The sequence below is a fragment of the Schistocerca cancellata genome, chromosome 3 (genome assembly GCF_023864275.1).
Source record: "Schistocerca cancellata isolate TAMUIC-IGC-003103 chromosome 3, iqSchCanc2.1, whole genome shotgun sequence".
NCBI lineage: Eukaryota > Metazoa > Arthropoda > Insecta > Orthoptera > Acrididae > Schistocerca > Schistocerca cancellata.
Genome location: NC_064628.1, coordinates 602,645,473 through 602,717,561, shown reverse-complemented (window position 1 = coordinate 602,717,561; position 72,089 = coordinate 602,645,473). Strand labels below are relative to the sequence as shown.

Genomic DNA, 72,089 nt, shown 5'->3' with positions numbered 1-72,089 from the left:
ATGGCGAGGCACATAATGGAATTTGCAAGTTATTTTCCCTATCATGGCAGACATTCAAAAGTCAAAATGTCAGGTTTTATTCCTGGTGTGTTGGGAACAGTGCGTTTACTGACGAAGTTATCTTTTACAGCACACGATTTCAGAAAATCTTTCTTGTTTCTTAAAATATCATTGATCTTTGCTTTTCCAACGGAAAATCTCATCGCCATATCTTTAATACTGTTGTTGCTGTTGTGGTCTTCAGTCCAAACACTGGTTTGATGCAGCTCTCCATGCTACTCTATCCTGAACAAGCCTCTTAGTCTCCGAGGAACTACTACAACCTACATCCTTCTGAATCTGCTTACTGTATTCATCTCTTGGTGATCGCTTGATGCCTTAGAATGCGTCTTGCCAACCGACCACTTCTTTTGATCAGGTTGTACCACAAATTTCTCTTCTCACCAAATCTATTCAGTACCTCATTACTAGTTACGTGAACTACCCATCTAATCTTCAGCATTCTTCTGTAGCACCACATACGAAAAGCTTCAATTCTCTTCTTGTCAAAAACTGTTTATCGTCCATGTTTCACTTCCATTCATTGCTACTCTCCATACAAATACTTTCAGAAAGGACTTCCTGACACTTATATCTACACTCGATGTTAACAAATTTCTCTTCTTCAGAAACGCTTTTCTTGCCACAGCCGAACTGCATTTTATATACTCCTTACTTCGACCATCATCAGTTATTTTGCTCCCCAAATAGCAAAATTCATTTACTACTTTAAGTCTCTCATTCCCTAATCTAATTCCCTCAGCATCAGCTGATTTAATTCGACTACATTCCATTATCCTCATTTTGCTTGTGTTGATGTTCATCTTATATCCTCCTTTCAAAATACTGTCCATTCCGTTCAGCTGCTATTCCAAGTCCTTTGCTGTGTCTGCCAAAGTTGCAATGTCATCAGCAAACCTCAAAGCTTTTATTTCTTCCCTCTGGACTTAAATTCCTACTCCAAATTTTTCTTTTGTTTCCTTTACTACTTGCTCAACACGCAAATTGAACAACATCGGGTATAGGCGATAACCACTGCTTTCCTTTCGTACCCGTCGACTTCTATAACTGCCATCTGGTTTCTGTAAAAATTGTAAATAGCCTTTGGCTCCCTGTATTTTACCCCTGCCACCTTCAGAATTTGAAAGAGAGTACTCCAGTCAACATTGTCAAAAGCTTTCTTTAAGTCTACAAATGCTAGAAATTTAGGTTTGCCTCTCCTTAATCTATCCCCTAAGATAAGTCGTAACCTCAGTATTGCCTCATGTGTTCCAATATTTCTACGGAATCCAAAGTGGTCTTCCCCGACGACGGCTTCTACTAGTTTTTCCATTCGCCTGTAAAGAATTCACGTTAGTATTTTGCAGCCGTGACTTATTAAACTGATAGTTTGGTAATTTTCACATCTGTCAACACCTGCTTTCTTTGGGATTGGAATTATTATATTCTTCTGGGGTTATTTCGCCTGTCTCATACATCTTGCTCACCAGATGGTAGAGTTTTGTCATGGCTGGCTCTCCCAAGGCTACTAGTAGTTCTAATGCAATGTTGTCCCCTTCCGGGGCCTTCTTTCGACTTAGGTCTTTCAGAGCTCTGTCAAATTCTTCACGCAATATCATATCTTCTATTTCATCTTCATCTACGTCCTCTTCCATTTCCATAATATTGCCCTGAAGTATATCGCTCTCGTATGGTCTCTCTATATACTCCTTCCGCCTTTCTGCAAAATGGCACTGAGCACTATGCGACTTAACTTCTGATGTCATCAATCGCCTAGAACTTAGAACTAATTAAACCGAACTAACCTAAGGACATCACACACATCCATGCCCGAGGCGGGATTCGAACCTGCGACCATAGCGGTCGCTCGGCTCCAGACTGTAGCGCCTAGAACCGCACGGCCACTCCGGATGGCCCTCCTATCTGCTTTCCCTTCTTTGCTTACGACCATTTTTCCATCTGAGCTCTTGATATTCATACAGGTGGTTCTCTTTTCTCCAAAAGTGTTTTTAATTTTCCTGTAGGTAGTATCTATCTTACCCCTAGTGATATATGCCTCTACATCCTTACATTTGTCCTCTAGCCGTTCCTGCTTAGCCTGTCAATCTCATTTTTAGACGATTATCTTCCCTTTCGCCTGCTTCATTTATGGCATTTTTATATTTTCTCCTTTCATCGATTAAATTCACTGTCTGTTGTGTCACCCAAGGATTTCTGCTAGCCCTCGTCTCTTTACCTATATGATTCTCTGCGGCCTGCACTATTTCATCTCTCAATGCTACCCGTTCTTTTTCTATATTCCTTTTCCCTTTTCTCGTCAATCGTTCCCTAATGCTCCACCTGGAACCCTCTACAGCCTCTGGTCCTTTCAGTTTATCCAGGTCCCATTTCCTTAAATTCCTGCCTTTTTGCAGTTTCTTCAGTTTTAATCTACTGTTCACAACCAATAAATTGTGGTGCGAGTCCACATCTGCCCCTGGAATTGTCTTAAAATTTAAAATCTGGTTCCTAAAGCTCTGTCTAACGATTATATAATCAATCTGAAACCTTCCGGTGTCTCCAGATCTCTTCCATGTATACAACCTTCTTTCTGATTATTTAATCAAGTGTTAGCGACGATTAAATTATTCTCTGTGCAAAATTCTACCATGAGGCTTCCTCTTTCATTCCTTTCTTCTTCTTTCATTCCTTTCCCCGAACTCCATATTTACCTACTACCTTTAGTTCTCTCCCTTTTCCTACTATTGAATTCCAGCGTCCATAATTATCTGAATAATTTCTTTTATCTCATCATACAGTTCCTCAATCTCCTCCTCATCTGCGGAACTAGTTGGCATATAAACTTGTACTACTGTGGTGGATTGGGGCTTCATGTCTATCTTGGCTACAATAATGCGTTCACTACGCTGTTCATAGTAGCGTATCTGCGTTCCTATTTGTTTATTCATTATTAAACCTACTCCTGCATTATCTCCGTTTGACTTTGTATTTGTAATCCTGTGTTCATCTGACCAGAAATTCTGTTCCTCCTGCAAACCGAATTTCAATTATTCCCACTATATCTAACTGTAAACTATCCGTTTCCATTTTTTAAATTTCCTAGCCTACCTGCCCGATTAAGGGATCTGACATTCCTCTCTACGATCCGTAGAACGCCAGTTTTGTTTCTCCTGACGACGACGTCCTCCTGAGTAGTCCCCACCCGGAGATTCGAAGGGGGACTACTTTACCTTCAGTATTTTTTACCCAAGAGAATGCGTCATCATTTAATAATACAGTAGTGCTGCGTGCCCTCGCGCAAAATTACGGCTGTAGTTTCCCCTTGCTTTCAGCCGTTCTCAGAACCAACACAGCACGGCCGTTTTGGTTGACTTTACAAGGCCAGATCAGTCAATCATCCAGACTGTTGCCCCTGTAACTATTGAAAAGGTTGCTCTCCATCTTCAGGAACCACACGTTTGTCTGGTCTCTCAACAGACACCCCTCCGTTGTGGTTGCACCTGACGTACGGCTATCTGTATCGCTGAGGCATGCAAGCCTCCCCACCAACGGCAAGGTCCATGCGGGGTGGGGGAGTCTCTAACACCAAGATTTGGCTCTTCGTGGCCATTGTCGATCACCATCTTTTCATTCAACGTTAACAGTTTCCGTTTCTTCTTTCACGCTGTCCGTTGTTTGGATTTTTTTTTTCAGGGCGATACGTTTTAATATAGGCGTCTGCTTTTGAGAATGTTCGCTGTTCGGAAGAGTTTTCTGTGTTCTGCGTCTTCTGAACCACTGGACCTATTTCAACTAAACTTAGTCCATATATTACCCAATGTGGGAGAGAATAGTTGTGTTTGCAAGAGCTAGCTACCTGTCAAATGGGTGAGCGTGGAAGTGACTCACAACAAACTTTACATATATTTTCAAAACTTAACGAAAGTTTTCTTAGCTGACCGCCTTCATAACGTGATGAAACGAAGATGGTGTATCCCTTACCACATTTTTGCTGTTCACGCAGTAAAATTGTCGCATCAAGTACATGCACACTAATATCATTGTATGACACATAGTTAAGGAGATACGACGTTATAAACACTTTGACGTCTGAAGAAACTACCGCTTCAGTTCTTTCCAGACAGTAAGCAATACGAGCATCAAGTTTGACTGAAATCGGTCCATTGGTTTAGAAGGATATGTGGATGTGTGGAGCACACATACTTTTCCGTTACTAACACTATTTGCAAGACATTTCGCAGACAGTGTCCAAATGTGCCACTGAATGCGTCTACAATATTGTATCATAATGTGACACATACTTCCGGAGATGTGACGTCATAAATAGTGACCTGAGTGATTCGAAACTGTAGGGCAAAATTCGCTAGAGATTAGATGAACTATGTGTACAAATTGTGTGAAGTATGTTAAATACATCTGAGATGTGCTACACGGGCAAAGATATGGATAAAAGCCCCTCTTAATCCTCTGGATCGATCTCAACGAAACTTGGTACACATAAAGTTTACTGTCTGGAAAGGTACACTGTTGGGGTAAGAACCAGGAACCGCCTGCTGGGGTAGGGGTGAGAAAGTGGAGAAAGAGAGAGGTGTACAAGTAGATGGGCACTGATAGGGGAAGGAGAGGGGGACATAGAGAGGGAGGAGGAAGAGCCGGACAGAGTGGGGAGGGAGGAGAAGATGGGCAGAGAAGGATGGAGCAGGATCTGGAAAGAGAAAGTGGAGGAGATAGACAGAAAGATAGGAGGGGAGGAGACAGACAGAGATAGGGGGGGGGGGGGAGAGAAGATGGACTGAGGAAGGAAAGAGGAGAAAGAGAGAGGGGGATGAGGAGATGGACAAAGAGAGGGGAGGAGGAGATGGGGTTCGATGATGTAGAAGGAACAAGACCACTACCTATTAAATCTCAGGAAGTTTACATTGAGGTGTAAGAAGTCATGGGATAGCTATGTGGGAATATACAGATGGCAGTAGCATCACGTACACAAGGTATAAAAGGACAGTACATTGGTGGAGCTGTCATTCGTACTCAGGTGATTCATGTGAAAAGTGTTCCGATTTATGGCCGCACGACGGGAATTAACTGACTTTGAACGCGGAATGGTAATTGGAGTTAGACGCATGGGACATTTCATTACGGAAATCATGAAGGAATTCAATATTCCAAGATCCACAGTGTCAAGACTGTGGCGAGAACACCAAATTTCAGGTATTATCTCTCACCACGGGCAACGCAGTGGCCAACGCCCTTCACTTAATGACCGACAGCAGCGGCGTTTGCGGAGAGTTCTCAGTGCTAACTGGCAAGCAACACTGCGTGAAATAACCGTAGAAATCGACATGCTACGTATGACGAACGTATCCATTGGGACAGTGCGACGAAATGTGGCGTCAATGCCACGTGGAGTTGCTGCACTACGCCGATACGATGATAGTAGGTATCCCCTGACTTTTGTCGCCTTAGTGTATGTGTTCGGCAGTTTGAACAAAAGTTGGTCAAGAACCTTGATGATGAAGGGAAATGAGAAGACATACGTGACAGCTTCTAATATTTGAGGAAATTCAGAGTTCAAGATCAGTAGCGGAAGTGTTTCGAATGTTAACTCTTGGAACGGAGCAATAAACAAGCAAAATACTTTTCAGGGACCGAGATGAGTTGAACACACCAACGTCCACCAGTATTTACGCAGGTACAGTAGAAGTTCCTGCTGACTGTCGTGCCTTTTCTGGCTAGTTAGTCGCCAGAACACCTGGAAATATGTCAAAAGAGGCTGCCAGACATCGATAGCTTCTCAATTTTCTTCATGCTACTTCTGCTTTGTCATCTTGCAAGACTGTTACCTCCAGGTACTCATATGATATTACTGACCCATCGGAGGTTGTATTTTTGCGTTTCATTGATCTGCACACTTTCAGTCCATTAGCTACAAACTGCAGTGAGTATTATCATTTACACGATGCGACTGTTTGCAGTGAGAGTAATTAATGTGACACATTGACTGGGCAAGAAGTGGAATTGAACAGGCTTGTCAGTGAGTGCGTCAGTGCATCTATGTGTTGACATCATAGTCTCCAAGGTTACAGGTATAGCGCAACGACGTTGAGGACTCGAAAGATTAAAAAATGCCAGCGAGTGAGCAGGACAAAAGGTGTTGCAGAATCGGAACCGATTTTTCTCCGCTCCGTCGTTAAGTGGAGAAGGAAATTAATGTGGATGAAGTAGATAATGCTGTAATGTGAGAGTTTGACAGAAACGTGAGTGATGTGATCCAATAAGTCATCAGCAGTCGTAGATTCAGAAAAGTATTATCATCACATTCAGGACTGTAGTACTGTCACTGCCCACGCAATGGCACATGACCACGTGTCATACGGCGCACGGCCAGCCATTCCCGGCTGATGCGCAGTACCGCCCAGCTTATCAGTGCAGTTGCGACCCATGCACACTGCTGTCTCCGCGGTACATACAGGGTGTTTCAAAAATGACCGGTATATTTGAAACGGCTATAAAAACTAAACGAGCAGCGATAGAAATACACCGTTTGTTGCAATATTCTTGGGACAACAGTACATTTTCAGGCAGACAAACTTTCGAAATTACAGTAGTTAAAATTTTCAACAACAGATGTCGCTGCAGTCTGGGAAACTCTATAGTACGATATTTTCCACATATCCACCATGCGTAGCAATAATATGGCTCTGAATGAAATTACCCGAAACCTTTGACAACGTGTCACATGCAGATGAGATGTACTGCTTCAGCTGTTCAATTGTTTCTGGATTCTGGCGGTACACCTGGTCTTTCACGTGTCCCCACAGAAAGAAGTCACAGGGGTTCATGTCTGGCGAATAGGGAGGCCAATCCACGCCGCCTCCTGTATGTTTCGGATAGCCCAAAGCAATCACACGATCATCGAAATATTCATTCAGGAAATTAAAGACGTCGGCCGTGCGATGTGGCTGGGCACCATCTTGCATAAACCACGAGGTGTTCGCAGTGTCGTCTAAGGCAGTTTGTACCGCCACAAATTCACGAAGAATGTCCAGATAGCGTGATGCAGTAATCGTTTCGGATCTGAAAAATGGGCCAATGATTCCTTTGGAAGAAATGGCGGCCCAGACCAGTACTTTTTGAGGATGCAGGGACGATGGGACTGCAACATGGGGCTTTTCGGTTCCCCATATGCGCCAGTTCTGTTTATTGACGAAGCCGTCCAGGTAAAAATAAGCTTCGTCAGTAAACCAAATGCTGCCCACATGCATATCGCCGTCATCAATCCTGTGCACTATATCGTTAGCGAATGTCTCTCGTGCAGCAATGGTAGCGGCGCTGAGGGGTTGCCGCGTTTGAATTTTCTATGGATAGAGGTGTAAACTCTGGCGCATGAGACGATACGTGGACGTTGGCGTCATTTGGACCGCAGCTGCAACACGGCGAACGGAAACCCGAGGCCGCTGTTGGATCACCTGCTGCGCTAGCTGCGCGTTGTCCTCTGTGGTTGCCGTACACGGTCGCCCTACCTCTCCAGCACGTTCATCCGTCACGTTCCCAGTCCGTTGAAATTTTTCAAACAGATCCTTTATTGTATCGCCTTTCGGTCCTTTGGTTACATTAAACCTCCGTTGAAAACTTCGTCTTGTTGCAACAACACTGTGTTCTAGGCGGTGGAATTCCAACACCAGAAAAATCCTCTGTTCTAAGGAATAAACCATGTTGTCTACAGCACACTTGCACGTTATGAACAGCACACGCTTACAGCAGAAAGACGACGTACAGAATGGCGCACCCACAGACTGCGTTGTCTTCTATATCTTTCACATCACTTGCAGCGCCATCTGTTGTTGAAAATTGTAACTACTGTAATTTCGAAAGTTTGTCCGCCTGAAAATGTACTGTTGTCCCAAGCATATTGCAACAAACGGTGTATTTCTATCGCTGCTCGTTTAGTTTTTATTGCCGTTTCAAATATACCGGTCATTTTTGAAACACCCTGTAGCAGCACCTGGCCAGCGTACCGAAGTTGGTACTGCTCCAACCGCGCAGTGCTACGCCATTGCAGACTCATCGACGGCTGGTATATTCCTACGCCGCCAGTGCATTGTAATTGTACGCGATGGTCTTGTCTTGGACGTCACTACCTCTGGTAACTCGAAGCCACACCATTCGGTTCGCTCTCATCTGGGTGCCTATTCTGTATCTTTCCGCCATTGTGCCGATCGTTTCGGCACTCAATAGCACCGAACGATCTGGCACTGGAATTAGAGTCCCTGCGTTATTCAGTATGCATTTCGGAAGCGATACCGTTCGGGTCTACAGAACCGAAGCGCTGTTGTCGGTTCGTGTCCCGCAAGCCAATCAAAATCAAGCGGCTGCAGATCCGCGCATGTGCACTGCAGCGCGCACAGCGCCACGATCACAAAGCGGCTAGCAGACGACAAACGCGCGCTATTCTTCCAAGTACCGAAAATTGCGTTTACGTTGCCATAACGCATTACGCTGCATTCCATCGAGCTAACGTAACCGCCTTCATCGCCCTTGCCTCCTCCTTAACAGTATCAGGCGTAATATATCCATTTCCATTATTCTCAGCTGAAGTGAAGTGCACAAAAATTTTTACAGTTTCTCTGACCGCATATTTCCATGCATGCATAATAACGATAGCGCATTTGACTGTATTCTACAGATTGTCGGAATTGCCGCATTATGTCATCTTATTCTCATTCACACTGACATCGTGTTTTGCATTTTATGTTTCGGAAAATGAGTTAGGAATAGAGTGTAGTACCACATTGTACTAATACAGCTATAAAAACACCTGAAAATTGATTCTGCGAGTTTCAAAGAATTTGAAGATAAACAGAATGTGATTATAACACGCTCCTAGAGATCCAAATGATTAAGTAGCCCACTTACCTATATGCTGCGTCAACGATTTGGCTCGTAAAAACAAAACTGAAAAAAAACGCAGCTTCTGCAGTTCGTCGAAGTTTATAACATGCATCTCACGAATGAAAATGTTTCGTATATGGTGCTACAGTCTAAAAGATCTTTCATCTCTGTCTACTGTGGTTGAATGTTGCTGAGGATTCGATCGCAGATAAATACTTGTGACAAGCAAGATTACCAAGATGACTGGTGCTACTTACATTCCCAGTAATTAAAGTTATGCTCTTAGGTTTCTGTCCAACTGCATACTCGGAAATCGCTACATATTCGGAAAAAATGGTGAATTATTTCTGACAAGACAAAGTATAAAGGTCACTGTTGGTTATTTCACTCACAGCAATTGCATCTCCAACAATTTCATGTTTCGTATTTTAAACACACAAAATCATTACTGAGGAAGTGCGCTCTTATATGTAAGTAAGAACGAATACTGCATAAAAATCTTAACCTACACGAATAACAGTGTCTCAGAACGTGTTGCATATATGAAAAGGAAAAAAAATTTTTTTGCGTCCGTCCATGCGCGAACCCTTGCCCTTTCGTGTCGCATACCCGCGCGCTAACCACTTGGCCACGCCAAACAAGAAAAGCACGGTGCTCATTTGTTGTAGTAATGTGTAGAGGAACGTAGGCTGACTTTCTCACCACAGTTTGAAGCTGCAACAGAACCATGTGCCTGTCTTCAAATCACAAATATCGAAGTCAAGGCAGCCCACTCCAAGAAAAATGCTGTGCTTCTTATCGACATAAGATATGACGCCTCAGGGAGATTAGTCACCAGCTGAACTTCTGCATGGCAGGTCTCATTAGGCTATACCGCATGTTCTACATACTTCACGTTCCCATGTGCTCCTCCAGTCCCCTCAAAATTCCTAGCTAATGCCATGTTGTATTGCGTGTGGGTGTAGCAACCTATGTTGCGATGGGTCAGGACGCTTTCATCATGGACACGAAAATAAGCTGCGCTCTGGCGCTGTTGCCTACCCTGTTGCCTAACTCTCTGTTTCAGAGCATGCTCAGGTAATCGGTGTCTCCCCCCAGCAGCCATGGAGGATTTTGTACCAGCTGCCCGGCATTACCATCAGGATTGCCACATCACGACCGCCAGCACCGCAGCCGAAGTCCTTCTAGTGTGGGTCACCTCAGCCACAGCCACCACTCCCTCCACTGCTGAAATCCCAGCCGTCACAGCGTTAGCATCGTAGCCTCTGTCGTCGCAGCCCGCAGTGCCATTGGCCTATGGTAACCATAATGCGCGCTGCACCTCCTACCGACTAGAGTCCTGCATGACCGAGTAAGCGAGCACAAAATACGAGGTGGGGGGAGCACACCCTAACTGGATAGGCTACCCGCACTAGTTCTTGTGACCGAGCATAGAAGCCGTGACCGAATACGTAGCACATAACTTCAAACACATTACACGTGTTATTATCCGTGTGACACTGCAGCCAGTACGGGCTTCTTATTTGTGGTGCGTCTCTCTCTGTAATCATGCAGCGAGAGGAAGCCAGTGTAGTAATACGTAAGATTGAAACCAATGTTTACACGTTAAAGAAACGGGAAGGTCTAAAAAGCCAAGTATGGAGTACATTTCTGTTGGTTGTAGATGAAAACATTGCGTCTACTGGGTACGTGTCGTGCATAAACTGCTCCACTTTATTGTGTTTCCAGTCGGGAACCACTCATTTAAAGAAACACAGTTGCAAGAAACCTCACAAAAATTGTTTCTTTGGCCGTCCTTCCGTTATCTTAATATGCTTGAAATAAGTGAAAAGCAGGAAATTCTTAACAATGTGCGACGAATGTGTGCTACGTACGCAGGTACAACATTCAATCATTAACATAATCGTTTTTGCATAGTTAGTGGAAAGTGTATTATAGAGAAACGGGAATGTTGTGACTCGTATAATATTTCATTAACGTAAAACATCTCGTTTTTATGGGAACGGGGGTCGGGTTGTTTGGGGGGAGAGACCAAACAGCGAGGTCATCGGTCTCTTACGGGAATGTTTCGATGGTTTCCATATCAGTTCTGTATTACTTGTCTCTTTTGTTGATTATCATAGATCATTCAAGTACTGTGTCATCACCACCCAGAAAGAGAGCTCATTTCAAGGAATGGAGGAACAACAGATCATCCGCAGCAGATGAAGTAGATTTGTACATTTTAATGCACCCCGGTGATGATGATGACATCTTAAAGTGGTGGAGCAGACATGAAACAGATCTGCCAGGTTTGGCTGCAGTTGCAAGACGTATTTTATGTATCCCAGCAACAAGCGCACCTAGTGAAAGGTGATTTAGTAAAGCCGGCATGTTACTAACAGCAGCCAATTAAATCCGAAACGCATTAGTGATTTCCTGCTGATCAGCAATAACTATAATTTTGTTTATGTTGCAAACAATTGAAACGTATGACAAGTTACGTCTGTAAATGTTTAATGTTCTTTGTATGCTTTCTTTATGAAGATGGTTGTCTTCTAGATTACAGGGAAAGCACTTATTTAACGTTTCCTATAAATGAAAGGAAAAATATCTCTTTTGTTTGGAAATGAGACTCGTCTTCTATCCGCGATTGTATTGAAATATCATTTTACTTTCCAGGTGCTTTATGAATTTAGCTGTGTCACGTACCCGTTCTTGGAAATGTTACTTTTGTATTAAAAGAGAGAGAGAGAGAGAGAGGCGTTGGATTTGTACTGTAAAGTACAGTGCAGCGAGCCGGGGCGAGGCGAGGTGAGACGTCATCGGTGACCGGTCATGCTCGGTTATCCGCGTGTCCGGAATCCGGACAACAGACATGGGGCGAGTACGTGACCGAGCCGAGTCGTGTGGGGCCGGACACGAGCTGCTCGGTCCCCCCGTCAACAGGCGAGCAGTGACCGGTCAAACACTGAGCGTTGCAGCACTCTACTACCGACCCAGCCGCTGCCACTGTCTTCTTCGCTGTCGTTTATGGAGACGCTCATTTACCTGGACTCAACTATGCCATCTCGGGATTGCTCACACCAGGAAGCATACGAGGAGCATTCTGCCTCAAGTTTTCTTGCAGTTCTTCCTGGAGCCTACATAATGAATGCTGGAATACTAGTCGACCATAGCCTACTTTGCTTTGCTTTGCTTTGCCGCCACTAAGTGATCTTCCTCCGTCGCCATGACCTCTCACAGTACACCACCATGGTGAGACATTTTTTTATGGAGAGGGGGAGGGTGAGTGTGATATCATTAGTGCCTGCACCATGGTACTGTCGCCTCGTGGCCACAGGTAACATGTCACACCGGCCATGGCCGGCCATTCCTGGCTCTTGTACAGCGCCACACAGCTAGAAAGCACAGGCACGGCCCATGCATATAGTTTCCTCCTGGCCAGTGTACCCTCATCAAATAGCTGCAGATAGTACCTTATCAATCGGGCGACGCCATGCCATTGTAGACTCATCGGCAGTGGGCATATTCCTACGCCGCCAGGGCACCTCACGCAGCATATTGTACTTGTACTTCACTACTGCAGATACCTAGACGCCACACCATTCGGTTCGCCATCATCCATATTTCGACTATGGTTTGAACTGGACATTTCAGGGATTTCTACTAATTGGCAGACCAGACACCATATTCTTGTACTTCACTACTGCAGATACCTAGACGCCACACCATTCGGTTCGCCATCATCCATATTTCGACTATGGTTTGAACTGGACATTTCAGGGATTTCTACTAATTGGCAGACCAGACACCATATTCATCCACAGACTTTGCTGATTGCTGTCCCAGTAACAGCACTAGTTCCGTCATTGAACTTTTGTATTAGTCAGTTTCCTATCTTCACTTGTAGAGGAATAAACAGTAATGATTACTCACTCCTTCCATTCTTTGTTGTTCCGGCATTTACAGAAAGGATGAGGATATATACAGTTAACTCTCAGACGTTTAATTTGTCATTCTTGCAAACTGCTAGTCATAATTGAATATACAAGGATAAAAGAAAAAATTGGAGATCCACTTTACGAAGATCAATTTTGCTTCTTGAATAGAAATGATACCATGGTATCGTAGAAGTAATTTTGGCATTGTGATTAGTGATGCAAAGCAGACTGAAGACATATCAGGATATCTTCGTAACATTTATGGAACTAGTGAGAGCTTACCACAATGTGAGGTGAAATTCGAATTCCCTAATTGTTGGAAGATTGGGACTAATGTATAGAGAAAGACGAGTAATAGAGAACATTTAGAAAACACGTATGTGAGCTATGAAAGTCTTTCACAGCAAGGAAAACAAATTCATGTTAAGAAGGGGTAAGGAAGGTTTTAAGCTTATCACGACAGTTGTTCAACGTGTACGTCGAAGAATCAATTACGGAAGTTTGAAAGGAAAATTTTCCGTTGTTAAGGTCTGGAGAGCACACAGCCCTTCTTGTCGGATGAGAAGAAGACTACATAACAAAAGTGTTCAATATTTCTGGGGTTAATAATCCTAAAACTCAATAAAGCTACTTTGCCATTAAAGAAAGCTTCAAAGAATTCGCAAGTGTGTTCATGTGTGGGAACGTTAAATTATGATTTCCAGTTTTTTAAACAATTGTTGCAAAATAGTGAGCGAGCACGTGGTGGGTAGGCAGAGGTCATACACTCCTGGAAATGGAAAAAAGAACACATTGACACCGGTATGTCAGACCCACCATACTTGCTCCGGACACTGCGAGAGGGCTGTACAAGCAATGATCACACGCACGGCACAGGGGACACACCAGGAACCGCGGTGTTGGCCGTCGAATGGCGCTAGCTGCGCAGCATTTGTGCACCGCCGCCGTCAGTGTCAGCCAGTTTTCCGTGGCATACGGAGCTCCATCGCAGTCTTTAACACTGGTAGCATGCCGCGACAGCGTGGACGTGAACCGTATGTGCAGTTGACGGACTTTGAGCGAGGGCGTATAGTGGGCATGCGGGAGGCCGGGTGGACGTACCGCCGAATTGCTCAACACGTGGGGCGTGAGGTCTCCACAGTACATAGATGTTGTCGCCAGTGGTCGGCGGAAGGTGCACGTGCCCGTCGACCTGGGACCGGACCGCAGCGACGCACGGATGCAGGCCAAGACCGTAGGATCCTACGCAGTGCCGTAGGGGACCGCACCGCCACTTCCCAGCAAATTAGGGACACTGTTGCTCCTGGGGTATCGGCGAGGACCATTCGCAACCGTCTCCATGAAGCTGGGCTACGGTCCCGCACACCGTTAGGCCGTCTTCCGCTCATGCCCCAACATCGTGCAGCCCGCCTCCAGTGGTGTCGCGACAGGCGTGAATGGAGGGACGAATGGAGACGTGTCGTCTTCAGCGATGAGAGTCGCTTCTGCCTTGGTGCCAATGATGGTCGTATGCGTGTTTGGCGCCGTGCAGGTGAGCGCCACAATCAGGACTGCATACGACCGAGGCACACAGGGCCAACACCCGGCATCATGGTGTGGGGAGCGATCTCCTACACTGGCCGTACACCACTGGTGATCGTCGAGGGGACACTGAATAGTGCACGGTACATCCAAACCGTCATCGAACCCATCGTTCTACCATTCCTAGACCGGCAAGGGAACTTGCTGTTCCAACAGGACAATGCACGTCCGCATGTATCCCGTGCCACCCAACGTGCTCTAGAAGGTGTAAGTCAACTACCCTGGCCAGCAAGATCTCCGGATCTGTCCCCCATTGAGCATGTTTGGGACTGGATGAAGCGTCGTCTCACGCGGTCTGCACGTCCAGCACGAACGCTGGTCCAACTGAGGCGCCAGGTGGAAATGGCATGGCAAGCCGTTCCACAGGACTACATCCAGCATCTCTACGATCGTCTCCATGGGAGAATAGCAGCCTGCATTGCTGCGAAAGGTGGATATACACTGTACTAGTGCCGACATTGTGCATGCTCTGTTGCCTGTGTCTATTTGCCTGTGGTTCTGTCAGTGTGATCATGTGATGTATCTGACCCCAGGAATGTGTCAATAAAGTTTCCCCTTCCTGGGACAATGAATTCACGGTGTTCTTATTTCAATTTCCAGGAGTGTATATCAGATCGGGGAACCGTTAGCTTGATGCTTGTGTTTGTTCTCACAGAAATTTGAGGGAATTTTCAAGGAATTGCTAGGTGTATTAACTATCAACGGACTTCCAGTGCAGTGTTCGGCTCTGAGTGTCCTCCTGACTGGAAATTGGAATAGTGGTCACTTTAATCCCGTATTGTAGGTCAAACCAAAGCAAACGACACTTATTAAAAATACTTTCGAAGTCAAGAATGCCGGGAACTGATCTAGGACCGTCGATAAACGTTTTATTTTTAATAAGTTAATCAATAAGTAACGCAATTTGTCTCGCATATCGACGTACTATGCAGATTGCGATGATGTCGGTTGTGGCCTGCATGAGGACAGTCGAAGTAACAAGTCACAAGGACACTCACTAGGCATTGTGACTACGTCCACCAAGCTACCGCATGAGCTGGAGGAAACGATGATGATGATGTTTGGTTTGTGGGGTGCTCAACTGCGCGGTTATCAGCGCCCGTACAAATTCACAACATTTATTTATTTTATTTATTTACAAGTCAAGTTCCGTAGGACCAAATTGAGGAGCAAATCTCCAAGGTCATGGAAAATGTCAGTACATGAAATTACAGCATAAAAGTAATAACAGATAAAAATAAATGTTCATAAACCTGCAAAAAGTCAGACCATAAGTGTAAGTAAACGCTATCAGCAATACAATAAGAATCAGTTTAATTTTTCAAGGAACTATTCGACAGAATAGAAGGAGTGACCCATGAGGAAACTCTTCAGTTTCGATTTGAAAGCGCGTGGATTACTGCTAAGATTTTTGAATTCGAATGGCAGCTTATTGAAAATGGATGCAGCAGTATACTGCACACCTTTTTGCACTAGAGTTAAGGAAGTCCGATACATACGCAGGTTTGATTTCTGCTGAGTATTAACGGAGTGAAAGCTGCTTATTCTTGGGAATAAACTAATATTCGTAACAAGAAACGATATTAAGAAATATACATATGGAGAGGCCAATGTCAAAATAGCCAGACTCGTGAACAGAGGTCGACAAGAGGTTCGTGAACTCACACCACTTATTGCCCGAACCGCCCGTTTATGAGGCAAAAATATCATTTTAGAATGGGAAGAGTTACTCCAAAATATAATACCATACGACATAAGCAAATTAAAATAAGCAAAGTAGACTAATTTTCGTGTCGAAGTATCACTCACATCTGATACCGTTCGAATAGTGAAAATGGCAGTATTAAGTCTTTGAACAAGATCCTGAACGTGGGCTTTCCACGACAGCTTACTATTTACCTGAACACCTAGAAATTTGGACTGTTCAGCTTCACTTATCATATGCCCGTTCTGTGAAATTAAAACGTCAGGTTTTGTTGAACTGTGTGTTATAAACTGTAAGAACTGAGTCTTACTGTGATTTAACGTTAGTTTATTTTCTACAAGCCATGAACTGAGGTCATGTACTGCACTATTTGAAACCGAGCCAATGTTGCACACAACGGCCTTTACGACCAAGTTAGTGTCATCAGCAAACAGAAATATTTTAGAGTTACCCGTAACACTATAGGGCATATCATTTATATAAATAAGGAACAGAACTGATCCCTGGTACACCTCCAACTTGACAGTACACCACTTAGATTCCACATCACACACGTTACCAACATTGTGAATAATGACCTTTTCCTGCCTGTTGCTAAAGTAAGAGATGAACAAATTGTGAGCTACTCCCTGTATTCCGTAATGGTCCAACTTCTGGAGCAATATTTTGTGATCAACACAATCAAATGCGTTAGTTAAATTAAAAATACGTCAAGCGTTCGAAACTTTTTGTTTAGCCCATCCAGTACCTCACAGAGAAAAGAGAATTTAGCATTTTCAGTTGTTAAGCGATTTCTAAAGCCGAACTGTACATTTGATATCAAATCGTATGATATAAACCGATCAATTATCCTTCCATAAATAGCCTTTTCAATAACTTTTGCAAACACTAATGGCTTAGAAATAGGTCTAAAATTATTTACATTATCCCTTTCTCTCTTTTTGTAAAGCGGCTTTACTACTGAGTACTTTAATCGCTCAGGAAACTGACCATTCCTAAAGGAAAAATTAGAAATATGGCTAAATACAGGGCTAACATGTGCAGCACAGTACTTTAATATTGTGCTAGATACTCCATCATAACCATGAGAGTCCTTAGTCTCCAGTGATATGATTATTGACTCAATCTCCCTCTTGTCTGTATCACAGAGGAGTATTTCAGACATCAATCTCGGAAAGGCATTTGCTGTTCAATCTCACCACTTTCATGAATGATTATGAAATGATGAAAACAACACAAACACCCAGTCATCTCGAGGCAGGTGAAAAACGCGGACCCTGGCGAGAATCGAACGTGGGACCCCATGCCCCGTGACCGCGAGACCACGAGCTGCGGACTGGAGGATACGCATAACACGCGACTATATATAACAAGGTCGAGGCCAGTGAGATTTCACTGCATGTTTTGATCTCGCTGCGTTTACTTAATTAGAGCGCTGAGCACTGGTTACACTCGCTAGGAATCGATTGTCGAATATATACTAACTTCGCTATTCGTAGTTTATGGACCTGGCATTCAGCTAAGAATACCTTAGCTATTTCTGTTGGCTACCACACAGGTTCTGATAAGTGTGGTCACCTCTGTAGAGGCTGATTTTTTTCCATCATTTACAAACTCTAGAGATTGATCGATGAGAAGATACAGAACAAAAAAGGTCTAATGAACTTACGTCCTGAAATGCATGGTTTCATGCTAAGGACCATTTAATCAGTCGAACATTGTTACAGAAACTGCGGACTAATACGCGCTATACTCGGCAGCCACAGTCACAGTGTGTGTTGAAAATGGTTTCCATGTACCTCAACGTTGCGCGTACAAGGAGTAGAATGTTCGTCTCACTCGTTCACATCGGTCTGGTTGCATCCGAAAAGTGTCAAAGGCAGCATGAATACGGTGCTCCATTGTTTCCACATTTGGATGGGCTCTGCATACATAATACTTTTGAAATGGCCGCATAACCAGAAATAGAACGGGTTGAGATCCGGTGAACGAGCAGGCCATGCAACTGGACCGCCTCGTCCGATCCATCGACCAGGGAAGACACGATTGAGATGGGTCCGGACGATAATGGGAAGGTAGGCTTGAGTTCCATCATGTAGGATCCACATAATCCTTCGTACCATCAATGGCACTTCTTCCAACAGGGGAGGCAAAGTCACCTGCAAGGAACGCCAAAACGTCAGGCCTGTTAGGCGACGTGGAAGGAAGACTGGTCCCGAAATACCGTCGCCTATTATGCCGGCCCGCACATTCCAGCTGCACCGATGCTGATGATTCACTATCACCATACCATGGGGATTCTGCACACCAGCCCAGGATGACTGTAATGAAAGTTGAAGATACCATTCTACGTAAAGGTGACCTCATCTGTGAACAGGATGGATAACTCAAACCCCGGAATCGTGGTTGCCTGGTGAAGAAACCAGTGAAAAAACTGCTCTCAATGTGGAAAGTCTGTCGCTAGTAAGCCCTGGACACGCTGTAAGTGAAGGTAATAACAATTATCATGGAGTATGTCCCACACGGTCGTCTGGCTTGCCCTGTACTGGCGGGCCAACTGCCAGGTACTGACACGGCGGTGTTAACCATATTTTCCTCAAAGTCCGGTGTCCGGACATTTCGGGTAAGTCCTTCATGATTCCCTGGTTCCTGAAAAGACCCTGGCTCAGACTAACGGCGAAAATACTGTTGTAAACATTGAATGCTGTGGTTGCTGTTGGTGTAACCTTGCTGCCCGCCGCCCGTTCTCGTTTGCCTTTCGTTAAGTAAACACCATGTCGGCTAGCTCTCGATTCGAATACGGAACCACTGTGTACAACGCTTTATCAAAAAAAAATGGTTCTGAGCACTATGGGACTTAACATCGGAGGTCATCAGTCGCCTAGAATTTAGAACTACTTAAACCTAATTAGCCTAAGGACATCACACACATCCATGCCCGAGGCAGGATTCGAACCTGCGACCGTAGCGGTCGCGTGGTTCGAGACTGAAGCGCCTTTAACCGCTTGGCCACAACGGCCGGTCAACGCTTTATCACATCCACTATAAAGTGAGTCAGCAAGAGAAGTGAACCGAACATCACATTACCAATTACTATGGCAGGAGGGGGCGCTAGCGCATGACGTATGAGGAACAGTACCACCTTCTAGAAAGTAACCATGCATATTGTAATTCTGGCTGCAAGGTACAGCGCGTGTTAGACCACAGCGTGTGTAACAAAGTATGATTGAATACATGATCTGTACCATGGAAACCACGCATTTCCGGACGTAAGTTTATTAGACATTTTTTGTTCCGTATCCTATCGATCAATCCCTAGAGTTTGTACAAGGTGGAAAAAAACAGCTTGCACATCCCGATAAAAACTGTAGCGCAGCTAGAGAACACACTAAAGCTGCTCAGGGGCTAATGCTATCCAGTTTGTATTGTCAAGTATTTTGCTACACTGTGAGCCATCTATTTGCTGTTACAATATGCAGTTGTCAACAAAGACCCTTGCTATTAACAGTTTGTTGCCAGCAATAGCAAACTGAATTGCCCACTTCGCTAGTTTAATGCAGCAGACACGGAACGCCCAGTGCATCAACAATGTCAGACATAGAATGTCTACTTCTATACCTAATTACATAGTCTGCATACCACCGTGAAGTGCGTGGCAGAGGGTGCTCAACAATCATGGTAGCACTTGTCAGGGTTACTTCACATTCTATCCACGTATTGAGCGTGGGAAGAGTGACTGCTTATATTGCTCTGTTCGTGCTGTAATACTCTAATTTGGTCTTAAAGATCCGTATACTAGCGATATGTAGGAGGCTGAAAAATATCTCTAGATTCTTTGCTTAATATCGATAGTATCCTATGGCCAAGCTGTCAAACCTTGACCATCAGATATCTGCTGAAGGCCATGAAGAAGAACACTTGCACATCACGTGTCCCCTATCCATAACGTCACAAGCCACATCCTCTTCACGTGACAAGGCATACCTCTAACTAGCACCACAAACAAGTATGACACGAAGCCACGGCTCTCTCCTATAATTACAATTCAGTATTTTGGAGATCATTAAAATGAAGCAGCAAATCATACAGTAACCCCAGAATAGCCATCTTGGCTGTGCTCGAAAGTTTGCGAACGACAAGAATGTTGTGTGCCATGTTCAAAAGTAGTTCTCCGAAAAATAACGTAAATAGTGCAATGTGTAGTATTTCTATATCCAAAATACGTGAGGAAAACACGCACATACAAAATACATTCAAACTGACCAAACTCTATTTTAGTAAGGGCAGAAGAAGGTATTTTGATGATATCTTTATTATCGTGTATCACATAAACAAGGTATTTTTGTTTCACACAAGGCGAACTCTCTAATATGAAATGTTTATTTGTAACACAGCTCGACCAAAGATGGTGATGAAACAAGACAGATATGAAAAATCAGTATCTCAAAAGTACAATCCTTGCTACCAAAAGAAAACTATTTTTCATAATAAGCAATGATTTTAAGTACAGCATAGCATGCATACACATAGGTTGCTTATTGTGTAAATGAAATGATCGTATGACATTTTTGGTTGGGAGACCCAGTCTGCCGCTGACTGCAAGTCTTACATGTCGATAATGATGAGGACAACGCAACATCCAGTCCCCGAGTGGATATATCTCTGGCGTGGCCGCTATTCGAATCCAGGGCCCCTGTATGGCAGTGAGCTGCAATGACTACTCAGCTACAGAGATAGATTGCTTCCTGTATGCACAGGAATAATTACAGTTCTGTGATCATGAACAAAAATTCAAACTTTGCTCCAAAATGAAATTGTAGTATTTTTCAAAAGGTCTGAGATTTAGAGCACAACACTCAAGTGACGCTAAGGTTGTAACTTAATTGTCTATAAGACTGCGAAAAATACGCGATGTTTGTATATTGCCACTACTAATAAGACTTGCAGGTTAAGCAGCGTTTGTTGATGGCCGAGTTTGTTTGTTGTGCCACACTCTGCACGCACAATAAGTCCTCAAATTAAATATTTCAAAATATAAATTGACTGTATTATTTATTAAAATGCACATGGCTCGCTTATTTTAACTGTTGAAGTGTGTTAGAGGATGATAGTGATTTGATCTTTGTACCATGCATTAACATCACGTATTAAATGCATCAAACTACATAAAAGTTGACTTCTCATGGTCAGGTTTCACTGTATTTCTACAGGGAAAACTCTAATCCTTGCATGTTGGAGAATTTTAAAGTCTGACATGTGCTGAAGCAAATTCTTTTGCAGTACCACTTAAATATAGTCCAAAGACGGTAATTGCAATTGCGAAATAAATAATTTCTACAGTGAATGGCAAATATGATTTGTGTTATAAAAACAAAAAAAAATGGTTCTACAGCATTGAAAAACGCCGGTGATGGAACTCACAGCTGTAAGTGCACCTGCAGACTATAATTACCAGAGTAAGCAATGTTATTGCTACTTATTGGCACTGATAACATCTCAATGTCACAAGGAGGGTTTCATCTAGTTCACCATTCATCCATACGTCTTCCGACACTGAGTAGTTTTCAGTACTTCCTAGTTTCTACAATTCAGGTGGTCTTACAGCAAGTGACGTAACTTGAAAGTGTGAGTGCCAGAACTTAACGGTGGATGTCAGCTAGTGGAACTCAAAACTGTATTATAACACTAGTTGGTTTCAGTGCGTTTGTACCGCGTGTGTCAGATACTGAGGATGTCAGCTACCGGGGTGGCAGCTATTGGGAAGCTGTCAGCTACACACTTAAACTGTAAAAACTCACTCGAAGGTGTAACAGCTTGGTCCAAAACTGTAAGGAGATGCCCAGAAACTGTATCATATTGCCACCATTACTCACCTCCCCCAACTATTATTGGGTGGGGCAGCGACGGTCTGCTTTGTGTCGCGTTTTACTGTTTTGAAGCAAGCTGCTACATTTTCAGGGAAGGTTCGTACAGTTTCAGAGGAAATTGTTACAGTATCCGTTATCAGGTACCGAGCGAGGTGGCGCAGTGGTTAGACACTGGACTCGCATTCGGGAGGACGACGGTTCAATCCCCACGTCTTGTCATCCTGATTTAGGTTTTCCGTGATTTCCCTAAATCGCTCCAGGCAAATGCCGGGATGGTTCCTTTCAAAGGGCACGGCCGACTTCCTTCCCCATCCTTCCCTAATCTGATGAGACCGATGACCTCGCTGTCTGGTCTCCTTCCCCCAACAAACCAACCAACCGTTATCAGGTGGCTCTCAAGTAGCTGACAATCCCATAGCTGAAACCTCCAGTAGCTATGTCTTGTGTACAACATATTACATCGTTCAGATCGTTCCCCTTCCCCCCGATAGTGGGTAGGAAACTAAAACAGCTTTCTAATCGTTTTTTGTGGAAGTACCACAGTTTTCGATTGCGAAACGAGGTGGTTGCACGTGCGCACTCTCTCGTGCATTTGGGACTTTCCGATATTTGTTCGGTGTACGGTGTTGACTATCTCTCACACAATCCACCATTCACGTCTCGGTTATCTTACTGTCTGCGGACGGGCAGTCCTGATACGCCTGTAGATGTTGGTCGAGTGAGTTTCTAATTAAAACATGTCCGTGAACTGTTCGTTATTTCGAGGAAGATAATGCGAAATTGCTGCATGAAGAATGTGAAGAAATCGAAAAACAAATGATTCTCGGAAGGGCTGGCTCAGCATAGAAAAGACTAAACAACTTTCGGTGAAATTAAATACAAAGCCTGCAACGGTGATTCCATTGTTAAATGTAGAGGAGACGGTGGATGGGTAGAAATAGTACATTGAAGGTCTCTATGAGGAGGATGATTCGTCCGATGTGATAGAAGAAGAAACAGGAGTAGATTTAGAAGTGATAGGTTATCCAGTATTACAATCAGAATTTGAACGAGCTTTGTATAGCTTAAGATCAAATAAGGCAGAAGGGATAGCTGACGTTGCATCAGAAATTCTAAAATGGATGGGGAAAGTGGCAACAAAACGACTACTCACTTTGGCTTATAGAGTGTATGGATATGACGATATACCACCTGACTTTCGGAAAAACATCATCTACACAGTTCCGAAGATAGCAAGAGCTGTCAAGTGCGAGAATTATCGCACCATCATCTTAACAGCCCATGTATCCGAGGTGCTGACAATAATATACAAAAGAATGGAAAATAAAGATGAGAATGTGTTAGATGACGATCAGTTTGGCTTTAGGAAATGTAAAGGCGCCAGAGAGACAATTCTGGCGCTCCGACTGATAATGGAAACAACACTGTAGAAAAATCAAGGCACGTTCATTGGATTTGTTGATATGGAAGAAACGTTCGACAGTGTCAAATGGAGCAAGGTGTTCGAAATGGTGAGAAAAATAGGTGTATACTATAGAAAAAGACGTGTAATATACAACATATACCCAGAGCCAAGATGGAAAAATAAGTGTGACAGACGAAGAACGAAGTGCTCGGATTAAAAGGGTATACGACAGGTTTGTAGTCTTTCGCCTATACTGTTCAATCTATACGTCGAATAAGCAATGACCGAAATAAAAGAAAAGGCGCAAGAGAGTAATTAAAATACAAGGCGAGAGGATATCAATGACAAGATTCACTGATGTCATTGCTATCCTCCCGCTGATAGTGAAGATGAATTACAGGATAGGATCTGTTGAACGGAGTTACTATAGATGGAGAGCAAATCGAGGAAAGACGAAAGTAATGGGAAGTAGCAGAAATGAGAACAGCGATAAACTTAACATCGCAGTTGATGACCACAAAGTAGGTGAAGTTAAGGAATTCTGCTACCTGCAGCAAAACAACGCATTATAGATTGACAAAGGAGAACATCAAAAACATATTAGCACTGGAGACAATGGCATTCCTGGCCAAGAGAAGTCTACTAGTATCAATCATAGGGCTTCATTTGAGGAAGGTATTTCTGAGAATGTGCATTTGGAGCACAGTATTATTTGGTAGTGAAACATGGACTGCGGGAAAAACCGAACAGAAGAGAATGGAAGCATCTGAGATATGGTACTACAGATGGAAGTTGAAAATTACGTGGTCTGATAAGGTAAGGAATTAAGATGTTGCCTGCAGAATCGGCGAGGAACTGACTATATGGAAAACACAGACAAGAAGAAGGAACAGCATGATAGGAGATCTGCTGAGAATCAGTGAATGACTTCCATGGTACTACAGAGAGCTGTGGAGGGTAAGAATGTTGTGGAAGTCAGAGATTGGAATACGTCCAGCAAATAATTGAGGACGCAGATTGCAAGTGCAACTCTGAGATAGAGTGGTTGGCACAGAAGAGGAATTCGTGATGGACTGCAGAAGACTGTCGACTCAAAAAAGGTTATGGCACATACATGTCGCCACAGATTTGTGATTATGCTAGTCACAAACATTGTGACACTGGCAGTCACCATGTCAGGTTGCCACCATTGCCCCAGTAGCATCCAACAAGCAGCTGCAGCATGTGCTGCTGTTTTACTGTAACAAGGAGGGCAAATTTTTACAGTTTTGTTGTAACATGGAAGGCAACATGTTACAGTTTCGCTGTAACTTGCAGGGGAGCTTAATAGAGTTCAGCTTGTTTAGTCGACATCATGATTAACTTGCTGATGTTTACACATGTGCACTGATGCAGTCTCCGAGTATCTTATATTTCCGGAGTCGCAATAAATGCATGTGCAGGGTAACAACAGTAACCATGTCAGCTGACTATCAGTGCTCCAATGTTCTATCCGAAAGTATGTACGCAGTGACAATGGAAAATGGTTACACTGGAAATTGCTGAAAGACGGGTCAATTGATTACAATGTTGTGGTAACGATGAGGGCTACTTATTACAGTTTTGCTGTAACATAGGCAGTTTGCTGCAGCAGGAGGATTGCTTGTTACTTCTTTTGCTATATAACATGGGGCACCTTTTTACAATTTTAATGTAACATAGAGGGATATCTCAGTAGCTGATATCTCTATTAGTTGACACCCACTAGTAGGTCCCCGCCCCCCTCCTCATCCCGGAGTTGACGCCCTTGCGTAGGTACAAAATGAGGATTATTGTTTTACCAACTACCGAGTTTCACTTTCTTTCCATGATCACTGATCTACCCACTTCTGGCTGCTATGCAAGGTCATAAAAACTGCTGGTGGGAGTGTCACCTTGTACAATACAGTTTTAACAATTTTTCGACCAAGCTCGAGCACAGCTCGTACCACAATGCTCTGTTGAAAAGACCGTACTCGAATACAGCTCAGACTGCGATTTTCTCAGTGGGCGATCCATCTCTCGCTCAAAAACTGGGCTCAGTTCGTATGAGAACAATGTATAGACGTCTCGCTACCTGTCCCTTCTGTAATCAATTTTTAGAATTCTAATTTGATCCATTATAAATGGTTCTGAAAGTCTGCGACTGTGAAAACAATAGGTTTGTTTATAAATAACTCATCTGCTACCAGTCACGATTTTCTTTATTCTATTTTTCGCACGAGGCGTTTCGAGAAATGATTCCCATTTTCAAGTGCGTTTTTTGTTTTTGTTATGTCATTCCTATGTGACGTCGATGTGTGAGATTATGCTTCATTTCGTTGACTTTTCTGCAATATATAAGAAAACACGCGATTTTTAGTTGGTTGTCGATCGTTTTGTGAAGTTAGTGACGAAATTTAACAGAATTTGTACTTACAGTTTCCTTATCGTCCATTTGTGCAGAGTCTCACACACACTAAACATCACAAGCAACTTGTTGTACACTTTTAAACATCGAAAACATTTTACATAAACAAAACAGTTACACAGATGCAAGTAGTCAACAGAGTCTCCCACAGAGTATGATATGCTTTTGTACAGAGGTTATTTATCTTAACAAATTGGATCATAATTTACTTATGTCCAACTTACAATTGTGCTTATTTCTGTGTGTTACTATTTTCATTTAAGTATACTATCGAAACATCTGAAGAAATTCACTGTTTCACTTTCAAGTTTTTCGTTTAATATTTTATCATCATATTTTCTGTAATGTGAATATATCTCCAGTTCTTCTACCAACTCCATTTTATGTCCTTTATTTAGTCGGTGGAGTACTTTGACATTTTGCTCTATTTTTAAAAATGGGTGTCCTGTATTATGTACATGTGTTGTATGGCTTATGTAGTGTGCCTGTTGTGTGTGCAGGCTTTTATGTGTTCTGTGTACCTGGTGTTAAAATTTCGACCTGTTTGTCCTAGGTAGGACATGGAGAGTTCCTGGAATGTAACCTTGAATATTCCAGAGTCTGAGTATGGATCATGGTTACACATTATATTGTGTACTAGTGTTTGTTGTAGTTTATTAGATGTAGAAAACCCAGTTTTTACTTTCTGATGTTTGAAAATATTTACAACCTTCTGTGATACATTGCCAATGTATGGGATACTAGAAATACATTTGTTTTTCTCTTTTTCTTCTGTAGTGTAATTTGTACCTAGGTCTTTCTTCACTTTGGCTAGGATCGTGTCAACCATGGAAGCATTTTACCCATTGGCAACTGCAATCTTCTTCACTGTGTTTATTTCTTCTTGCATGTTTTCTTGGTTTAGTGGTATTTTAGTTGCCCTATGTAGCATTGTCCTGTATGCTGCCTGTTTATGGATAGTTGGGTGACATGAGGTTGCAGGGATTGTGTTGTCAGTCATTGTGTTTTTCCTATGAATTTTGAACGTGCATTTTTTGTTGTGTCTTGTAATATTTAGGTCCAGAAAGTTGAGGTTTTCATTTTTCTCATGTTCCTCTGTAAATTTGATTTTCTCATGTAGATTATTGAAGTAATTTAGAATCTCTGTGATGTCTTTGGCATCCCCTTTCACTAACAGTCGTGTGTCATCTACATATCTCCTATGAAATTCAATTTTCTTTAGGTAAGGTTCTTGGCTGTTAAATAATTTTTGTTGTAAGTGATTTATGTATATGTCAGCTATGGTACCATATATACATGACCCCATTGCTAGGCTATCTGGCTGTTTATATATGTTGCCATTAAAATTGAAGTAGTTGTAACTTAGGATTAGCTGAAGGAGTTCCATAAATTCAACAGTTTCTCTGTATGGAAGTTTCTTGTGTTTCATAAGGTTCTTTTGTTTGGAAATAAACATTAGCAAACACAACAGCTGCTGTCACGAATGGTTGAACCATCATGTGACTACGTTGACGTAATTTCGTGTGTGTACTCATCACATTTTTAGTTTCTTGTAATACTGCTGCAAATACGTCACGTTTTTGAATGAGCAGGAAATTTCAGAAGCTCAAGAGAAAGAAATTGCTCAATAATTCATCACGACTTTTTTATTACACATTCTGTCATCATTATTTTAAAATTTGTACTCTATCAAAAAAGTAAAGCGCGAGGTGTGATTGAAAAGTAACGGTAATTTTTAATGTCGCGGGCTTTATACATTCGTTTTCAAATTTTTTTATCTTTTTGGTGTACATGTTCCTGGTGTATGTTTGCATTTTCATCTGTTTTAAATATTTAGTCTACTGTTGGCAATCGAAAAAGTTATACATGTTTTCGAATTTTTGCTTTAGAAAAATTTTGCTTGAAAAATGGAGTAAAGTGCGGCACCGTACTCAAAGTGTTGACTGCGGCTTTTGATGAAACTATTATGAGTAAGATAGAAGTTTACAGGTGGTGTAAATGTTTTGAAGGAAACTACCACTACTGCAACAAAAATCAGTCGTAAAAATTCTATCAAGACACTGCTCTCTATAACTCGTCAATGCTCTTTCGTGTTCTTTTGGCAAAAAACAAAATCGTTATGTTGCCTTAGCCATCATTTTCGCCTGACTTGTCCCCTGTGACTTTTTTCTATTCCAGAGCATGAAGACAACCATGGAAGGAAGTCGTTCTCCCACCACTAATGAGATAAAACAGACTCGCTAAAGAAGTTGGACGCCATAACGAAAAGAGAGTTCCAGAAGGACTTCCGAGATTGGTAAAAGCGCTGCCGTAAGTGCATCGCATCTGAGGAGGGTTTCTTTTAAGAGGACAAAGTTGCTGTTACTGAATAAATAAAGATTCTTGAAGAAAATAAAAAATTCCAGTTTCTTTATCACATATCGTATATATGAAAAATAAATCGTAAAGCTTGTTGAAACTAGGCAAATGGAAGCACAGCAACGCTTATTTCGAAGCAATATGAAATGCATAGGTACAACATACACATTTGAGATTGAGTTTCCTTGACGACATGTACCTAAAACTGTGCATCCCGCTGCTATCATGTTCCTCAGAAATTTGGAAAATCATACTTGTGTCATAAAGACATGATTTATCGAATAATGGAATTTTTTGCCTGTTAGAAGTTTTTGGCTCAGCATTGCGGTGTATTATAGAAGGTGAATATTCGCGGCAGGTAGCCTGTTATTGTTGCTGCACCACAGTCTTTGCCATCATTCAGTTCTTTCTTCTTTTTGCATGCAAAAGGTTAATATGAAATGCACTCCATGCTGCTTCCACGAACAGAATTTATCTTTTGCTTATCAACTTTTGTTGTAATACAGGAGGGCAGGTATTCTCCTACTTGCGTGTTATAGAGCTTGAGGCGCCTGAACACAGATGGAAGCACAATATGCACTAAAAGAATATAAGCGTTGCAGAAGGGTTATCACCATCCAGTATTGAACGCGAGATGTGTCAACAACAAATCTGGAGCAACGATGTTGCTTTTTCTTATGTAACTAGCAGAATGGCAGTGTGTATAAAATATTAGCTCCTACTCACACAATGTCACGCAATGGAGCTATAAGAGAAATTAATATTTGCTCTCCAAAAGCAGGGTTATTGTGGTTTCATGTTTCATTCATAAGAGGTTTGATTCTCACATACAAATTCGTTACTTTTGGTTTTGATCTAAACTCTTTTTCAGAAATGAGTGCGAAAAGAATGCACTTATTTGAGAAGTAGCGCTTTAAAGATACTGGACACCTTCTTGCATTTTAATTGTGTGATAGGTATGACTGTATTTATTGACTGAACTCTTTCTGTTCAAGTATGACAAACTGGTTGGTTGTTACATTAAGCACATATTATTCATACTGTATACAGTTTGCTCATGAACTGCAGTTTAGTGCCATTTCGATTTTATTAATGCAGACAAACCAGTCAAAAATTGGCTGTCTAGTGGAGTTATCTCAAATAAGTATTCAGATTGTGACAACCCACTGTTGGCAATAAACGATAAGTTTTGAAGATGATGAAATGTTTTTTCACTGTGTGTGACACAATTAAATGCCAAACGATCTGTGCTCCAAGCCAAATTTCGCAGTAATTTATTGTACTAATATGTGAAAAAGTTTAATAACAATAAAATTGTCATGTTTAATATTTTTTGTTTGGTTAGTTTTTCGTTTTATTTCTTGTGTAGCACATTACAAGATTATTTCCTCATGCAAGTAATGATTACAGAGAGATGAAAAAATAAATGGACATAATCGTATCGCATCGTTGGCCGGGAGGCCCCTAGTCGGGGAAGTTCGGCCGTCACGTGCACGTCTTATTCCATTCGACGCCACACTGGGCGACTTGCGCGCCGGTGATGAGGATACAGTGATGACGAGAACAACACAATACACAGTCCCTGACCGGAGAAAAATCTGCCACCCGGTCGGGAACCCAGATCCGCTTGCATGGGAGGCGAGCACGTTACCACCCAGGTAAGCAGGCTGACAGAGAGATGAAAATGGTTCAAATGGCTCTGAGCACTATGGGACTTAACATCTGAGGTCATCAGTCCCCTAGAACTTAGAACTACTTAAACCTAACTAACCTAAGGACATCACACACATCCATGCCCGAGGCAGGATTCGAATCTGCGACCGTAGCGAACCGCTCGGCCACACTGGCCGGCACAGAGAAATGAAATTTATTGCTTATGATGTGTAAATATTGTATGTAATTTTTTGATGTATGTCTACATCTGCGGTGAAGTTTTATTATAAGGTAGTACAGAATGTACAGATGTGAATCATTATGCTGTATGTGCGTGTGTGTGTGCGTGCGCGCCGTTGTGTGTGTGTGTGTGTGTGTGTGTGTGTGTGTGTGTGTGTGTGTGTGTGCGATGGTGACTTTTTCTAGTTACTTTACTTGCACTCACTTGTAGACACCAGTTATGAAAATTATCTTGTACTTTCTTTGATTTGATTAAAATGTCATCTTTACTTCCAGTAACTCGTGGATTCTATTACTTGGTTTGCAAAAAATACCGAATGTTATCCAAGCAAATTATGTTATGTGGTTTCTCATAAGCCTTATTAGTTCAATTTAACTGCGTGTATTACACTTACATTGTTATTATTACTCTATGAAATTATTTTATAACGTGTTTTTTTTATAATGTCATGTTCTTGCTTTACTTAAACTGAAACCAAAGATTGTTTTTATTGACGTATTATCAGTAATTACTTCACATAATTTGTGCTGTTAGTGTCAACGGATGTCTGTGGGCTGTTCTTCCAAGAGTTATGTGTCACCTTCTTCCACAAATTCATTACACAAATTCAGAAAATAATTTTACTTCTCTTGTATGCTACGTTTCCAATAAATCTTTGCGCCATACTATGGTAGTATAGTTGAAGGTAGCTGTCATGTGGAATAAGACGTATCAAACTCAAATAAGATTGCAATAACATGTTCTCAAAAGATGAAACTGAGACATAATTAGTTTTGAAAATTATTGGTTGAGTTCATAATAAAGACCCATTACCAAATCTCTTCTTTAGAAAAATAATGATTCATGTCTGTCCGTTCTTTGGTTCAACAGAAGCTGAAAATGGCAACGCGTTTCTCTTATATAAGTTATGTGAGTCATTAACAAAAACCTTTTCTCGGATTTTTTTCACGTTTTTCGTGACATTTTTGGTATTTTCTTCAGATACAGTTATAAAAAGTATGCGGACTTGTAGATGTGTTCCCACAAACTTGTGTTTGAGTGCGAATGGAAATGATGGAGAATAAGAAGAAAAAGAAGAAGAGTATATTGTTTTTGAATGGAACTTATGGCTGCGTCTACTGTTTTCCATCTTCAAGGTTTTTTTAAGTCGTTTGCAGTTGTCCAATTGTGCACAGGATTTACACTCTTTTTTGTGGGTCGGGGGGGGGGGGGGGCTTGTCTTACGACTTGATAGAAGAATAAACAGGTGCCAAAAGGAATGAGATAGCAGATGCAGTATCAGAATCAGAATTTAAAAGAGATTTAGACGATTTAAGATTAAATAAGGCAGAAGGTACAGATAATATTCTATCGGAATTTCTAAATTCATTAGGTGAAGTGGCAACAAAACGAATCTTCGCTTTGGAATGTAGAAGGTATGAGACTGGCGGTGTACCATCTAACTTTCGCGAAAATATCATCCACAAAATGTCGAAGATAATGGTTCAAATGGCTCTGAGCACTATGGGACTTAACATCTGAGGTCATCAGTCCCCTAGAACTTAGAACTACTTAAACCTAACTAACCTAAGGACATCACACACATCCATGCTCGAGGCAGGATTCGAACCTGCGACCGTAGTGGTAGCGCGGTTCCTGACTCTAGCGGCTAGAACCGTTTGGCCACCCCGGCCGGCCTTTCGAAGACAGTAAGGGCCGAGAAACGTGAGAATTATCGCACAATCAGCTTAACAGCTTATTCATCCAAGATGCTGACAAGAAAAATATACCGAAGAATAGAAAAGAAAAGTGAGAATCAGTTAGATGACGATCAAATTGGGTTTAGGAAAAGTGAAGGTACAGAAGAGGCAGTTCTGACGTAGCGGTTGATAATGGAAGCAAGACTGAAGAAAAATCAAGACACGTTCGTAGGATGTGTCGACCTAGAAGAAGTATTCGACAATTTCAAATGGTGCAAGGTGTTCGAAATTCTGAGATAAACAGGGATAATCTAGAAACAAAAACGTATTATATACATTATGTACAAGAGCCAAGAGCGAACCGTAAGAGTGGAAGACAAAAACCGAAGTGCTCAAATTAAAAAGGATGTGAGACAGGACAGTCGTTTCTCGCCCCTACTATTAGTCTATACATCGAAAACTAATAACAGAAATAAAAGAAAGGTTCAAAATTCAGGGTGAAAGGATATCAATGATAAGATTCGCTAATGACATTGCTACCTGGAGTGAAAGTGAAGCATCTGTTGAATGTCATGAACAGTTAAATAAGTACAAAATACGGACTGAGAGTAAATCGAAAGTAATGAGAAGTAGCAGAAATGAGAAAAGAGAGAAACTTAATATCAGAATTAGAGATCACGATCTAGACGAAATCAAGGAATTCTGTTACATACGCAGCAAAATAAGCCCTGATGGACGGAGCAACGGAGACATAAAAAGCAGACTACCACTGGCTGAGAGGGCATTCCTGGACAAGAGAAATCTGCTAGTAGCATACATAGATGTTAAGTGGACCGGACCCTGCCTATGTAACCCATGTTAGTTTAGGCAAGTATTTGTCCCATTTCTGAAAGAACTATTTGATGCAGGACCTTAATATTTTTACTGTATGTTACATGATCTAATAGTCAACTGTACTAAAATCTACTTTATCCATTTTATAGTTTTTAAGAAATACTTTTTTAAATTTATTAACAAAAAATATTAATTTTTTTCTTGCAGAAAATATTTTTTGTGAACTTCCTAAAGGGGAAATATTAATGAATGTAATACCAGAGGTGGCTTTTTGTGTTATACAGAGTCTCTAAAAATTTCATTCATTTATCTATGATAGTTTCTGAGAAATCTGCTTGTATCAAACATAAGTCCTTACTGTCCAAGGAAGAAATATCTGATAACATACGTTTGGAGCACAGCACTGCATGTCAGTGAAACATTGACTGTCGGAAAACCGGAACAAAAGAGATTAGAAGCATTTGAGATGTGGTGCTACAGAACAATGTTGAAAATTACGTGGGCTGGTAAGGTGTAGAATGAGGAGGTTGTCCGTAGAATGGGCGAGGAAAGGAATCTGTGGAAAAAAGAATAACGGACAAGATGATAGGATATCTGTTAAGACGTAGGGGAACAATGTACATGGTTCTTGAGGGAGCTGTAGGGAGTAAAAACTACAGATGAAATCAGAGATTGGAATGCAGCCAATAAATAAGTGAGGACATTGGTTGTAACTGCTACTCTGAGATGAAAAGATTAGCAAAGGAGACGATTTCGTCGTGGACAGCATCAAACCGGTCGGAAGACACGAGTGTGGAACTGGGAGGTTGGGACAGTAAAACTTAACTGTTTGGAAAATTACGTATTGCTAAGGTCCACACTATTGAGCATACACCAGTTACATGTGAACCTGTAAAGTACGGAAATAATGCTAGGAAAAATAAAGATACTTGTTTACTACCTAAATTACAGAAACATACATTTTTATTTTTGTTTGTTTTTTAGGAAAAAAACGTCACATAATACTGAGTGAGAGTTTGTGCACACGCGGCTGGTATCACCACTCCTCTCGACAGCGGCCGGCGCCGTGCCGCTTGCCGCCGAGGCAGACCTCGCCCGGATCCACGATGCGATCCGGCGCGCGAATGATGTGTCCCTCGCGCACGTCCTCCCTGCGAAGCTGCCCCACCTGCAGCACCTTGGCGCGGCGCGCCTGCGCAGCCTGGCCCGGGGCTCGCACCAGCACGCGCCTCACAGCGTCCACGCTGGGTGGCAGCACCGTCAGCAGCAACAGCAGCGACGCGAACGCGAGCGCCGCGGTGGCCGACCTGCGCATGACGCTGCAGACCTGTAAACAGTGGAAAGTGGCACAGGTGACGAGAATTATTATTTGAAAATAAAGTCTTAAAAGTTTTTACTTCTCTCTGAGCTATAATTTACACTACTGGCCATTAAAATTGCTACACCACGAAGATGACGTGCTACAGACGCGAAATTTAACCGATGGGAAGAAGATGCTGTCCTATGCAAATGAATAGCTTTTCAGAGCGTTCACACAAGGTTGGCGCCGGTTGCGACACCTACAACGTGCTGACATGAGGAAAGTTTCCAACCGATTTCTCATACACAAAACAGCAGTTGACCGGCGTTGCCTGGTGAAACGTTGTTGAGATGCCTCGTGTAAGGAGGAGAAATGCGTACCATCACGTTTCCGACTTTGATAAAGGTCGCATTGTACCATAACGCGATTGCGGTTTATCGTATCGCGACATTGCTGCTCGCGTTGGTCGATGTCCATTGGCTGTTAGCAGAATATGGAATCAGTCGGTTCAGGAGGGTAATACGGAAAGCCGTGCTGGATCCCAACGGCCTCGTATCACTAGCAGTCGACATGACAGGCATCTTATCCGCATGGCAGTAACAGATCGTGCAGCCATGTCTCGATTCCAGAGTCAACAGATGGGGACGTTTGCAAGAGGACAACCATCTGCACGAACAGTTCGACGACGGTCGCAGCAGCATGGACTATCAACTCGAAGACCGTGGCTACGGTTACTCTTGACGCTGCATCACAGACAGTAGCACCTGCCATGGTGTACTCAACGACGAACCTGGGTGCACGAGTGGCCAAACGTCATTTTTCGGATGAATCAAGGTTCTGTTTACAGCATCATGATGGTCGCATCCGTGTTTGGCGACATACCAGTGAACACACATTGGAAGTGTGTATTCGTCATCGCCATACTGGCGTATCACCCGGCGTGATGGTATGGGGTGCTATTGGTTACACGTCTCGGTCACCTCTTGTTCGCACTGACAGCACGTTGAACAATAGACGTTACATTTCAGATGTGTTACGACCCATGGCTCTACCCTTCGTTCGATCCCTGCGAAACCCTACATTTGAGCAGAATAATGCACGACCGCATGTTGCAGGTCCTGTAAGGGCCTTTCTGGATAAAGGAAATGTTCGACTGCTGCCCTGCCCAGCAAATTCTCCAGATCTCTCACCAACTGAAAATGTCTGGTCAATGGTGGTCGAGCAACTGCCTCATCACAATACGCCACTCACTACTCTTGATGAACTGCGGTATCGTGTTGAAGCTGCATGGGCAGCTGTACTTGTACACGCCATCCAAGCTCTGTTCGACCCAATGCCCAGGCGTATCAAGGCCTATGGGACTTAACATCTGAGGTCATCAGTCCCCTAGACTTAGAACTACTCAAACCTAACTAACCTAAGGAAATCACACACATCCATGCCCGAGGCACGATTCGAACCTGCGACCGAGTGGTCGCGCGGTTCCACACTGTAGCGCCTAGAACCGCTCGGCCACCTCGGCCGGCGCTGCTCTTCAGTGCAGATGCACCACAGACTCAACTCTTACGGGAATCGGGGAAATGCTGTGACTAACGAAGATAATGGGTAAGGGACACTACATTAGCAGTGTGTGGATAAGATGAAAATCTGCGTGTGACCGGAGGCGTGCTAGGATAGTACACGCAGTTGCGATGCCCACATCGCGATGCGACGAGCACTTGCATTTTTAAATGGAGCTTCTCCTAAGGAGGAAAAGTCAAGACGAAGAGAGAATACCCGACGCAGCCACGCCCGCATTGTTGTACATGGTTGGGGAGACGAGGTAAATATCAAGCCGTTCACCAAAACTCAAAGGAATTAATCTTCAATGAACGTTCCAGAAATGCCACAAAGTTTCTTAACCCTGATGCATCCACACCTGCCTCCATCTCTGGGCTTACAATTCCTGTTGCGGCAAAAAGTGCATTAGCACAACTACGTCAGCTCTAAACAATTCGCATTATGTCTCTCCTTAACCACCATATGTGGCGATCTATACTAGGACGTCGCCATCGACAGAGAGTTAGCACGTTTGTAAAAATTTAAAATAATTATATAATTTTGTAAGTTTTGTACTATACTAATTGTTGTCTTTCTCTGTTTCATGACTGGGATACTGTCTTATCGCAACGATGATGGAAATCACTCAATGTGCAAAAGATTAAACACAATCAATTGGAGGATTAATTCCGGAAGGAGCGAAAAGAAACCAACGAAAAGGCAGGAAAGTACACGATCCATTGCGTGCTTGACTGCGCTTCGTAGCGTCTCTGCCAACAGTGATCGTAGTAACTTTCCTAATCCAATTCACAAATTGAAGCATTCTTGTAACATACGAAGACATTTGGACAGAAAATAAATTTTGAGGGGAGAAACCTGTGCATGCGATTGAGTAACGTCGAAAATGTATTTTGATACATGTTAGCGAGGCACCGCTGAAGAGGTTTCGTAGTGGTATCATTACTATTACAAACAGAATATTTGATTTTCAAAAGTATTCTTTATTTCTTAACTTTTTTAAATTATCAAAAAATGAGTACACAAGATAGACACATTATTACCAATCATTGCTAGGTAGCCAGACATAAGATGTCGCCGGCATGAACATTGCAACAAATGAAATCGAAACAGAAAATGTCGGTACCAGTGATAACGACCAGTTACATTTTTCAATTAACATGGACGCAGATGACAGGAACATTATCATTCGAAATGATACTACGATGACAACAGATGAGACAGGGTCACGGTTTTCTCCAGGGAGGATTTTTTCCCTTGGTGAAAATGTAACGCGCGTCAGCGTGGACTTGTTAAAAATCTTTCTTTGCCTGATACACTTACGCCTAGTGCAAACGTGATTGTACAGCGTGCATTGCGCACACCGGAAACCCCGAGCAAGATGCAAATGCTACAACAGTTATTCGAACAAAGCTTCAATGATTTCAAGAACGAGTTTAAGGAAGAGCAAAAACACTGAAACAAAGTATTGATGAAAACTTCAATGATTTTTTAAAACAACAGACAGATACACAAAGGAATAACTTTGAACAGCAAAAGCGAATTCTTGGTGCTTTCAAAAACGACATAAAACAACAGTTCGATGACTTGACAAAAGATTTGTGTAGTGATCTTTCAAATGAATTATCGGATAAACTTGTAGATATGGGGGAAAAGCTAAAAACACAATTGCTCACCGATTTGTCACAAAATATAAATAATTTAAGCCAAAAACTGCCATCAGTAGACCATACACAAGAACAGTTCACGGAAAAGGTGAAAGACGTTTCTGAGGCTCAGACAAAACTGCCGCAGGAGCGGTCACTATTGTACCTGATATAAACACACTCGCAGGTACCATTGATGGGATGCAAACAGCGTACAAAAGGTCTACCTGAGCAGGTGAAACACCTGTCATTGCACCTGAGTAGCATAATATTAAATACTCAGTTGATGAGAAAGAAGCAAGAAAGGGTAGATAAAGACATTAAGGAAGTAAAGGATAGATCCGAGGGTGGTATGGTAGACCATGACAGTACACTGGCGTAGGATGGTTCAAATGGCTCTGAGCACTATGGGACTTAACTTCTGAGGTCATCAGTCCCCTAAAACTTCGAACTACTTAAACCTAACTACTCTAAGGACACCACACACATCCATGCCCGAGGCAGGATTCGAAACTGCGAACGTAGCGGTCGTGCGGCTCCAGACTGTAGCGCCTAGAACCGCTCGGCCACTCCGGCCGGCTGGCGTAGGAGGTAGTCCAGGAAAACAAAGTTTATATAGACGTGATCGAGAAATCGATGTATATCAGAGGTTGAAAGCAGTGGATGATAAATCGGGGATTACGTCGTTAGTAACACTGAAAAGGAAATGGAAGATTCAACCCCAGGCTATAAGATGTCAACAGACGAGACAGATAATTCGGACATCCACCCGTACTTGAATCCTAACCTGTCAGGCCTAGAAGGGCGTAGCGTTCCAAAAGATTGGAAAAGGGCACAGGTCATCCCCGTTTTCAAGAAGGGACGTCGAACAGATGTGCAGAACTATAGATCTATATCTCTAAAGTCGATCAGTTGTAGAATTTTGGAACGCGTATTATGATCGAGTATAATGACTTCTCTAGAAATCTACTCTGTAGGAATCAGCATGGGTTTCGAAAAAGACGATCGTATGAAGCCAAGCTCGCGCTATTCGTCCACGAGACTCAGAGGGCCATAGACGCGGGTTCTCAGGTAGATGCCGTGCTTCTTTAGTTCCGCAAGGCGTTTGATACGGTGCTCCACAGTCGTTTAATGAACAAAGTAAGAGCATATGGACTATCAGACCAATTGTGTGATTGGATTGAAGAGTTCCTAGATAACAGAACGCAGCATGTCATTCTCAATGGAGAGAACTCTTCCGAAGTAAGAGTGATTTCATGTGTGCCGCAGGGGAGTGTCGTAGAACCGTTGCTATTCACAATATATATAAATGACCTTGTGGATGACATATCGGAAGTTCACTGAGGCTTTTTGCGGATGATGCTGTAGTACATCGAGAGGTTGTAACAATGGAAAATTGTACTGAAATGCAGGAGGATCTACAACGAATTGACGCATGGTGCAGGGAATGCCAATTGAATCTCAATGTAGACAAGTGTAATGTGCTGCGAATACGTAGAAAGAAAAATCGTTTATCATTTAACTACAATATAGTAGGTCAGCAACTGGAAGCTTATCTGGGAGTAGGCATTAGGAGTGATTTAAAATGGAATATCCATATAAAATTAATCGTCGGTAAAGCAGATACCAGACTGAGAGTCTTTGCAAGAATCCTAAGGATATGCAGTCCTAAAACAAAGGAAGTAGGTTACAGTACACTTGTTTGCCCACTGCTTGAATACTGCTCACCGGGATGGGATCCGTACCAGATAGGGTTGATAGAAGAGGTAGAGAAGATCCAACGGAGAGCAGCGCGCTTCATTACAGGATAATTTAGTAATCGCGAAAGCGTTACGGAGATGATAGATAAACTCCAGCGGAAGATTCTGCAGAGGAGACGCTCAGTAGCTCGGTTCGGGCTTTTGTTGAAGTTTCGAGAACATACCTTCACCGAGGAGTCAAGCAGTATATTGCTCCCTCCTACGTATATCTCGAGAAGAGACCATGAGGATAAAATCAGAGAGATCAGGGCCCACACAGAGGCATACCGATAACCTTTCTTTCCACGAACAATACGAGACTGGAATAGAAGGGAGAACCGATAGAGGTACTCAAGGTACCCTCCGCCACCCACCGTCAGGTAGCTTGCGGTGTATGGATGTTGATGTAGATGTAGATGCAGTAGGCGTCGTCAATCTCTGTCCCTGTATCGCAGGGTTATTCGGAATACGATCCGAAACATCAAAACAATGCCCGCCGACAACGGACGCTGCTACACACCTTTCTTCTTTGTTCGAAGATGAAGGCTTGTTACGACACAGGCAGTTTCCGATTTTTTCTTCGGAAAATAAACGAACAAACCTAGTCGCGTTCACAAGAGCCTTCCGGAACCTTTTGCCAAGGGATTGGACCGAAGCGCAGAAGATACGCTTTGTGATAGATTATACATAGGGTGATGTCTTGCTGTGGGGCACTGACATCGTAGGAAAATGTCACACCTACGAACAGTTTGAAAGGGCATTGCTAGACAAGTTCTGATCCATCGCGGTACAAGAGAGACTTTAGCGCGAAGTGTTTAACTCGGCGCCATTCAGCATTAAACACGGAGGGTTCGGAAGAAGTTTTGAGAAGTATCTAAATAAAACCCGTTACTGGACAAACCCGGTATCACACGTAGATGTCCTAAAAATTTTGGAAAGCTGACTACCGCCTAACAAACGTAAGAAATTAATCACCTCTTCACATAGAGAATTTCCCCTCAGTTCTCGATTCCATTGATCTTATCTACTAAGAGAGACCTGCGCAAGCACGAAGTGATAGCTCGCAGGTAGGCTCCAAACGAACTAACGAACAACGTGGTGGGAATGGCAACAACAACCAAACGGTTGACAGCCATATCTCCTCTCAACAATACCAACAGGAACGAATTTGGTAACGGAAAGCGACAAAAATTCAAGTCAGGGTACAAAAATAACCAAGGACAGAATTTCAGTCGGTCAGGATTTAATGAGCAGAGAGATTATAGTCAGCAAGCGTGCAAAGCGAGCGGACCGGGGGCAATGGCCCGAACGGCAACAGGCAAGGACAGAACGCAACCGGGCGGCAAAATAATCCGCCGCCGCCTGACTATAATCAGTATAATCGAAATTACGTTTCGAATAGCGCCCGGGGACGACGAAATTTCGAATAAAGAGCAGCGCAAGCTACTTACTGACGTAACCAGACGCATCATGTGCAGTATTTGAGGTTACCCCTAACGGGTAGGTCAGTTCTCAGGGTAATTCGGAAAGCTCGAACCGGTCGCGATAGGCACCCGTTCGATGATCAGTAACAGGGATGGGGGCGTGGAACTGCTTAAAAACTGTTTTCTTGGATACGACAACTGTGTTGATATCAAAGATGATCTGTGTCAGGAAGATCTTTCAACTGTGTAGATTAAAAAGAAGGAACAGTACAGGCACTAATCAATGCACAAATATCGGGTGATCAAAAAGTCAGTTTAAATTTGAAAACTGAATAAACCACGGAATAATGTAGATAGAGAGGTACAAATTGACAAACATGCTTGGAATGACATGGGGTTTTATTAGAACCAAAAAAATACAAACGTTCAAAAAATGTCCGACAGATGGCGCTTCATCTGATCAGAATAGCAATAATTAGCATAACAAAGTAAGACAAACCAAAGATGGTGTTCTTTACAGGAAATGCTCAATATGTCCACCATCATTCCGCTATAGTCGAGGAATAATGTTGTGAACAGCACTGTAAAGCATGTGCGGAGTTATGGTGAGGCATTGGCGTCGGATGTTGTCTTTCAACATCCCTAGAGATGTCGGTAGATCACGATACACTTGCGACTTCAGGTAACCCCAAAGTCAATAATCGCACGGACTGATGTCTGGGAACCTGGGAGGCCAAGCATGACGAAAGTGGCGGCTGAGTACACCATCATCACCAAACGACACGCGCAAGAGATCTTTCACGCGTCTAGCAATACTTTGCTTGCTTCTTTTTTTTGTTCTAATAAAACTAATGAGGAGGTATTGAATAGGATTGGGGAGAAGAGAAGTTTGTGGCACAACTTAACTAGAAGAAGGGATCGGTTGGTAGGACATGTTTTGAGGCATCAAGGGATCACAAATTTAGCATTGGAGGGCAGTGTGGAGGGTAAAAATCGTAGAGGGAGACCAAAAGATGAATACACTAAGCAGATTCAGAAGGATGTAGGTTGCAGTAGATACTGGGAGATGAAGAAGCTTGCACAGGATAGAGTAGCATGGAGAGCTGCATCAAACCAGTCTCAGGACTGAAGACCACAACAACAACAACAACAATAAAACTCCATGTCATTCCAAGCATGTGTGTCAATTTTTACCTCTCTATCTACATTATTCCTTCGTTTATTAGGTTTTCAAATTTATACTGACTTTTTGATCACCCCGTACTTGGTTTAAGGGTATCCACAGTACTGGACATTCGAGCTACCACGAATATAATTCCACAAGGTCTGTTTGATCAATAACAAAGACGAGGACACATACCGACATTTACAGTCCAAAACTGCAAATCCAACGGTTGTAGCCGGCCGGTGTGTCTGTGCGGTTCTAGGCGCTTCAGTCTGGAACCGCGTGACCGCTACGGTCGCAGGTTCGAATCCTGCCTCGGGCATGGATGTGTGTGATGTTTTAGGTTAGTTAGGTTTAAGTAGTGCTAAGTTCTAGGGGACCGATGACCACACATGTTAAGTCCCATAGTGCTCAGAGCCATTTTGAACCAACGGTTGTAGGAGATAAGTCTAAAGGTGTAAAATTGCAGGCATGGATTCCTATTTAGATTCAGAGCTTCTCTTTACAAAGCATTTTTCTTGTGGTTGAAAGGCTAATAGTAAACTTCCGTATGACATGGACATCTTTAGGAAATACCAAGCACAAATTGACATTGTTAAGGGGAAGTGTCATCTCGTTGTGAACGACTAACAGTATTCAGTACACCTAGTCAAGCCATACGCCAGAGAAAGCAAACTAAAACACACTGTTAAAGTTCGAATACAGTTCTTGTATCCTACCGTCATGTTTATAAACACACAGGGAATTGAGCAATCACAGGAAGTGGAAATGGGCTCTGATATCGTGCACGCCAAGGTAACTGAATCAGCGTGTCTTACGGAAGAACAAAAGAAAGAATTGCAGGAGCTTTTAATATGTTATGCTCATGTTTTTGAACGACACTCCGTAATAATCAAAGGATACAGGTACAAAATGGAGATGTACCCACACGAAACATTCTGATTTCGTCTTACCCCATTCCTTGGTCCAAGAAGGAGTCTGTGATGAAAGAGATCAATAGGATGCTAAACTGGGAATTAATACAACCATCCTTATCTTCACACTGTAGGCCCAGTTTGGCCGTTAGCAAATCATAACGATAGTGTCCGCTTTGTGCTCGACGCACGAGTAATAAATAAAATTATTATGCCTGTCAGGATGCGGACTGACAACCTGGAAGAATAACTTCCAAAATTCCATAACGTTTATTACCTCATCATTATGCAAATTGCATAACATGAGGAGAGCCGTAAGTACAGTGCCTTTTATGCAGGGGCAGAAGCTATGAGTTCTAAAAAATGGTTCAAATGGCTCTGAGCACTATGGGACTCCAACATCTGTGGTCATTAGTCCCCTAGAACTTAGAACTACTTAAACCTAACTAACCTAAGGACATCACACACATCCATGCCCGAGGCAGGATTCGAACCTGCGACCGTAGCGGTCACGCGGTTCCAGACTGGCGCTCCTAGAACCGCACGGCCACACCGGCCGGCCTATGAGTTCTGTGTTCTCTCTTTTGGTTTAAAAGTCAGTGCAGGCGTATTTATTACTGCTTTAGAGCGAGTTTTAGGACCTGAATTCTTAAGTAGGATCGCTGCGTCCGTTCATGATTTACACTGAAGCTCTTGGCTCAAGTCTTGTATAGGTTTTTAGAATACGGAGTCAGAGGCAGCCTAATGAAGTCACATTTCGGTAAGGAAAGGGTTAAATTCCTTGGACACTTAATTTCACCTCAAGGCATACTTTCAGACCCTAAGAAGCTCGTTGCTATCAGACACTGCCCTGTACCTCAAAACAAGAAAGAGTTGAAGGGATAACTTGAAATAGTATCTTTCTTCAGAAATTTTGTACCACAGCAGCTTTTAAATAGTGATGCTCGATTGAATCTTCTGCGAAAGAACCACCACTGGTTAAGGACCAAGCAATACCAAACTGATTTTGACAACTTCTTTTGAATGCCACCATCTTACATCATCTTGACATGATCTATGATTTTCATCCATGTACAAACGTGTCCTCCGAAGGGCTGGAAGCTTGTTAATTCCAAATCACTGACACGAATGGGAAGCTTACCATCAGGTTAATTAGTTTTGCAAGGAAGGACCGTACCGGAAGCTGGACGAGCATATTCTGTGACCAAATTGGAAGCTCCCGTGGTAATAAGGGCGTTCAAAAAGTTCGAATTAACCTGTGGAGAAAGCTTACCAAGGTGTACTGCAACTATCAGTCTTGGTCCTTCCTTCTCACTTGTAAACTCTTACACAGGAGGATCACTAGGTGGTGTTTGTACTGACAGGGATTTGATACTGAAATTGTGTATATCAAAGGTAATCAAAACGTAATTGCTGATGCCTTATTGAGGCTTCCACAAGGTCTAGACGAATACTTGCAATTCGTGGCGAACAGATCATAAATCAGGGTTTTGTTCAAAATGGTTCAAATGGCTCTGAGCATTATTGGACTTAACTTCTGAGGCCATCACTCTCATAGAACTTAGAACTACTTAAACCTAACTAACCTAAGGACATCACACACATCCATGCGGTCGCGCGATTCCAGACTGTAGCGCCTAGAACCGCTCGGCCACTCCGGCCGGCAGGGTTTTGTTGATTAAAGATAAAACACAACAGAAATACTACGTTAAGACGAGTAAAAGTATGGAGCAACTACAGCAGAACACTCTCACAGTGTTTGGGGACACTATGGTGTCTCCAGCTGCCTTAGTAAAAAATCGCTTATTGTTACTATCCAAATTTAAGAAAGGAAGCTCCACAAGTAATACGGAAATGTATAGTGTGCCAGAAGACTAATCATACAAATAAGTCAAAACTAATTGAAATACACCCGATAATGCCTGAAATACCCTTGGAGGTAGCTTCCTTGGATGCGACTGGACGATCTCACAAGGGAAAGGAGGTGTAAGATACGTTGTTGCTCTATACGACATTTTCTGCAAGTATGTCAAATTGTATGCTGTGCGGTCAGTGACTGGGAGCACCATCATATGAAGAATTACTACGAATTATCTACCAAGAGTAGGCAAGCCAGAAATACTGATAACGGACAATGTGTCATACTTTACAGGCAACCGTTGGAAAGAGTTCATAAACACCCACAACATTAAACACACAATTGTATCCAGGTTTCGCCCAGATGCAACTGCCAGAGTGAAGATATTTAAGGAATTTAACAAGTTTTTCTGGACTTACATCCTCTACAAACACACAAAGTGGAACGACACGTTACTCCATTCCCGCAAGTTGTGAACAGACTTCCACATAGCTCAACCGGCTTTACATCTACGGAATTTCTGTTTGACAAAAGAGAAGAAGACGATTGGAAAAAACCTCTACCCAAGGTCCCTAGGAAGTAAGTATCGCATGAGGAGAAAATACGTCGGGCACTGATTATCATTGACGAAAAGCCAGAATACAGAAAACAAGTGTATCATAAGAAATTAAGACGCACTGCACAGCACCATGTAGGAGAACAAGTACTCCTGAGGCCTCATCCAAAATCGACAAAGTATGGAAAGTTGATTCGGAAGTGGGAACTGCTGTACACAAGGCCATTAGTTATATCAAGAATCCCTCACCCAGGAGCCTACAAGTTAGTATATTTAAGCAGTGATGAGGAAAAAGGGCTCTAACCACACAAAGATTTACGTGAATTTCAGCACTAAACAGAATTTGAAACTGATCAAGCACGGCTTGGATTATGTGTGTAAGTGTATACAAGAGATGACACTCTATCCACTTGAATATAGTATTACGATTGATGTTTAGTTTTAAGGAAAGACTTTTTTTGCCAATTTCATGTGTGTTGCCTTATTAGGAAGTAAGATTTAATTATGCACGGTTTTCATCGTGTGTTTACGGGCCAGAGAAGCTCAGTAAATATTACTCTCGCCGAGGGCGAGAAATTATTCAACTTGAAACTGGACCGTCTAAATACACAGAAGGCGTGCGATTGAGATGCAGCACGTGGGAGTGGCGAAGTGGAGTGAGGATAGAACAGCGCGCGCGCAGTAGCTAGCCGTAAGGTTGACTACCTTCGCGCATGCTGGCTGTACAGCGTAGGCCCACGGATCGCCGCCATACGACGATAGCTTGCAAAGAAACGCCAAGTAGTCTACACTTATAGAAACCTTATGGGTTGACTATTAATGAAATAAAACGTCTACACTACAGAAGAAAACTAAGATTAAGAAATTAGGAAGAACAAAGCTAAGGAATATATATATGAGGGTGAATCAAATGAAAACCTTAAATTTGTAATAACAAATCGAAATTTCGCGCCGTTATCCTGTAAGTTGGTAAACGTGCTACAAACAGCGTGGCTTGCAGAATGGCCTGTAGATGGCAGCATAGTGCAGATGCACACATACCGTCGCAGTATCAGTATAAAGATGGCCGCCCCACTTGCGACTTGCACCAGGGAAGAAAAGCGTTCTGTTATTCGGTTTTTGCGTAGCGAAGGTGTGAAACCTATTGAAATTAATAGACGAATGAAGGTTCAGTACGGTGATGCATATTTGTCACAGCAGCAAGTCTACGAATGGAGTAGGAAGTTCGCAAATGGTGTAACTTCAGTGGAAGATGCTCCTCGTCCCAGTCAGGTAAAACGAGTTGTGACTCCACAGAACATTGCAACAGTTGAAGCCATAGTGAAGGAAAACCGCCGAGTGATACTGAACGACATTGCAGCATGTTTACAGATTAGTCATGGGCCAGCACACTACATTGTGCATGATGTGCTCCAGTTTCACAAAGTGTCTGCAAGATGGATGCCACGGCAGCTGACTCCTGAAATGAGAGAACGACGCGTTGATGCTTGTGAAGTACTTCTTCGGCGCTTTGAACGAGAAGGTGATGGCTTCCTTGCAAGAATCATAACTGGGGACGAAACCTGGGTTCACTTCCATCAATCGGAAACGGAGAAAGCGAGCATGCAATCAAATCAAACCACGTGGATTGCTGTCAGCAGGTGTCCTTTTGCAACATGACAGTGCAAGGCCCCACACTGCCCTTACAACAGTTGCAACAATCACAGACCTGCATTTTGAGTGTCTTCCTCATCCACCATACCCACCAGCCATTGCCCCAAGTGATTTCCATTTGTTTGGACCACTCAAAGACGTAATGGGAGGGAAGAAGTTCCGTTCTGATGAAGAGGTACGCCACGCGGTGCATGAGTGGTTGCGCGGACTACCAAAAGATTTTTTTTTCTAAAGGAATGTAGGCGCTTTTTAAGCGTTGGAGGACTTGCATTGAACGTGGGGGAGATTATGTTGAAAAGTGATACAGCTTTGTACCACTTCTGCACAACAAATAATATTTAAAAAAATATTTATGGTTTTCATTTGACTCACCATTATATATATATATATATATATATATATATAGAGAGAGAGAGAGAGAGAGAGAGAGACAGAGAGAAAGCAGATATCTACATGAGGAATGAAGGGGACATATACTAAGTCTTGAATGTACTATGAGAGATAGGACGTGCCCCGCCTACAACAACACTTTTCTTTGGAGGTGGAAAAAGCTAAGTCAAAACGACAACCGTAGTACGAACATGTGCGCTCTTACAACTCATAAAAAACTGATAAAGAATGAACTGCATACTGATAGAAATCGAACATATGAATACTGACAACGATGCAAAGTCAGGCCCTGGGTAAAACAGGGAACACAGTAGTTGGGCGTTTGGTACCAAAGCATAAGGGCCGTACCGAAAATAAATAATCGTATGTATAAAAATATGTGTGAGTGTTGTGGTGTGAATGTGTGCGTGAAAGAGCTAAAGTAAGCCAGATGTATAAAAATGTTGAACTTAGGTCTTTTGCTACCAAATGAAAAGGGCTCATACCAAGCACTAGAAGTCCGTGTGACTCAGAAGAGCGCCAAACAAGAGTTGTTGCAGTACATTGGCCACGAACACAAGTTGTCTCACCATGGTTTTACACTAGTCCATTGGCACAATTCTCGTAGAAATATATTCATGCACAACATAATACACAAGAGTGACATCGTGTATCAAAAAGAAGTATACGTCACCGGCACTGAAGTATACTGTTTACAACAGATGATGACAGTTGTATAACACAATATTCTTCTGTCAGAATGTATCGGTAGATAGTAAGTGGATTAACACGAGTAGATAGACATGAAATCATGTACTCAATAGTTCTCTGGTGATGAACGGACTGCAGTAGTAGAGTAAAAATGAATGCTTCTTCCTGTCCATAACATTTCGTGTAGACCATTAAGACATATCCTAGTAAAGTTGTCAGAGGCGTAGCTAAACGTTGTTATGTAGGCTGATAGCGATTTCTTATTATGAAGCTTCTTTCCTCAGCATTTTTAACGAGGGATACTCGCGTCAGGTGCAATGTATGAACACAAACCGAGTGAGGTGGCGCAGTGCGGGAGGACGACGCTTCAATCCCGCGTCCGGCCATTCTGATTTAGGTTTTCCGTGATTTCCCTAAATCGCTACAGGTAAATGCCGGGATGGTTCCTTTGAAAGGGGGCGACCGACTTCCTTCCCCGTCCTTCCTCAATCCGATGTGATCGATGACCTCGCTGTCTGGTCTCCTCCCCCAAACAACCCAACCCCTATGAACACAAAACTCATGCACGTCATGTGATAATGTTGTATGCAAATATTTTGTCAATTCTGGAAAATGAGACTGAAAAAAAATGACAATCTGTGAAATGTTAAAGTAAACTGAGATTATGATTATAGATTGTTCACAAATAAACATTCAGAAAGGTAATGCCCGAGAGGAAAATGTGATAAAAATGGTTAAGTAAAAACCGAAAAATGTTTCGTGACATAAAATCACAAGAAGTGTATGTAATATTAACTGTCTCGTATGGATAATTTCTCTACAGTGTTTATGCAAATTTTTGTACAATATTTATGCGCAGAAATGTAAATTTCATGTGACTTGGGGTGTTTGGGGGAGGAGACCAGACAGCGTGGTCATCGGTCTCATCGGATTACGGAAGGGCGGGGAAGGAAATCGGCCGTGCCCTTTCAAAGGAACCATCCCGCCATCCGCCTGGAGTGATCTAGGGAAATCATGGTAAACCTAAATCAGGAAAAAAAAAGTGTTGAAGTGCTGGACGGTAACGAACATTCATATCCTCGGTGGACTCGGGTATCAACAAGACATTCTACCAGTGAGAGGATATGGAAACAAATAAAGGCATTGGAGACTTACCTTGAACCCATTCAGATGTCTTCGGGATGCTGATAGCCTGAGAGTGGTTCAACGACTGAAACATGTGGCTAAGACAAGAACAAATGGCTCTGAGCACTATGGGAGTTAACATCTGAGGTCATCAGTCCAGTTGAACTTAGAACTACTCAAACCTAACTAACCTAAGGACAAGAACAAATGATGAACCTCTTCGCCATGGCATCGATGGTTCCAACATACAAAACCCTCAGCACATCACGTTGCAGTAGTGGGCTGAACACTTTTATTGACTTTGTGTAAATAAGTGAAATTGTAGCACACTCATGGACAGCTCAACTGAACTACAGCGTTAACGAACTCAAGTGAGCGCCCAGCACACGTCACGTGAGGTGCACGTAGGGAGGTATCTGGGTAAACTGTCAATTTTTCATGTATCTTAATTGTATTTTTCGCCGATATCGGTGGTGCGATAAAGAAGTATGTACTTGAACTCTCCCACTATTGCGTTAGTTAAAAGTTATAATATACGGAAGTCGCAAGTTTTCATTCTCCTAACGAGCTACATCCTAATGTCCACATCCTGATGCGATGAGGACTTGCATTTTTAAATGAACCTTTAAGGAGAAGTCATGACGAAGAGAGAATAGCCGAAGCAACAACGCCGGTCGAAGATCGTTGAGGGCACTAGGTAAATATCAAACCGTACCCCAAAACTCAAAGGAATTGATCTTCCAGAACTGCCACAAAGTTTCTTAGCTTGCACGCATCCACACCTGCGTGCATTAGCATAACTACGTCAGCTCTGAACAATTCACATTGTCTCTCTCCCTAACCACCATAGTGCGCCGGTTCACAGGGATGTAGGCTGCAGTACTTATGCAAAGATGAAGAGGTTTGTATAAAGTGAAGTACTCAGCCAGCTGCTTCAAAACAGTTTGTAGGACAGAAGAAGACGAAAACAACAACAAACCGCTGAGGACGCATCAGAAATAATTGTGATGCTAGAACGTTTTAAATCTGAAGCACTGAAAACTGGAGACCCCATCGTTCCATTACCCTACTCCCATTCTGCCATGTTGTTGTTGTTGTTGTGGTCTTCAGTCCTGAGACTGGTTTGATGCAGCTCTCCATGCTACTCTATCCTGTGCAAGCTTCTTCATCTCCCAGTACCTACTGCAACCTACATCCTTCTGAATCTGCTTAGTGTATTCATCTCTTGGTCTCCCCCTACGATTTTTACCCTCCACGCTGCCCTCCAATACTAAATTGGTGATCCCTTGATGCCTCAGAACATGTCCTACCAACCGATCCCTTCTTCTGGTCAAGTTGTGCGACAAACTTCTCTTCTCCCCAATCCTATTCAATACTTCCTCATTAGTTATGTGATCTACCCATCTAATCTTCAGCATTCTTCTGTAGCACCACATTTCGAAAGCTTCTATACTCTTCTTGTCCAAACTATTTACCGTCCATGTTTCACTTCCATACATGGCTACACTCCATACAAATACTTTCAGAAATGACTTCCTGACACTTAAATCTATACTCGATGTTAACAAATTTCTCTTCTTCAGAAACGCTTTCCTTGCCATTGACAGTCTACATTTTATATCCTCTCTACTTCGACCATCATCAGTTATTTTGCTTCCCAAATAGCAAAACTCCTTTACTACTTTAAGTGTCTCATTTCCTAATCTAATACCCTCAACATCACCCGACTTACTTCGACTACATTCCATTATTCTCGTTTTGTTTTTGTTGATGTTCATTTTATATCCTCCCTTCAAGACACCATCCATTCCGTTCAACTGCTCTTCCAAGTCCCTTGCTGTCTCTGACAGAATTACAATGTCATCGGCGAACCTCAAAGTTTTTATTTCTTCTCCATGCATTTTAATACCTACTCCGAATTTTTCTTTTGTTTCCTTTACTGCTTGCTCAATATACATATTGAATAACATCGGGGAGAGGCTACAAACCTGTCTTACTCCTTTCCCAACCACTGCTTCCCTTTCATGCCCCTCTACTCTTATAACTGCCATCTGGTTTCTGTACAAATTGTAAATAGCCTTTCGCTCCCTGTACTTTACCCTTGCCCCCTTTAGAATGTGGAAGAGAGTATTCCAGTCAACATTGTCAAAAGCTTTCTCTAAGTCTACAAATGCTAGAAACGTAGGTTTGCCTTTCCTTGATCTTTCTTCTAAGATAAGTCGTAAGGTCAGTATTGCCTCACGTGCTCCAACATTTCTACGGAATCCAAACTGATCTTCCCCGAGGTCGGCTTCTACTAGTTTTTCCATTCGTCTGTAAAGAATTCGTGTTAGTATTTTGCCAGTTAGTATTCTGCCAGTAACACCGAATCACTCTAAATGATAACGTAAAAATCATAAGCAGAACATAGTGAAATAATTTCAGGGAACAATAGATAGCAGATAGTCAAGCGATGGTCAAGCGCAAATTTTCCTATATATATATATAATGAAATTACGGTCCAGCTAGCTAAACAAGTCAGTTTCGATCGATAAATATCGGCGCCCCAGTTTGTTTTTCACATAAAAAGGCATACAAAGGCAATATGGTCGAGCCAAAAGTCTGTAAGAAACAAAAAAATCATATATCTATTCATATGGTCATACATAATCAATTACGCGGAGCTGAAAATTATTCCTGAAACTTTTCAAACAAGTCTGCACTTGCGTACAATTATTGTTGTTACCATAAAACATTATTTTCCGATTAGGCAATTAAGAAGTGCCAAACAACTTTTGTGAGTGAGGAGAGATCGATTACATTCTGTTCGGTTGCTTGTACAAGAAGCTTCACTCAAATAATCAATTTTTTTCTTTTGTGAACAGTCATAGACCTAGACCGCACGTTACTTTCAAACTGAGTGGCCGTACTGCCTATAAATCGAGGAGAAGTCGATTACATTATTCAAACTTTCTAAATATCCATTATAACATAATTTACATAAGTGGATTAAAATTTGCTGGTGCTTTAGCAAACAAAGTTCTGTAAATGTCAGTTGTTTAGAAGAGTGTGAAAGGATTCGAAAATTAGCTTACGAGGACAAGGATATTTAAAGACTATTTGCTATATCATCTTGACTAGTATTCTATTCACATACACAAGTGTTTAACAACGTCCAGAAATGCTGGGCTGGTTCCAAATACCCGATTCAAACATACAGCGCATAGTTTACACAATTTATTTATGGTAAACAGTATCTCTCCACATCCTTTCGAGTTTCTCTACTCAAGTTCAATGAAGTGTCGGTGAGGTTACAAGGTCAGTATACATAAATAATGTAAAATATAGGATAAAAAATGGAACCTCCGCGCCATAGGGACTAATGCTGGAAAAGACAAAGTTCTCTTTTCAGTCTCTTTAATTTTAAGTATAGCTATACAATTTTACTATCTAATTAATTATGTAACAAAAATGATTGCAAATTAATTACCCAACGAATTCAGTACTCACGTAGGTAGATGTAATCGTAGAAAGTGGGGCCAGATATTATTAATATGCTTAAAACCATTAAGATGAAAAGAAGTGTATTCATAAATAACGGTCCGGATTGATAGTCTGTTCCCTTCACGTTGTTATAGCTTTATGGTTAAAATTCCATTATAATCATTAACTGTTAACTCTGAGTTATGTTCTTTAAGCTTACCTGATGATATGCCATCTTGTCCTCTCATTCTGGATCCGGATCAAAATAAGGAGTAGTTCTCTCAGTCGAAGTTGTTGAAACAGCTGTAGTTGTTGGGGAAGCTGATGAAGTTGTTGTTTGTGGAATGGTAGTAGTGGTCGTAGGGGCTAAAGTAGTGCTCGTGGTGCTTGTCGTTGTAGGGGTAGTGGGGGTCGAGGTCGACGCCGGTGAAGTAGTAGTTGTAGTAGTTTGTACTGGGGTAGTGGTGGTCGTTGGCACTGTAGTAATAGTTGTGGTCGTTTGCAAAGGGGTGGTGGTCATCGGGAATGAAGTTGTAGTTGTTTGTAGGGTGAAGGTAGCTAGAGATGAAAGAGCACTTGCAGTTGCTGTTTGTTCGGTGGTGATTGTTGCTATGGAAGCTGCAGTCGTATTCTCAGATGTCACCTCTCCAGGAGGTGACGTGGTCAGCGACATTGCAGTGGCGGTCGGAGCCGACGATTCTTCGGAGGAGACGGTAGAGGTCGTCGTCGTCGTAGTAGTAGTCCGTCTCCGTCTTTTTGTTGTTCTAGGGCGCCTGGTGCTCGTTACAGGAGCAGGTGGAGTCGGGAAGGAACTTGATGCGGTGGAGGGCGACTCCAGCTCTGTTGCGTTTGCTGGCAGGGTTGTAGTTGCTGAAGGTCTGCTTATTCCACTCTCAGTACTTGCCGTAATTGTCGATGTGGCGCCAGTTGCAATGGTTTGATGAGTAGTGTTGTTGTTCCCTGCAGCGGTTTGCGACGTGACTGTAACAGGCAGCGAAGTGGAACCAGTGTCAGCAGCTGTTGCGATGCTCGGAGTCGACGTCTGTTCGGTGGGGACTGTAGTGGTGGTGGTGGTCGTCGTCGTCCGTCTTCTTCTTTTTGTTGTTCTAGGACGCCTGGTGGTCGTTATAGGAGCAGGTGGAGTCGGGAAGGAACTTCTTGATGCGGTGGTGAGCGTCTCCAGTTCTGTTACATTTGCTGGCAGGCTTGTCGTTCCTGAAGGTCGTCTTGTTCCACTCTCGGTACTTGTCGATGTGGCGCCAGATGCAGTGGTTTGATGAGTGGTGTTGTTGTTAGCCGCAGCCGTTTGCGACGTGGTTGTAGTAAGCAATGCAGTGGAACCAGTGTGAATAGTGTTCTGTGAAGAACTTGTAGCTGTTGGCGTGACAGTGCTTGTGAATCCCACTGTACTGGATGACATCGTAGGTTTTTCAGTGTTAGCTGCTCCTGTGCCTGAAGTGGAAGTAGTTGTTACTGCCAGAGTACTACTTGCGCTATTTCTCGCTGTGGTAGTTGTCGTCAGTTGAGAAGCAGTTGTTCCAGTTGTAGAGGAAATCGCTTCCGTCGTAGTTATTGGGACTGAAGCAACGGTTGTCGTTGTAGACTTGGTGGTTCTAGACTCTGTCGTGGAGTCTGGCGTGGAAGTAGTTGTAGGTGCTGCAGTTGTCGTTTGCTGACTGATCGTGGTAGTGGTAGATGTTGGATATGTTGGCGAGGAGTTCTCCACTGTTGTTGTTGTGAACGACGTAGATGTTGTTTCTGGTGTTGTGCTCCTGACTGTAGTTCCGGGCGGTGTCAAACCAGTAGGAGTTGGCTGTGAAGTAGACTCGGACGGCGGCCTTGTCTTAGGGACAAAAGTTGTGGTGGAAACTGTGTCACGACCAGTTGTTGCATGCTGTGTTGTAGCTGACTGAGTCACTTCTGCATTCTCGCACTCGTAGCAGAAGACGTAGTAACCGTAGGACAGACACGGTCCTGGGACAAGTACACCGTCTGGCATCATGTACATGCACATGATCGGCTGAGCAGACGCATACATGCTCAGAAGTAGGTTACACACCAGCAGTATGACACACGTATTTATAACTGTGAAAACACTCATTTTTAAGTGATACGTCTGCCTTACTAACTTCTCTATAGATAACTAGCGACGATGATTGGTGTCAACTGCGTCCACACTAGAAATGATAACCACGTTACGGAAAACACACATCGCAATAAACACACTGATAAAATTACCGTATATTCCGTCTGACCAAAGTCGGTAAGTTAACACGAACATTTCCACAAAATAAATCGTTTCTCCTTAGACCATTGTCACAGAGTCGTCAACGACACTTCTGTTTAAGCGCACTAACACGCAAAACTTTATTTTTCAGATGCTGTGTTATCTGGTCTACTTTCACGCCGTCACCGTGCAAATAAAATCACTAACTATCTATAAAAATTAAAACGTACAGTAAGGCAGTTTTGAAACGACACGACTGCTTCGAAAACTTTCGCTTGCTTCGGAGGAGGATGGTTGTTTATTCGGAACATCTTGGCATACTAAAGGTTTATCGGAAGAGCTGAACTTTAGCGATATTTTTTTTCTTACTGACCCGCTTTTCTCTTTGAACGCACGATAACAAGAGAACTAACAGCTAATCTATTTGCAGCGGCAGAATCCTTTGAATGTTTATGGCCGTTATTTATTTTTAGTATTACGCGTGTATGTATCAGATAATTATTTTTATGATACAGCTTCTCTCATGGGTGATCGAATTTGTCAAGAATCTTGGTGACGTGCTCTCACGTAATTGCTAATCTGTGGGAATTTAATACACATTTGTAAAGAGGGATTGAAAGTGAGTGAAGTAAACAAGTAAATAATTTGATATAGCGTCCTTTGGACATAATTTGGCAACGAAAATTTCTCTATAGATTGTCAGCAGTAACAACTGCCTTGCTCAAATAACTGCCGAACTGTAGAAACCCCTCAGAATAGAGAGAACCATGTAGATCACAGAAATCATCAACATCTTAAAGAGTGGTGTCATCCCGTACTCGCAGAGATAAGTAAGTACGCTAGAATACATTTCTCTAGAACATTGTTATGACTGCTGAAATTGTGGAGGAATCAAACTTATATCATACAAACAAAAGATATCTGGAAATCTTTTTCCATCTTTCACATTGTTCGTCCTGGCCTTCGCAGTCCGCTGTTTACGTGACTTGACAAATTGATTTTACTTTTATCTTTCTAGCCGGATGCCATTCTTATTGTCACAGTCGTCATTTAACCTACGGAAGGGAAACCATGCGCGTCATCTGTCAGTGCATCGTGTGAACTTTGGTCTGTATGTTATCGTATTTTAACTGTTTGCGTACTGCATTTTCCTGAGCTGGTGAGCGGGAACCAATTCCACTTTTGATTCCACCGCGAGTATTCGATTCGGGTCTGGCTCACCTCCCCGTCTCGTAAGCTAGCGTGCTGCGCGTTAAGCCACATGAGCAAGTCAAATGAATGCCTTCTCGTAAGTGAAAATCTGTTTTGATTAATCGCTGCCAAAGCCCATTATGGTGGAAAATGGATGTCACAAATCACTGAATCATTGGTAAGTACTTCTTGTACTAAATAAAGAAATTATTCGTGCGTGGAACGCTTCGAAGATACATAATACACCTGAGTATTACGTGAACATTATTGTATACTCTTTTAATCTTGCCCAAATACATCTGAGGAATCAGTTCCGATAATGGAGGCCTTCGATATAAATATTAGCGTTCATCACCCAATCTCTCATCTTAACATTTTCGTGAGTAATGTGACTAAAAATTTCTACTATCTCATTTATTTTAACTTTCAGGGATGTATTTCTATTAGCAGAGAACAATCGTGTAATTTGAAGAAAATTTTGAACCAACGGAGGAACAAGTTAGCGTCTTCTTTCTGTCAGTAGGACTTAAACCCATTAATTCTGACAATTAATGCATTTCCAGATATTGCAAACTTGGACTGGTCCAGAAATGCGTAATTCAGTTCGTAGAGGATGTAAATTCACATGGTAGCTTCAGTTTTTCATTAAACTTCATTCGTAGACCGCTTTCGTAAATTTATGTTTTCCGTCATTAATGTTGTATAATGGCATAAAGTCATTCTGACGCATCACATAGTGGTGGTAATGGAAATATAAATTTCCGAAGCAGGTCTGCGAATAAAGTTGAAAGAAAAACTGTCGTGTTCGGCTAATGAAATCAAACTACCAGGACATCAAGTATACATTCCAGCTTCAGTAGTGCCATACACTGGATAAGTATACAGCACTGTGCAGTAATCGGTCCATTCTCACTAGAGTCCTGTGTGATAGAAAAATGACAATCAGAACCAAAGGCAAAGTATAGGAAATCTGAAGCTTCCTGGCAGATTAAAACTGTGTGCTGGACCGAGACTCGAACTCGGGACCTTTGCCTTTCGCGGGCAAGTGCTCTACCATCTGAGCTACCCAAGTACGACTCACGCCCCGTCCTCACAGGAGTCGCCCCGTCCTCACAATTAGCGTGGGGTAAATTTAAAAAATGCAAATTTCGTTAATCGTTGTTGTCTTTTACTTACAACATAATTTTCAAAGAGATATTGTTGTCTAAGTAAGATCATCAAACTTAAAATACTGAATATGATATTCATTGGGCAAAGTGACGTCTACCACTGAGACTTAAATTTTTAGGTTAAATTTAACTGAAAAACGTAAAACATTTATGGAATCTGGTACAAGAAATCAACGGAAACGATAATTATTTTTTCCAAAATTTTAAAATGTAAAGTAACTGCAACACTATATTCACAAATTAGGCACAGAATTTCCCCCGCCCCTTCCCTCCCCCCCCCTTCTTGGTATTGCTGCGAGGGTTGAATGTGTTCCTACAAATGATCATTTCTCTCGTATCCCTTAACACAGGGTGAGTTACAAAGGACTTAACAGCTTTGGAATGATATAGAAATTTGTAAAGATAACGTATATAACGAGTAGAGATGGTATTTTGCAGCAAACAACCTCAAGTTTGAGTTTCGCAGTGCATCAGTATCCAATTCGCCACCATGAGCGCCAGGGTAGTACACAGTTAAAATGGCTACTTTCAGTGGTGTGGAGCGTGTTCGCTGTGTGTTTTGGTTTCATGAAACGAACTCTGCCTGAAAAGTTTTTAATTCCACAGATCGATGAAGACGACCAAAATGGGATTGTTTACAACCAGCAAGACGGTGCACCACCCCATTACGTGAGAGAATTTCGACGTTTCCTCTTTAATCGCTTCCCAGCTCGTTGGATTGGCCGTGAAGGGCCAATCGCATGACGACCTCGCTCCCCAGACCTGACACCAATGGATTTCTCTCTCTGGGGTTTTGTTAAAGATCGTATGTCTGTTCCTACCCTGCCAAACAGTTTATGCGACCTGAATAATCGAATCAACGCTGCCGTGCCTAAGTTACTCCCGATTTGCTGTTACGAGTGTGGGAAGAAATTGATTACCCGTGGGATGTTTGCCACACAGAAAATGGTAGTCACATCGAACCAAAATGACACTTGAAACTTGAGGTTGTTTGCTACCAAATGACACACCTACCGATTCTGTAAGTTATCTCAATAAATTTCTGCCTCATTCCAAAGTTGTAAAGTCCTTTTTGACTCACATTGTATTGGCCATACTCCCCGGGATACCCGGTATAACTGTTATAAAATATTCTCCACTGGATGAGGTTGTCATCAAGTTTTGCCTCATAAATTGGGATTTGAAAATCACGGTACGTCACTTCACCTGGCCCACCTAGGCGGCCACGGCGACACAGTCTTTATCCAGACGACGCGCCCAGCGGCGTTCGTGCTGTGCCTGCACCGCGCCGAGGTGAGGTGGGGCAGCACGGGGCGGTGGGTGTTTAGTTACCCGCTCCGCTCGCAACGCGTAACACTCATCTCAAACCACTCCCTGCGATCGTGACGTCATTTTGACGTCACCCACACGACAGACCCAGTGCAATGTCCACAATCGTTGCGTCAGCGCCGTATTTATTTAGGCATATTTAGCTGTTATGTATTATAAGTTACAGTAGGCCTTTTCAAGGCAACGGCATATTGAAAATGTATCACAAACAAGTCACATTTATCATTAAATGTCAGTTAATAACGTATCAACTATGTAAGCCTTCAAACCGAGCGAGGTGGCACAGTGGCTAGCGCATTGGACTCGCTTTCGGGAGAACGATGGTTCAAACCCGCGTCCGGCCATCCAGATTTAGGTTTTCCGTGATTTTCTAAATTGATCCAGGCAAATGTCGGGATGGTTCCCTTGAAAGAGCGTGGCCTTTATCCTTCCCAATCCTTGACAATCCGCGCTTGTGCACCGTCTCTAATGACCTCGTTGTCGACTGGTCTATAAACCAAATCTTCCTTCCTTCCCTCATATAGGTGTGTTGCAGTGTGACGCGACAGTAGCAGCAGAGGCAGCAAAGGCAAAACATTCAGCGCAGTGAGCGATCTAAAAATCAAGAGTACATGGAAGTTAGGAGAGAGTGCTCAGAAGTGAAAAGCAGTCACAAAAATGTTCTTAGATCGTGAAGAGAAACGAGCGTATAACATTTTAGTAGCAAAATAGTTGCTCGACGATGCAGAGGAATCCCACTTCCGACTGGCTTGTAACGGAGACGTATCAGAAATTAATGAACTCCTCAAGGACAACATCCACAGCTCGTGGTCTTGCGGTAGCGTTCACGCTTCCCACGCATGGGGTCCCGGGTTCCATTCCCGGAGGGGTCAGGGATTTTCCCTGCCTCGAGATGAGTGGGTGTTGTTGTGTCGTCTTCATCATCATCATTCATCCTCATTACGGTCGGAGGAAGGCAATGGCAAACCACCTCCGCTATCACCTTGCCGGGTCTCCCGCATCGTCCCCTACGTTCCTTGGAGTATGGGATCGCATCATCAAAGACGACATAATACACTTGGTAGGTGTCAGCTTTTAGGCCAGAGCTGAGAGCTCCACTCTGAGGAACACGTTCACTGATTACTTCAACGAGCCGAATTTTAATCGTCGTTCACAGTACTGATCACTATAACAACAACATCCAACTCACTGTGTTAAAGTCTCAGTACAGGTATTACACTCCTGGAAATAGAAAAAAGAACACATTGACACCGGTGTGTCAGACCCACCATACTTGCTCCGGACACTGCGAGAGGGCTGTACAAGCAATGATCACACGCACGGCACAGCGGACACACCAGGAACCGCGGTGTTGGCCGTCGAATGGCGCTAGCTGCGCAGCATTTGTGCACCGCCGCCGTCAGTGTCAGCCAGTTTGCCGTGGCATACGGAGCTCCATCGCAGTCTTTAACACTGGTAGCATGCCGCGACAGCGTGGACGTGAACCGTATGTGCAGTTGACGGACTTTGAGCGAGGGCGTATAGTGGGCATGCGGGAGGCCGGGTGGACGTACCGCCGAATTGCTCAACACGTGGGGCGTGAGGTCTCCACAGTACATCGATGTTGTCGCCAGTGGTCGGCGGAAGGTGCACGTGCCCGTCGACCTGGGACCGGACCGCAGCGACGCACGGATGCACGCCAAGACCGTAGGATCCTACGCAGTGCCGTAGGGGACCGCACCGCCACTTCCCAGCAAATTAGGGACACTGTTGCTTCTGAGGTATCGGCGACGACCATTCGCAACCGTCTCCACGAAGCTGGGCTACGGTCCCGCACACCGTTAGGCCGTCTTCCGCTCACGCCCCAACATCGTGCAGCCCGCCTCCAGTGGTGTCGCGACAGGCGTGAATGGAGGGACGAATGGAGACGTGTCGTCTTCAGCGATGAGAGTCGCTTCTGCCTTGATGCCAATGATGGTCGTATGCGTGTTTGGCGCCGTGCAGGTGAGCGCCACAATCAGGACTGCATACGACCGAGGCACACAGGGCCAACACCCGGCATCATGGTGTGGGGAGCGAACTCCTACACTGGCCGTGCACCACTGGTGATCGTCGAGGGGACACTGAATAGTGCACGGTACATCCAAACCGTCATCGAACCCATCGTTCTACCATTCCTAGACCGGCAAGGGAACTTGCTGTTCCAACAGGACAATGCACGTCCGCATGTATCCCGTGCCACCCAACGTGCTCTAGAAGGTGTAAGTCAACTACCCTGGCCAGCAAGATCTCCGGATCTGTCCCCCATTGAGCATGTTTGGGACTGGATGAAGCGTCGTCTCACGCGGTCTGCACGTCCAGCACGAACGCTGGTCCAACTGAGGCGCCAGGTGGAAATGGCATGGCAAGCCGTTCCACAGGACTACATCCAGCATCTCTACGATCGTCTCCATGGGAGAATAGCAGCCTGCATTGCTGCGAAAGGTGGATATACACTGTACTAGTGCCGACATTGTGCATGCTCTGTTGCCTGTGTCTATGTGCCTGTGGTTCTGTCAGTGTGATCATGTGATGTATCTGACCCCAGGAATGTGTCAATAAAGTTTCCCCTTCCTGGGACAATGAATTCACGGTGTTCTTATTTCAATTTCCAGGAGTGTATTTGACAAGTCCTTGGATGGCGCGGCCGCTCCCGCCGAAGGTTCTAGTCCTCCCTCGGGCATGGGTGTGTGTGTGTGTGTGTGGTTCTTAGCATAAACTAGTTTAAGTAGTGTTAAGTCTAGGGACCGATGAAAGCAGTTTGGTCACTTAGGAATTCACGCACCAGCGACTGACAAGTCCTTGGTAGACCTCCGCTTCGCGATAATGGCTTTGCTAACAATGGTAAGTGCATGTGAGTGGCATAATAGAAGGCGTCCAATGTCTCCGTCGTCCGGTTTCGTCACATATAGGATTTCTCCACAACACTTCAAGTCGACTTCCCTGTTTTTTTCATTTCTGCTAACGCCAGAAATCTAACAGCTATAGTGTCAAAATGGTTTGGTGAAGCTAAACGTTGCAGTTTCTGTTGGAAGCACCAAGCGTCGACTACGTCAGTATTTCCTCTCACACGTCTCCGTCCACTGCAATCCAATGTCGTCATCTTTTTGAAGAATGCCGGTGTATATAAATCGCACAGTAGTTGTGCTGGCAATTCTTCATCTCGGAAATCTTGTAATTCCATTGATACTGCCACCCCAGAGCAACCGGGCCGGACGAGGTGAAAGCTCAAAAAGTAGTGAGACTTCTTCACACAGTGAAAGTAAAACGATGTTCTACTACGATTTCAAAAGAACAACTTCGAATATTTACCGAAAAATTGTGAAAAAAATACAATGTAAAATAAAAATATCGGAACTCGGTACTCTCGTGTTGTTATCGACATATCATCTGCTTAAACATTGCCGATATTTATCCATATCTCTAGTAAAAGATATCGATAATTTGGCAACGACCTTAGTGTGGGCATAACAGACCAGGAGCCACTAGTGTCTTTCCCGATTCCTATCCCACCATGATAGTACCTTGGATCAATGGAAATGTGTGACCTTGTCACGTTTCTCGTTGCACAAGGTCGATGGCCGCGTCCAGTTACGCCGCCATCCAGGTGAACGACTGCTCTAAACCTGCACTGTGCCCCTGGCGCTGGCTGTTGAGTGAGGGCAGTATTATATTTCAAGGGTGGGGGAGGGGCAGTGGGTGAGGACACTCACTTGAATTTGTATGAGACATGTGGCAGTAATCGAGGGCACCATCACAGCTGCAGCTACGTGAAAATTATTGCGAATAATTTACGTCCCTTTACGCTTGGCGTCTTCCCTGACAGGTATGGCGTCGCCCAATAGAGTGCAATCCGGGTCACAAGGGCAGGTTCGTGACTCGGTGGTTTGACAAGAATGACAGTTAACTCACGGTGATATATCGGCCAACAAACTCGCCTGATTTGAACCCGATGAAACACACAGGGGATGGTGTGGGGTGTTAGCTCCGCACCCGCAAACCGCTGGCCCGTAATTTACGAGATCTGTGTGAGCTGTCCATAGACATCTGATGCCACATAGTCCGGAAGCCTACCAAGGATTTGTCAAATACAAGCCAACCAGAATCGCTACTATAGTGCGTCCTAAAGGTGGATAGAAACGTTATTAAGTAGCTTTTCATAATGTTTGGCTTATCACTCAAAGTTGAAACATCCGGCGAATATAGAGAAAAGTGAGGCGAACATTGCCCATGTGTAAGCTCCAAATCTGAACTACATCTGTTGCAAGCACGCCTGTAGCAGTTGGAGCATTGCTAGGCAGATAAAATATATATATATATATATATATATATATATATATATATATATATATATATATATATAGGAACCAAAAGATTTACTGACTTTTAAAGAAATAAATACTACACAATTGAAAAGGATTGTTCCAGATATAACAGGAAAACAATAATGTTCTTCCTGCCTCAATGCAATGCAGCGTTCGGTCCATCAGCGTGATCGTAATTTCTGGAGATAAACTGATACAAAATGATTAACATTCAAGTAATGAGGTGAATGAGAAACTTAAGAATAATTTGTCTAAATAACCACACTTCATATATAACACACGTTTTCAATTTTATATTACAGTTACAATAGCTGGTGCGTATTAAGAAAAGCTTTGCACATCGCAGGCAGTACTTCAGATAATGTCCTCTTGGTGGTGCCTGCTCGTAATTAATTACATAAAACTATATGTTTTCTGATTGAGAAGACAATTAGCACATTTACAGACTATTTTGCACAAATTATAAAATACAGATTGCGGAACGGAGCAAGTCCGCGTCCGCCTTTCAGGGAATAGAAACAGTAAAAGGCGAAGCGCTCAAACCCTCATTTGTCTTTAAAAAACAGAACACATTAATCGATACGTGTACATAGAGATTTACAGCTTCTGCGCAGGAGCGGCCAAGATAAAGAATAATAGATTCTGTCGTTGCCATGCGACGGTTCATTTGTTTTACATTACAGTTATTTGATAACTTTATGCCTTCAGACATTTACTATTGAGCGTATACTAATGTTTGTGAGGCGAAAATTACCAATATTACAATTCGTAAAATTCACCAAAAAAATGGTTCGAATGGCTCTGAGCAGTATGGGACTTAACTTCTGAGGTCATCAGTCCCCTAGAACTTAGAACTACTTAAACCTAACTAACCTAAGGACATCACACACATCCATGCCCGAGGCAGGATTCGAACCTGCGACCGTAGCCGTCGCGCGGTGCCAGACTGTAGCGCCTAGAACCGCTCGGCCACTCCGGCCCGCTTAAAATTCACATATTTCGTGTTAATCTTACTATCGTAATATACTCTAAACTTGCGCTACCTGTCTGAGGTGTTCATTTTCCTTCAGTTATTTCCATCTAACCAGATATTTTCGGAAAGCTATCAAGTACGATTACAATGACATAACTTAATTTGCATGATATCTGCCGGAGATTGAGAGGAACCTGGCCAGCTTCTGAATTTCAAGTAGAAAAACGGACAGACCGTTCTAAACAAACATTTTTTGGTGTATAAAGTTGTATTTTTTTCCTAGTGCATACGTAAAAATTCATTTTGCCATTGTGTAGATGAAAAACCTTTTATTAAAAAAAATATTCGTTTTATCCGTTAAAAAATATGTGGTTTTTAAATTTGAAATACTGTTTGTATTTGGAATGGATTGCAAAATAATATACTTGTTTTGTTCACAGTATACGCGGCTGTTTTAAACAGTTCGTTGAGAAAAGGTACCTAAATCTCTCGAAAATTATAATTGTAAGCATAGGGGAATCGGCTTAAACTTGTCTCCCTTTATCAATCAACTGGTGAGTTGTCGGAACTATACATTCTTGTAAAGTGCAAGAAATTTTGAAAATAACTGTATAGCAATGATATTAACTAAAATGATCAGTATCTACGTCAGATGAGTAAAAGGTTGTCGTGTATGAAAAATTAAAAAAAATGGAAAACAAATCTGGCAGATCATATCTGTACGTACTGTAATACATTGACGGAAAAAAATCGCAACGCCAAGAAGGAATTGTGCGACATAAATAAAAGTTGGTAGGGATGTTTCCACATCTGAAAGATGATATCTATTCAGATTTCGCGCCAGCCGCGTAAGAATGGCACTAGTTGCGGCACTATGAGAATGAAAACCAGGTTTGCTTTAAACACACCCTGTAACGGTTCTGTGCGTTAGTTACCTTTCAGACTGGATATGGTGCGTTGATGTTAGTGAAGAATGCTTTAAGGTGACAAAGACCCATTATCGAGTCCCACTGAGTTTGAACGTGGTCGTGTTAGAGGTCTGCGCGAGAAGCTGGATATTCCTCCTGCGACCCTTCAGAAAGACTTGGCACGAATGATTGCTGGCAGCGGTGATCACGAGGACGTCCGGTCGCAAAAAGATTGGGCTCCAGATGGCCAAGTGGCACTACTGCCGAGAGGGAAGACCATCGTGTCCGGCGTATGGCTCTGGTACATCGTACTGCATCTGCAGCAGGAATTTGAGCAGCAGTTGGTATGAGTGACACAATTAATTGTTACAAATCGATTACTTCAGGGAAAGCTCCGAACCAGAAAGCTTGTAGGGTCTATTTCACTGACCCTTAACCACCTTCATTTTCGACTTCAGTGGTGTCAAGCAAGAGCTCATTGTACGACAATGTCGAGGTCTGCTGCGTTTTCTGACGGAAGCTGGTTCTGCCCCACTGCCAGTGATGGTCACAGGGAGGCCAGTTGATGGCTTGCAACCGACCTGTCTACGTGTCAAACACACTGGACCTACACCTACAGTAATGGTCTGGGGTAGGATTTCGTATGACAGCAGGAGCACTCTCGTGGTTATGCCAAGCACTCTTGACTGCAAATTTGTACGTCAGTCTGGTGATTCGGCCTGCTTTGCCGCCATTCATGGACAGCATTCCGCAGGGTGTTTTCCAACAGGATATCGCTCGCGCACACACCGCTGTTGTAACCCAAGATACTCTGTAGAGTGTCGACGTGCTATAACATGCACGGTCACACGACCTGTCTCCAATCGAGCACATGTAGGAGATTATCGGACGACAAAAACATGGCTCTGAACACTATGAGGTTTAACTTCTGAGGTCATCAGTCCCCTAGAACTTAGAACTATTTAAACCTAACTAACCTAAGGACATCAGACACATCCGTGCCCGACGCAGGATTCGAACCTGCGACCGTAGCGGTCGCGCGGTTCCAGACTGTAGCGCCTAGAGCCGGCCGCGGTGGTCTAGCGGTTCTAGGCGTTCAGTCCGGAACCGCGCGACCGCTACGGTCGCAGGTTCGAATCCTGCCTCGGGCATGGATGTGTGTGATGTCCTTAGGTTAGTTAGGTTTAAGTAGTTCTAAGTTCTAGGGGACTGATGACCACAGATGTTAAGTCCCATAGTGCTCAGAGCCATTTGAAGCATTTTTTTGTAGCGCCTAGAACCGCTTGGCCACCCCGGCCGGCATCGTACGACAACTCCAGCTTCATCCACAAACAGCATTAACCATCTCTTTATTGGCCGACCAAGTGCAACAGGCATGTATTCAACATTCTGGCGGCTACACAAGTTACTGAAGTACCAGCATTTCGCATTTTCAGTGACTTACCTTGCGCTTACATTAATTTGTGACCGTGTTAATCACTTAAATAGTTTTACCTCTCGAAAAAAGTATTCCCGAAATTTCGTTATCCTGTATTAATTATTTTTTGGTCTTGCAATTTTTTTCGTCAGTATATAATGAGACATACTTGAGAAATAAAACTAACACTTACAATATGAATTACATGAGGGATCTCAATTATGTCCGTCAGTGAGAAAAATATAATTTCAAGAGCTTCATATCATTTCAAGCACATAAAAGAAAAGAATACAGAAACTGGTAACCTCTTGAGTGGGAATTTTCCGTGTAATCCCCTTTAACATGTTAATAAAGAACTGAAAATGTTACTGAGCCCGAAGTCACTACAGCACGTCCTGTCGCCTTTCTCTCCTTCTCGACATTAATTAGTTGCAGCCCATTGCCACTCTGATTCAAAGAGAAGAAACTATAAAATTTATTTCTCTGAAAAGCGCGTCTAAACCTACGTATGACGCTACGGTTAAGACTCTTGCTTGTTAGCACAGTAGCTGCGATATTTCGTACGACTCTTACCTCCGATAGAACAAATGTACGTTCGTACTCTGCCGAAAATTCCTTCTTAAGTGCAGGAGTTACAGTTGACCGGCAAAAGTAACTAATGTCCTCGTTTGGTTCACGGACAACACTTACGATTTTCAGATATATAAACTGCTTTGAAACACCGAGATAATTTGCTGGAATAAACTACTTTACTTACCTGTAGTGAAACTTTTCCGACTTTGGTGCAGATCACACTGTCGATACAGGAGGCACGTATGACGCCATTCCTATCTCCTGCTGTCGAATGACGTCTGCGCAGATAGGAGACGTAATCTTATCTCCTTGTAGAGCTCTTGGAGAGACATTCCTCCAGATGAGCTGCAGAGCGACACGGCATTGGTCTCTAATGCTAAGGACTGTCGTCAAAACTGCTCGTACAGCTTAAAGCGGGTCGCGCTAACTTCAAGAGATGGAAACGTTAACCACATCTGGGTCGAATCTGGTAGTCTGTCTTGACGTTGAAGCTCACTCTTGTGTCGGTGTTTTCTTATAAATAAATTTGTTTTTGGATGGGCTCCGCCATGTGCAAACCATTCTTTTTTCTTTTCTAATACTGAACTTACAGCATCATCAGTAGGTTTTATATTTACAGTCTATTAAATGACAGGAAAAATAGATTTCCAGTTATTAGTTAAATATTCACAAATCTGGCAATAGAATTTCTTATGTGCACCTGTTTGACACAAGCCTTGCTTTTTGTGGCAGGCTGTACTTAGCGTGATAGCTGTTTTTCTTTCACAGTTTCTCATCCGCATTTTACAGGTTTCCACATTGTTTTGACTGCGAAACTGCACTTTTAGCTTTTACTGTGTCTCTTGTTTTCATACTTCGTAAACAGTGACACAGTGCAAGTTTAAAGCAGACTTTCGCAGTCTAAACAAGGTGGCAACCTGTGAAACTATGTGTAAACATATTCCTTGCACACATACACACACACACACACACACACACACACACACACACACACACACACACACACATACACACTTACACACAGTGTTTCTCGTACAATAAAATAATTTTAACCACAATCAATAATGAAAAATACCCTCTCGTAAATTTTCAGTGTAAAAATAGTTTCAATATCAAGTTTTCTACGGCTGAAAATGGTAACCAGTGAAGGAAAAACAGCTATGACGCAGTGTACGGTAAGGCACAGAAACGATTGCTTTTGTCAACCATGTAATTATATAACAAAACCTGTTTTCAAATTTGTGAATACTTTACTACAGCATTCATAAATTTGGACAACATGGTCCAGAGGAGTAACAACGATTTGCTCATCCAACTGGTTTAAAACAAGAGTCTAGATTGCAATAACATTTTATAAATCGCCGGATTCGTCTTCATGTAGAGTCATCTTTAGAAAATGTGCACAGTAAGAACAAGAACAGCAAAGTTACAGCAAGTTTGATGCTACAATGTCAGTGGAAAATATTGTCGTAGCGATTTAGCATTTACCCATCTGGCTGCTGCCTGCGGTTCCTTGGATGCTCAAGCGACGTGCTCGTAAACTGCTGACTGATGGCTGCGGACCCACGAGTCAGACAGTGTGCAAATTTCGCGGCGAGGACGGGTTACGTCAGATCCAGCCATTGGTAAACGCTTCACAAAATGTGAGATATTGATGTTATATGGAATTTACAAAATAATTTATCGGAAACTAGGTAAACGGTTCTATATCATGTGACAAGTAGTTTTTTATGTTAAAATAAGTGAGCTTACACCGTGGGAGAAGATGAAGTGCCACCTAGTGTCACTGGCGTGAGTTAAAAAGACCTTGTTCCTAATAGTTTACAACCAATAAGTAAAAGAACAAAACAAAAATTTTTATTTCCTATATATATGCAATTAATTGCCAAGCGTACGTCATGTAGTGCCAGCACGTTTTGTTCTTTTACTTATCCGCTGAAAACTGTTAAACGATATCCTCGTAATTCCTGCCAGTGCCACTACGTGTACCTTCATCTTCTCTCAAGCTGTAAGCTTACTTCTTTTAACACAAAAAATATTACTTGTCAGATCATCTGTCAATATTTACATATTTTTACACTGAGGTTAAAAAGGTCATGGAATACCTCCTAATATATTCGCCCAGCATAGTGCAGCAACTCGACGTGGCATAGACTCAAAAAGTCCCTTGCAGAAATACTGAGCTACGCCGCCTCTATAGCCGTCCATAATTGCGAAAGTGTTGCCGTCGTAGGATTTTGTGTACGAATGGACTTCTCGATTATGTCTCATAAATGTTCGATGTGATTCATGCCGGTCGATCTAGGTGGCCAAACCAATCTCTCAAATTGTCCATACTGTTCTTCAAACCAATCGCGAACAACTGTGGCTCGATGACATGGTATTGTCATTCATAAAAATTCGATGTTGTTTGGAACATTGTAAGTAGCCTGTTTGTATGTTGGCAGCGCTGTAGACTGTGTTAATATCGCTGACAGCGCTCTGCGCCCTCCGCAAGAGACTCTGTGGTTGGACGGACTAGCGGTTAGCTAGTGGATAGGGAAGTGTGTGGACATGATTTTCTTAATGAAGACTCTGTGTTAGTAGGACATGCAATGTGTAGTGAGATGAAATTTCTTACAAGAAAATATGCAAGGAAAGGTACGATAATGGGTGTATGGTTGATAATGTTTCGGTAGTGGAATTATTGACAACTATATAATTTTTGGAACTGGATGTCACACGAATAAGGTAAAATTTTCTAAATACATTGTTTGCTCTTCAACAAAATCTTTCTTTTGCTAACCATATGCCTCCAAGTAGTTAGAGTCTATAGTAGTTAGAATCCTTTTATTTAGCTGGCTGTTGTTGCTATTTTCTGCAATTGCTGTAGATAGTGCAATGAAGATTTTCTGTGAGTTAAGTGACCTATGAAAAATAATGGGGTTTCCACTACTGGGATTCGTGACTGAAATTAGTTTGGGCAATTAACAGAGCTGGAGGTAGTTTCATATTTCCTTAATGTCATATTTTTTGGTTTTGTGTTATTGTTAGGGTTTCTTGCAATTCAGGACTATTCCTTTGTGTTGATAATTGGCAATCATGTTGTCAATGTGTAGCAGTCAGATTGCGTTGGGCCTGTGTATTGTTAGTAATAAATGAATAGGTTAAGTTTGAGTTGTCTTTGTCAGGAAAAATTCTGTCGACCAGTGCTCAATTAAAAAAAAAAAAAAAATAATAATAATAGCCGGCCGCGGTGGTCTAGCGGTTCTGGCGCTGCAGTCCGGAACCGCGGGACTGCTACGGTCGCAGGTTCGAATCCTGCCTCGGGCATGGGTGTGTGTGATGTCCTTAGGTTAGTTAGGTTTAAGTAGTTCTAAGTTCTAGGGGACTTATGACCTAAGATGTTGAGTCCCATAGTGCTCAGAGCCATTTTGAAAAAAAATAATAATGCCTTAGTTTCAACATGAAGTCCACGAATGACTGCAAATGGTCTCCAAGTAAATGAACATAACAATTTATATTCAATGATCGGTTCAGTTGGACCAGACGACCCACTCAATTACGTGTAAACGCTGCCCACACCACTATGGAGCCACCACCAGCTGCACAGTGCCTTATTGAAACGTACGTCCATGGCCTCATGGCGTCTGCACCTCACTAGAACCCTACCATCAACTATCACCAACCGAAATCGCGATTTATCTGACCAGGTCACAGCTTTCTAGTCATCCAAGGTTCAACCGCCATGGTCACGAGCTGAGGCGCTGCAGACGATATAATGCTCGCGTCGGTCGTTTGCTGCCATAGCCCATTAACGCCAGATTTCGCCGCACTGTACCAACGCTTACGTTCGTCGTACGTCCAACTTTGATTTCTGCGGTTATTTCACGCAGTGTTGCTTGTCTGTTAGCGCTGACAAACCTGCGCAAACGCCTCTACTCTCGGTCGCTAATTGAAGGCTGTCGGCCATTTCGTTGTCCATAGTGAGTGGAAATGCCTGAAATTTGGTTTTCTCGGCATACTCTTTTCACTGTGGCTCCTCGTAATACTGAATTCTCTAACTATTTCCGAAATGGAATATCCCATGTTTCTAGCTCCAACTACTATTACGCGTTCAACGTCTGTTAATTCCCGTCGTAAACCTGTTTACACGAATCACCCGAGTACAAATGACAGTTCCGCCAATGCACTGCACTGTTATGCCTTGTGTACTAGATACTACAGCCAGCTAACACAGCAGCTACTGATATTTTTCTTTAATCTTTGTATAAATATCAAGTCGCCGATCTCTAGTTAAATTGGATGTCCAGCTGCAGCTGTCTCAGTGTGCCACTCAAAGATACAATCCCTTTCTTGTCTAACTGCAACCCTGGCAGCCATAACAAGCGTTGCTACAACGCAGCAGAAACTCCTTTCCTCTTCCATTACAATGTGTGTCTGTTACAAGGGATTATAAATTTATGACAGTGGCCTCAGTAGTGCAAAGATGGTGACGGTATGCTGTATCATTTCAAAAATATTTTATGATCAGGGCATTGGCAAGCTGATTCGAAAACTGATTCTACTTTAGTTCGCTTATACTTTACTCACACGTTCTGGTCTCGCGCAAAGTAACGCCGTGAGATTCAGCTGAAATCGACTAATTAGACACTATGAGTGTACTAGCCAAACCTGTAACCCTTTGAGTACCAGTGATTTCTGCCTGAAAACATTATTTGTTTATTATTTTCTAAGTACCAGTGCCTTTAGCAAGAAACAACCGACGTCGTCGCAAGACAGAGAACTCTAGTAGTACACTCCTGGAAATGGAAAAAAGAACACATTGACACCGGTGTGTCAGACCCACCATACTTGCTCCGGACACTGCGAGAGGGCTGTACAAGCAATGATCACACGCACGGCACAGCGGACACACCAGGAACCGCGGTGTTGGCCGTCGAATGGCGCTAGCTGCGCAGCATTTGTGCACCGCCGCCGTCAGTGTCAGCCAGTTTGCCGTGGCATACGGAGCTCCATCGCAGTCTTTAACACTGGTATCATGCCGCGACAGCGTGGACGTGAACCGTATGTGCAGTTGACGGACTTTGAGCGAGGGCGTATAGTGGGCATGCGGGAGGCCGGGTGGACGTACCGCCGAATTGCTCAACACGTGGGGCGTGAGGTCTCCACAGTACATCGATGTTGTCGCCAGTGGTCGGCGGAAGGTGCACGTGCCCGTCGACCTGGGACCGGACCGCAGCGACGCACGGATGCACGCCAAGACCGTAGGATCCTACGCAGTGCCGTAGGGGACCGCACCACCACATCCCAGCAAATTAGGGACACTGTTGCTCCTGGGGTATCGGCGAGGACCATTCGCAACCGTCTCCATGAAGCTGGGCTACGGTCCCGCACACCGTTAGGCCGTCTTCCGCTCACGCCCCAACATCGTGCAGCCCGCCTCCAGTGGTGTCGCGACAGGCGTGAATGGAGGGACGAATGGAGACGTGTCGTCTTCAGCGATGAGAGTCGCTTCTGCCTTGGTGCCAATGATGGTCGTATGCGTGTTTGGCGCCGTGCAGGTGAGCGCCACAATCAGGACTGCATACGACCGAGGCACAAAGGGCCATCACCCGGCATCATGGTGTGGGGAGCGATCTCCTACACTGGCCGTACACCACTGGTGATCGTCGAGGGGACACTGAATAGTGCACGGTACATCCAAACCGTCATCGAACCCATCGTTCTACCATTCCTAGACCGGCAAGGGAACTTGCTGTTCCAACAGGACAATGCACGTCCGCATGTATCCCGTGCCACCCAACGTGCTCTAGAAGGTGTAAGTCAACTACCCTGGCCAGCAAGATCTCCGGATCTGTCCCCCATTGAGCATGTTTGGGACTGGATGAAGCGCCGT

General features: G+C 43.1%; 1 protein-coding gene across 1 annotated transcript; it reads right to left on the bottom strand.

Annotated features, from left to right (window-relative positions):
• Positions 1-33,566: 33,566 nt before the first annotated feature.
• Positions 33,567-54,607, bottom strand: LOC126176836 (mucin-5AC-like). The gene is made up of 2 exons (XM_049924023.1): positions 52,302-54,607; positions 33,567-33,929 (listed from the first exon to the last, which is right to left on the bottom strand). The coding sequence occupies exon 1, from the start codon at positions 54,180-54,182 to the stop codon at positions 52,326-52,328; it is 1,857 nt and encodes a 618-aa protein (XP_049779980.1). The 5' UTR covers positions 54,183-54,607; the 3' UTR covers positions 33,567-33,929; positions 52,302-52,325.
• Between the last annotated feature and the right edge of the window lie 17,482 nt (positions 54,608-72,089).

What these genes read in the sequence shown, in the direction of transcription:
- LOC126176836 (XM_049924023.1), bottom strand. Translation starts at nt 54,182, where the DNA reads ATGAGTGTTTTCACAGTTATAAATACGTGTGTCATACTGCTGGTGTGT.